Source organism: Leptonychotes weddellii, chromosome 8 (assembly GCF_054177405.1).
Source record: "Leptonychotes weddellii isolate Sample4059 chromosome 8, ASM5417740v2, whole genome shotgun sequence".
In the NCBI taxonomy this organism is placed as follows: Eukaryota; Metazoa; Chordata; class Mammalia; order Carnivora; family Phocidae; genus Leptonychotes; species Leptonychotes weddellii.
This window is the reverse complement of record NC_138376.1, coordinates 130,982,811-131,048,866: the sequence shown is the minus strand read 5'-3', so window position 1 is coordinate 131,048,866 and position 66,056 is coordinate 130,982,811. Positions and strand designations below refer to the sequence as shown.

General features: G+C 48.3%; 1 protein-coding gene across 1 annotated transcript; it reads right to left on the bottom strand.

The window, feature by feature from the left end:
- Window positions 1-18,626: 18,626 nt before the first annotated feature.
- On the bottom strand, window positions 18,627-55,193 carry LOC102733509 (constitutive coactivator of peroxisome proliferator-activated receptor gamma). The gene is made up of 6 exons (XM_081829345.1): window positions 55,065-55,193; window positions 47,292-47,498; window positions 45,820-45,928; window positions 44,021-44,113; window positions 39,521-39,572; window positions 18,627-19,884 (listed from the first exon to the last, which is right to left on the bottom strand). Exons 1-6 carry the CDS (start codon window positions 55,167-55,169, stop codon window positions 19,872-19,874), a joined length of 579 nt encoding a protein of 192 aa, XP_081685471.1. The 5' UTR covers window positions 55,170-55,193; the 3' UTR covers window positions 18,627-19,871.
- Between the last annotated feature and the right edge of the window lie 10,863 nt (window positions 55,194-66,056).

The following is a 66,056-nucleotide window of genomic DNA, read 5'->3' as shown; positions in this document are numbered from 1 at the left end:
GCACACACACATGCACACACAGCACAGATGCACATACACAGGCACACACATGCGCACACACATGCACGCACAGCACAGATGCACACTCACATGCACACACAGCACAGATGCACACTCACATGCACATACAGAGGCACACACACATGCACACTCACTAGCACATGCACAGCACAGATGCACACTCACATGCACATACAGGCACACACACATGCACACACTCACTAGCACACACACAGCACAGATGCACACTCACATGCACATACACAGGCACACACACATGCACACACTAGCACACATACAGCACAAATGCACACTCACATGCATATACACAGGCACACACATGCACACACAGGCACACACACGCACGCACAGCACAGATGCACACTCACATGCACACACTCACTAGCACACACACAGCACAGATGCACACTCACATGCACACACAGGCACACACACATGCACACACAGCACAGATGCACACTCACATGCACACACTCACTAGCACACACACAGCACAGATGCACACTCACATGCACATACACAGGCACACGCACAGGCACACACAGCCTTGAAGCCTAGAAGGGACCCCAGGTGGAGGGGCCACCTGTCCCTGCGCAGCGGGGCCATGTCACCCAGCTCCCTGCAGGAGGCACTCCAGGGCCACTGTGCTCTGGCCTCGAGCTCGCGGCAGGAGCCCGAGGCTCTGCTTGCCAACCTTCCTGGTTGGTTCCATTCTTCCCTCTTCTAAAAGTCTCTTCCCTCATCGTCCTCGCTCCCAGCGTCTGTTGCACTCAGCATGTGAGATGCGCTGCATTTACTCACACGCTCTTCATCTTCCTCTGTCATCCTCACAAGCCACCGGTTCCAAAATCCCAGTGTATGTCCCACTGTACCCCCTGCGGACCTGTCGCACCCTGAGGCATGCGGAGCTAAGAGAGAACACAGGGTCTTAGGAAAGAAGCAGGTGGTGGTCTCCACCACACAGTGTCACAGCATAGTGTGTTTGCCAGCATCGTGCTGTGGGCAGGCATACTGGGCTGAAGGGCCCACTCCGTGCAGGGACTGGACCTACTTCCAAGGCTACCCTTGGGCCCTGACAGCTGTGTCTGTTCTGACCTGGACAGGGGCACAGCCAGAGGCATCCTGTAGAGGCAGTGAGGCCATGTCTCACCAAGTTCCCTCCCAGCAACCCAACACAGAAACAGCCTTGGAGCCAAGGGCTTTGCAGGGATAGGGGACATGGGTGTGCAAGGTTTGGGGGGCCCAGAGCACGAGGGCATCGGCGGCTAGATGGCCTGGGCCAGAGGGTCCGTGCTTGGATGGTGGCAGAGTCCACCACCAGGGCTAGAGCCATGGAGCCTACTGGTGCAGGGACCAACTGGCGAGGAAATTTTCAGACAGGAGTTGGAGGAGGACACACAGTGGTGGGAATTAGTGCAGCATCCCCATCCCTCGGCCAAGGGCTCAAAGAAGAAGCAACAGGAGGGAAGCAGGTCAAGAGCAGCAGGAAGCCACGCACCCAGGAAGCTGCTTCCAGCTGTGGGCCTGGGGCAAGTGTCTGCGTGTGCCTGCATTCATATGCGGGGGCTATGTGACGCACATGTGTGCACACATGTGTGTGCATCTTGGAGGGAGGTAAAGGATGGACAGGTCAGATCGTGGGATCCCAGGCTCTCCCATGAAGGACGCAGAGGCAGTCGGCCTTGGGGGCAGGACCCCCTCAGCCTGGTGGAGGCAAAGGCTGGGACGGGTGGCCTGGGCTGTTCTCCACCCACACCCGGGACACCCAGGAACATTCCTCATCCCCACGAGCACACTCAGCACTCGTGATCACAGGGCAGATCCTCCATGGGTTTACCAAAAACACTTACTGAGAAGCATCTGTTTCATTTAGCCCAGAAATTAAAAATGATCCTAATCATGATCATACAGCCAAACAGAACAACTATACTGGGGGGCAAACCTAGAATTGGGTGGGGCAGTTGGGCACTGCCAGGGAGGGGCACCCAGCAGAGAGCTACCTAGCAACAGGATGGAGCTCCCCGCCACATGTGGAAGCTTCTGAGCCAATGCTTATCTTTAAGTCAGAACACTATGCTATCCCCATGGAAACAAGGCACCTGGGATAAAAAAAGTAAACGTGCTTCATTTTAGAGATTGTGGTTTTCTGCATGTTGTAGATATTCCAAAATTACAAAGGCTGTGACAGTTTCCTTCACCTGCCACTTTGTAAAGCCATGAGTTCTTCTCAGATCTGGGAGAATACACAGTGAGAAATGTGTGCCAGGCTTTGCAGGAGAGAGGGGGTCAGGCTGGGAGAGGGTGAAGAGAGGGCCACCCGCCAACCTGGTCACCAGAGGCAGGTTCCAGCTCTGTGCCCCCGGCCCCAGGCATAACAAGACAAGGTCTGCCCTGCTCTGTGTGTCCTCTGCGGCCGGGCTGGGCGCAGCTGGGGCCTGCATGTGTCGGGGATGGGACTCGAGTCCCAGGGAGGGGACGTGCCAGCCACATACCCAACTCTGCATCAGGGGGCTCCCAGAACCAGAAATCCCATTGTGAACTGCGTCCCTAGTTCTAGCACCTTTGGCTGTGTTCACGTTGAGTTCATTCTACAACAAAGGTCTGACTCCCACATCTTTCCCGGGTGAACTCATCCCACACGACCCACTGATTCTTTCCTCATGCCGTGGAATGTGTTTCCAGAAAGGTGCAGATAAGCTGCCACCTCTCGGGTTGAAAGGCAGAGCACCGTGCTCCACGTGGGGTAGAATGCCTCGACTTCACACAGCATCTCGCTCCCACTCTTGCTCTCCCTCACACTCACATGCTCTCAGACCCCGCCCACTGCCAGGAGGGGGTCCCGCTCCCTCAGCCAAGTCTGAATCCTAATGCAATGCACGGAGAGCTTAGTGGTCTTGAACAAGTTGCCAGGAAATGCACTGAGCGTTTTTCACTTTGTAAATACGAAAAAGGGACATAAAGCCGTTGTTTCTGAATTGCAGTGTTCTCTCTGGGAATTAATCCACAGGGAGACAAACCGCCCCACTCTCAGATCCGTGCCGAGAAGTAAAGAAGGAAGAGACACTTCTCCCAGGGCAGCAGCCCCACTCTGCCGTAATCCCCGCCATCCGCACACTCCTCTGGGCCAGAGGCAGCTTGTCCGTGGTTGGCTGAGATTGTTTCCATAAAACCAGAGAAAGCTAATTACAGTTCAGTACAACTTGTAAGAGCCATTTCGAATAGAACCGATGGGACCTCGGACTATATTTTCCTGTCCTCCTTCGGGGCCTGTTGGGAGGGGGTGGTGGTGCTTCCAGAGTGAGTCTGTGAGCAGAGCTCGGCTTTGTTTCTGCAGTGACGTCACGTCGTGGGCCCCAGATGCTGACTTCCGTTAAGAACAAACCAGACCCTGCCTGGGTACGCAAGTGCCATCCTTGCTTCCTTTGGGGTAGGTGGTGGGCTCCATGCGCCTCGTGCAGGTGGCCCAACAGGGGCTTCCCCCACACCCACGAAGGCCAACTCATGTCCAGGAGGCTGTGGCCGTGGTGGGTCCTCCCTCGCAGCCAAGGTTGCAGCAGGACGTTAGGGGCTGGTGGCCCTGCTCCACTGCCCTCTGCAGCGGGAGCTCCCAAGGGACTTGTGCTCCACAGTGGTGAGGACTGCTCGCCCGCCACCGAGGTTGGGGCCCCAAGGACCACGCGTCCACACCTCCCACTTGGGCCTCAGACCTCGGGCGCTGGGCAGCGTGAGGCCCCTGGCAGTGCTCAGCAGCACGAGGGAAGGGAAAGCCAGGAGCAGGCTCTGGCTCGAGCACCACCCTCTGTGTCTCAAGGCTCGGCCTCCAACAGGAAAACCAGGGAAAAGAGCCCTTGTTTCAAGGCGTTCAGTCCTTTCTGCTCACACGGTAGGCAGTGCCTCGAGGTGACGCTGGCGCCTCTCGGGGAGTGACCTCTGCTGACCACTGGAAAGTGAGGCCAGAAGGACCTCGGGCCGCTTCTGGGTACTGCCCGCTGCGGGGCTGTTCAGGGCCCCCACAGGTCCCCCACTGAGCCGTGATGGAGTCTCTGGTTCGACAACCCTGCCTCGGTTTGTCCTGCTGTCACAGAGAGGGGCCCTGGCTCTGGGCTCACTCACACCTGCCCCAAGCCTGGTCCTTTGACTTCGCCTGGCCAGCCCAGCCTAGCCCTTCATACCTGGGTCCTAACAGAACGACAGTGTGCATGGGGGTCAGAATCTTGGGGTGAGGAGGTTTGAGGACCACTGTGTTGAGCTCCAAGGTCCAGAGGGAGTGTGTGGTGTTGTTCTGTTCAGCAGGGTTGGCACATGACTGGTACTTGATGAGCAATAGTAGCTGTAGACAAAGGAATGAATGAAGAACGGTGAACAGCAAGCCGTGGATCCTGGCCGAAGGCCATGTGCCTGGCAGCATATATCTGCCGTGTGGGCCCAGCAGAATTCTAGAACTAGTGCTCTGTTGGTGGGCACTTCAACTTCCCGGTGTGTATGGAAACGCCATGAACAACAGTGTCATTCCACATACGTGTGACTATCTGCGGAATAAAGTCATAGAAATCGAATTGCGAGCCCAAATGTTCAAAGCATTTATAATTTTGATGGATATCAAAATTCTGTTTCTTCCCTTGCGAAGGAATGGATTCTATATTACCACCAAAAGCTGGACACACTCAGCCTGACCCAGTAGGTGATATGGTTGCTGGGCCGTTCTGAGTGGCACTGGGCATTGTGTTTAAGAGCAACTGACAATTCCTGCTCAGCTTGCTCTCTGATCACATCCTGTACCTCCTCTTCCTTATTGGGTTAGCAGTCTCTTTCTCACCGATTTAAATATTAGGGAAACTACTCTGTTTCTGATACAAGTTACAGATACTTTTTCCAGCTTATCGTTCTTTTGATCGGCTTACGGTGGTGTTTTTATTCCATGCAGAACTTTTTTACTCTTACATAATCACATCTATTAATATTATTAATTATTATTAATATATGTTTACGGCCTCTGGGTTTTGTGTTATAGTCAGGGCTCCCGTATTTCAATACATGAAACGGATTCTCCCATGTCGTCTTTAGCACACTTTTGTTGCTTTTCATTTGTATTTAAATCTTTGACCAGTCTGGCATCAATCTGATGACGTGTAAAGTCAGCTTTATAGTTTTCCTAGATATCTGGCCACGTATCTCAATATCATTACAGAAAAATTATGTTTCCCCCATGATTTAAATGCTTTTACCCAATAATTTGCATGTATTTTGGGTCCATGTCTAGATTTCCTACTTATTCATTTGCCAGTAGGATATACTTTATAATTTCATGATGCTTTAATATCTGATATGACTTCTTCTTTTAGGTTTGTCCTGCCTATTCTTGTTTCTCTTCTCACACAAATTTACATTTAGCCTGTCTAGATTTTTAGAAAACGAGTTGACATTTTTTTAAAGATTTATTTTAGATAGAGAGACAGTGAGCGAGGGAGTGGGGGGGAGGGGCAAAGTGGGGGGGAGAGGGAGAGAATCTCCAGCAGACTCCATGCTGAGCATGGAGCTTGACGCACGGCTCACCCTCACGACCCCGAGATCATGACCTGAGCGGAAGTCAAGAGTCAGATGCTTCACGGACAGAGCCATCCCGGTGCCCCCCAAAAAAGAGTTAACATTTTAATTGGGATTGCACTCTTTGTGCAGCTCAGCTTTGCAGAGATGGGTGTCCTCTGACACAGCATCTGGTCGAGCATGTGGCTGCCGCCTGACTGTCCAGGCCCCTCAGAGGCACTGCCGAGTTTTCTTGCTATAGAGCATCCACATTTCCTCCTCACCACACTCGTCCATGATGGGTCTTTTGTTGATAAAGGCAGTCTTTCCTTCTAGGGTATTTCCTAGTGGTTCTTATTTCTGATTTTATACACCTTGCCACATTCTCTCACATTTTTGTACATTTGTTTCAGTTGCTTCTCTAGGGTTTTCCAGACATACGATAAAATAATCTACGTAATTCTCTCTTTATCTTTGTACTTCCACTTGACTACATTGTGTGGGCCGGGCACACTGACACTGTGTCAAAGCGTATGCGGGGTTGTCTGTCTTCTCCGTGGCTTCAATACACCAAAGTCAGTGGGAGCGTTCCCGGCGCTCACCAACCATGTAACTTTCAGGTTGGGACACATCACTGATGAGGTTAAAGAAATATTCATCGATTTCTATTTTATCAGGAACATTTTAAAAAGAGAGTGAACGTTGAATTCATCCAACGTTTTGTCAGCATCTATGGAGATGATCATATTCTTCCCTTTTGTTCTGTTAAATGGTGGTTTATGTCAATAGGTCTGATATTGAGCCGTTCCTGCTACACTGGAAAAAACACTTGTCACAGTATATAATACTTTTAACACACCGCTAGATCATGTTTGCTAAGAATTTATTTAGGATTTTCACAGTGCTATTCATACATTAGATTAGTTGATGGTTTATTTACTGATTTCTTTGTTGTCAAAGTTATGCTTGCTTCCCTAAAACACACTGGAAGCTTGAACCAATATGTTGTACACCTGAAAGAAACAGAACACTGATTTTCAATTCGGATTCAATAATAAACGATGGAAGCTTTCTGTTTCTATGTTTGGAGCAGACAGGGAGGTGGTACAGCCAGAAGTCGGCATTTTCCACTGTAAGTAAGCTGGAAATGGGTCTTTCATGTGCATCTGTTGGAAATGAGAAGATGAATGATACTTAGGGAGAAATTTATATTTTAATTTCAGTTGAGATAATACAGACTAACAGTAAGAGTTTTGTTTTTGGTAAAATTCCAAGTTTGATTTGCTCTTGCACCCACTTGGTGCCTGGCACATGTTTGTTGGTTAATTTTGAAGTTGTTTGGAGGCCAGATTTTAATTATATTTAAAAACATTATTTAATGCTCATAAGCTGCAATAATGAATGACAAAGTAAAATGTAATTTAATAAACAACAGAGTGCCTGCTTTATGGAGCTCAGATTCTTACAAGACAAGGAGGGACTGCCTGCTGGACAAGCACCAGGAGGGCACTGCTCATGGAATGCACATGACACCCACACGGACACACTTGTGCACACAGAATGCACACAGACACACAATGCACATGGAATGCACACGGACACGTGCACATGACACCCACATGGACACACACGTGCACATGGACACCCACACGGACACACTCATGCACACAGAATGCACACAGACACACATGCACATGGAATGCACACGGACACGTGCACATGACACCCACACGGACACACGTGCACATGGACGCACATGGGCACACACGCACATGACACCCACAGACATGTGCGCACGGACACACACGTGGACACCTGCACACACATGTGCTCATGGATGGGGCCTCAGAGAAGTTGGTGTGATTGGAGTTTTGGAGGGGGGTTGGGAGGAGGGACCCCAGTTAAGGCTGAGGACAGGTGACCCCAGGTGGGCCTGCTGCTGTGGGGAGGGGCGAGGGCCACTGCTGAGCTCAGGAGAGGCCATGCCGATAAATGACTGTGCGGGGGGCACCAAGACCAGGCCTCTGTGATTGAAGGGGGGGTCATTTTCTCAAATTAGCCACAAATGAACCCTTAAAGGGAATTTCGTGAAATCCTGGGGGCAGAGAGAGCCACGCAGTCTGGGGCCTTCATTCTTCTGGGAACGGGAAGGGTTTCGGGTGGGCCTGATGAGCTTTCACTGTGATGGGCTCACTGTATTCCGAGAGGTGGCTCCTCCTCAGCTCACAGGACCCCGCAAGAACACTGGCTTCCCAGTGAATCTGGCTGAGACTGACGTGCTCTCTCGGCACAGAACGTGGTACGGTCCCTTGCTTGTGAGGGCTCCGGGGCCTGGCACGGCCTCCACGTGCGACAGCGTCTCTGTGCCGGCAGGCAGTGCCCCCGGTCCTGACCCAAAGAGAAGGCAGGCCCAGAGTCCCAGCCCTGCCCAGGGAGGTGGCTCTTCCCACTGACACTGGCTACTGCACTGAGAACTAGAGGGACAAGTGGAATCTGACTTTGTGGCGTCCAGTTCCCAGGACTCAGCAAAAGTTCTGTCTTGCCCTAGACCTCTCATCCCTTGGCAGGCGCCTGATGCTTCAGGGGAGACGTTGCCTGCTTTGGGGATGGTCACCCAAGCAGGAAGCAGAGGACCCCAGCCGCACGCCCGGGCAGCCTCCTGGTACAGGGAAAGCGCCTGGGCCCAGGGTCAGGGTCCTTACGGGGCTGTGACAGCAGACCTACCCAGCCCCCCAGATTTGTCAGCTGAACGCCCAACTGCACCTGCCTACAGGGCAGGGGGAGGCCAGCCCAGCACTGGGGGAGCGCTGCAGGGGCAGCAGGAGAGCAGGGAGAAAGGGAGACCTAGAGGAACCGCCCCTCAGTCCCGCTCCCTCCCCCAGCACCATTCCGGAGCACAGATAAAAGAGAAACCTGAGCAGGGAATGTTTGCGGTGCCACCGCCAATCAAGGACTCTGTTGCCACGGTAACGGGGACACTTCATCAGCTCGGGAGCAGATGGTCAGTGAGCAACAGGCAGCATATGCTCCGTAAGCCCTGACATGGGCACAGATGGAGGGTGGGCAGGGCTCTCGGGCGGGCGACGCGTCCCCTCTGCCTCTTGCTGGCGCTGTGCTGTCCGCGGAGGGCGCGGGGCCGCGGGGCCGTGCAGCTCAGGGCTCCACCTGACCAGGCGAAGCCAGGCTGCCAGGGCCCGCGGCTGGTGGGGCGTCAGCGACACTCCTCGAGGACCCTGATTAACAGCCCTGCTGCCGCCGGGGCGTCTGCAGCTCCCGCCTTGGTTTCTGGGGCTTTTACAGAAGAAATCAAACGTCTGGAGCATTTTCAGGGGTGGGGGCAGACACAGGGCCCAGAGAGGTGGGGTGAGCGATGAAATGTGACTCTCGGACTCATGGTCACTGGCCGCCTGTTGGCCAGTGATCAGACTCTGGGACAGCAAGCTCCTCATTTTAGTCTCTGCATCTGGTTTGCTCCCTTGAAGTGAGGTTTAAATCTCAGGCTCCAAGGCTAACAGACCGGCCGTGTGACCGCAGATCCTGGAGACGCCCCGGGCTTCCTGAGGCCGGCCGAGCGGCCAGGGCAGAACAGGTGTTGTGGGCTGGGGCCTCACGGTCATGGACGCAGGGCAGGCTGGCTGTGTGTGGCCAGGCCTGGGAGGTGAGTCCCGCCCTGGGGCTGTGCCTCCACCCGGTGAGCCAGGCACACTTTCTCCTGTGGAGGTCTCCTGAATCAGGGCACCCCGGGCTCATTTCTGCAAGGTCTGCAGGCCGGGAGCATCTCCACCTGCAGCGAGTGTGCGTCGGGCAGCGCCCACCTGCCCAGCTACAGCTCTGCTCTTGGCCTGTCCGGCTGCCGGGGTCCGCCTAGTTCACCAGGTCTCACTAATTCACTACTCACTGGTGCTCAACACCAGCGTGGATCCGGCTCTCCGGGGCCTGTTCCTTGGGGGAATGTCCTCAGCTGAGTCTGCCTGGGTTGATGGGCCCCAGTCCTCAGCTGCCCTGCGGGGAGCCCCCTGGAGCTGCCTCCGCAACCGCCTCTAGGCCAAACACTCCAGAAGTCTCCCAGCCAGCTGGAAAGTGCTCTGACCGGTCTCAATAGTTGTCCTTTCCGTAACAAATCCGGAGAGACAAACTCAATTGGTTTAAAAACAAAGGCCTGCCTTCCTTTGGAGGCTGCCCCAGTGTCACCTGCCAGGTGTCTCCCCTGCGCTGATGGGCGGAGGGCCTCCTCTCTGCTCTCTGGATTTACCAACGTGGAACAGCTCGGAGGAGCCAGGGCATGGTCCCCCTGGGTGTTTTCTCTGAGGCTACTTGTGTTGAGACGTCCATGTCTGCATCACTCCTGGGGAAGCCAGCACCAGAGGAACATGCAAGGGGACAGGCCGTGTCTCTCCACGGATCTGCAAGGGTCTTCGAGGAAACGTGTGTGCCTGAGTACATTTTACGGATGAAGCCAGTGACTGTGGCATCCAGTTCATGGCGGCAAGCGGGCGGGGACATCCCGTGACCCTGGGGCCTCGCCTGTTTTCGGTGGGCAGGACAGCAGGTAGGGGCTGTCTGGGGTGTCCTGCCCTCAGCTGGTTAGCAGCGATTCGGTCTCCACTGGGCCCGGAAGACTAGTGCTCTGTGGTCTGCAGGGCCCTGGAAGGTGCAGCAGCCCAGGGAGCCCACCTCCTCTGGCCTGTCCCCTTAGGCACCCATGGTCACTTTATGAAGTACCTCGGCACTGCAGGGTGATAAAGCGTGGACCGCACTCTGGGGCCACCGTGGTGGGGGTGGGGAGATACAGAACACAGCTTTTCTCCACGTGCGCTTTGAGAACCAAACCCACAGAACTGGATGGTCACACCGAAGTTTTATTTGGAGTCAACTATGTCCCGGGCTGATGGGTCTTCTAAGATTCTACAGGAAGAACTAAGGGTTCCAAGGTGTGTGTGGACGATGATTTATCTTTTTGCTCGCCTCCATTGGTCTCGGTCTTCAGGGCCTGGCAGGGTGGGCTTGTGGAGCTGCGGGATGTGGAGGTGGCCTTTGGAGAGCCCTTCTTTCATTTAATAGCTGAGTGTCTCAAATGCCAAACACCCCCTACCCTCCAAGCTGCAGCGCCCCCACCTGGGAGCCCTCCAGGGAAGCAGGACACAGGCCTGGAACTTGGTCATCACAGAGGCTGCCCGGGGAATGGACACAGTGAGTGCCCCCCACTGTCCATCCATGTCGCCTGGATGACCGTGTGGACGGACAGAGGGCTGCTGTGTCTGTGGCTTGTGGAGATGCCACGCTGCTTCTACTCCCTGAGGAGTTTCAGGGCATTATCCTGGCTTGTTGCACAATAACTAAGTGAAGGTGGGAAATGCCGATGTTCAGAATATTATTTAATAGTCTTTCTGCTGCTCAGAACTCAGAATGCCTTTATCTCAAACTTTCTTCTTTTTTGGACTTTGGAATTTTCAGGAACGATAAAATCAAACACTGTTACAGGTGTGGAGTGAGTCGAGTGCATACATTATTAGGTGCTCAAGAAACAGTGAATAAATGTCCTTGACACAAATCACGTAAGACCCAAGAGTCAGGTAGGGAGCCTTTCTTTTGTTCTAGAACAACAACATATTTGGTCTTTGGTTTCCTAACAATTGTCACGGCCCCGAATGTGCAGGGCCTGAGCTTGCCATCGCGTCACCGTGAGAGCCAGGAGCCGTCCAAAGACGCCCGCCTGCATGACGCCCTCCCACCTTCCCCAGACACTGGCCTTCTCAGGCTGGCGGGGGATCAGCAGGTGGCGCAGTCTCATTTGCTGCAGCCCTGGCACCGGGCATACAGTTGTTCAGTAAAAGTGAGTGAGTGGATGAGCGACTGAAGGGGTTCCCAGGAGTCCCCGAGAAGGTGTGACCCTGTGACTGCTGAGGGCTGTATCACTTTAAACACTAAGCTTCAGGTGGAGTTAAAAGACCAGATAAAATCTGTGTACACAAATTCACGAAAACTGGCACTGAAATGCCAATGGCTGTCCCCAGGAAGGCTGTCCTGCGGCTTGAGAGTAACTTCCAGGCCAGCAGCACTTTGCCAAGGCACTTCCAGGTGATGGCTTCCGCCTGAGACGCAGGTCGATGGGCTGCGCACTTACCTCTTTCCTGCCAGAAGGCCCTCCTTGACGTCTTCTGCGGACGGTTTTCACGGGAGACCAAATGAAGACAGACCCTGCCTCCTCGGGGAGCTCACCCCCATGGCCCCAGTGTCTGGCGGGAGCCCAGTGCAGCAGTGAACGAGTGTCATGGGGGGAGGGACCGCCTTCTTCAAGCGCCGCCGTGGGGCCGACAGCTCCCTGTCCTCCCAGAGTCACACTGCTCTTCCAAATTAGCAGGATGCACAGGGGCCGTGCCAGGCAGGGGCTGAAACCGCGCGGCTCTCTGGCCTCTGCTGCTCCCCTCCAGCCTGAGCCGCGGGGCCCTGCCGTCCCCAAGTGCCGTCTGAGGAGAGGTCGCCTGCAGGAGAGGCGGGCTCTGTGCCGGACACCCTTCACCCTGCAGGACGCGCGGCCCCAGGAGGCTGCCTTTCCATCCATCACCCTGATGTGGCTTCGGAACGTATCACGGTTACTTGGCACAAGATTAATTCTCCAATTGTGTTTTTTCTTCTCAGCTAGCTTTAAAGTTAGCTCACTTTTCCGAGCGAACGCCAGCCGGAACAAGCTGGTGCTGACCAAGAGAATGCCGAGCAGCCTGGGGACGCTGCCTGCACAGGACCCCCGGGCGCCAGACGACCCCACCCTGCGTCCGTCCTCCTCTCACGGGCTGACGGGGAGGGACACTGGGGACACGGAGTGCCATGGCCTTGGCCTCCTCTCTACCCCAACCTGGTCTGTGATGCACACGTGGTCACAGAAAACAGTGAGCTCTGGGGCTGAGAGCAGTTCAAAGCCAACGCATGGACTCCTGCGTGTACTTCCCTGGGTCCCCCAGAGCGTCGTGGCGATCAGCTGTGCCGCAGCACAACGGGGTGACCTCTTCTGTCTGGCTCTGGTGCGTGGCTTCTCCTCCCTGGCCGCGTGGCGGGAGGCAGACCCACCGTTGCCCCGACAACTGCCTCTGGTGGGCCTGGGGCCTGTGCCTAGGACAGGATCCGCACAGAGCTCTGGGCCCGGCCGGGCCCACTCGCACTCACCCTGGGGCACCAGGCCCACGTGATGGGGCAGCTACCTGAGGACACCCTGCTCTGTGCCATGCTGGGTTCGTACGAGAGGGGCCCACTTGGGGGGCAGGGGCCAGCCTGTACGCCGGCTCCTCCAGGTCACCCCTGGGCACCCACTGGATGTAACCCTCTGCTTAGGCCAGAGGTGAGAGAAATGGGGGTCTGGGGGACAACTGGCTAGGAAACGCAAGGGTCAAGTTTATTTTAGGTAAAGACAAGGCAATCTATGGTCCCTGGAGCGACAGAGACACAGACACAGAGAGGGAGACAGAGAAAGACACAGAGGGAGAGAGAGACAGAGAGACGGAGATAGAGGGAGCGCAAGTGAGCTCAAAACAGGGTTAGGGAATCAGGGGCCTCGAGCCAACTTCTGTGTCTGAAAGCCCCATCGATATTGTTAAGCTACATGACATTTAGTAAACTCTTACATTTAAAAGCATATTCTTGCTTTTTATTGGTTTGTTTTCGTTATTAGAGTTTGTAAAAAAAAAAAAAAAAAAAACAACAGCCGGTTTACCAAAATTAACTGCTAGTAAAAGTGATTTACACAAAATGCTTAAAGTCAGCAGTGTGTGGGGAGGGAAGGTGTCTCCATGAGGCAGGAGAAGCCCTGGCTCACCGTGCTGGCGGCTGGAGTGTGTCCCAGAACCCTGGAAGCCCAAGCACCTGCTGCCCATCTGCCCGCACACACATGTGCACATGCAGTCCCACACAGTCCCACGTGGAGGCTAACCCCACACCAGGGGCGCTGCAGTGGGCCCGTCGTCCTCAGCGACCCATACGCGTCACGCAGGCTGATCCCCGCGCACTGGGCCCTGTGCTCGCTGCCCCCCAACCACCAGGGGAACGGCCACAGCTCCATCACTGGGTCTGGACCCTGGCTTTCAGCCCTGCCCGAGGGCGAGGTCTCCCGAAACATGCAGTGAGCAGGAGTTAGGATTAGGTCATCAGCACTGATCTGCTTCTTCAAAGATGAATTTTTTTATCTGTATAAATGTTTGAAGTTGGCTACGGTTTTGAATCGACCGCCTCTGAATCCCTCACATTTTAGGATCTTAATTTGACCCTTTTTAGGGTCCATCAAAGGGCTGAGTTTGGATGGTGGCATGTTCCACCCCAACGTAGCCATGAGGGCAAAGAGAAAAACAAAGAAAGTGAAGGAAACATCACAGGATGGCTGCCTTTTTAGAAAAAATTAAAGTTCATTTTATTTTTCATTTCTATGATTTTTACAACTGAGGCTTCCTCCCATTGTGACTTGACATCTGCTCTTCCCCCCCTCCTTGCTCTCGGTTCTGGTGCTTTCCATTCCCTCGTCACCTGGGGGGCCCTGGGCTGCTCTGACCATGTCCCGCAGGGGGGACGCTCACCTGGCAGAGGCCGTCTGCACGGAGGGGAGACGCCCTGATAGAACCTGGACGCCTTGCAGACTCAAATCCAAACTGCTAGTCAGTGTCACAACCCCAAAAATCACGTTCTGAGTAGGCAAGATCTGTAATAATTTATCGAAAGCCCTGTTGCACCACAGCAGACGCAAGGAACGTGCGTGGCTGATGCAGACAACCTGACTGCAGGCTTTCAAAGGCAAGTGTCTTCCCAGCATCTGGACACAGCAGCGGATGCCCGCCCGGTTTCTGAGCGAGCTCGGGAACCGGCGGGACTCTCTGTGGCAACCACCAGCCTGTTCACCTCCAACCCGGCTCCTCCCAGCCTGCCCCTCCTGTCGCGAGGACAGCCTCTCCCACACCGCAGGAGTGCACAGCCCAGCCCAGACCCTGTGGGCATCGGAGGCGCGAGGGTCAGGTCCTGCCTCCGCTCTTCCCTGTGCGCTGCCCTCCTCGTGGCCCGACCGCCCGGTCACGGCACGTGCCACCCTTCCTCTGTTCAGTTTCGGCTACGCACGTTCTGCCCCCCCTGCTAGGGCGGGCCTGTCCCAGCCGCCCAACTCCAGAGCACACTCTGGGTGGCCGGACCCGGACACAGCAGTCCCTCAGGCAGACGCCATGCCAGGAGTGCAGCCCACAGAGCGACCGTTGGCACACGCGGGGCTCCCCACCCTCCTCCACGTCATCCCGAGGCTCCTGGGCACCTCTGCCCATTCCCCCCTTCCTTCTGGTTCCCAAGGCTGTTCCTGGGATCAGGCATCGCTGCCTCCACCGCAAACTCAGCGCACAAAGGATGCCAGTGTCCTCTTCCCCCACTTATGGGCGAGGCCTTAGTGCAGCAGGGTCTGCAGACCTACTCGCTACTTTCAGCTCGTGTCTGTCACGACAGAGTTTACACATCTGCACTGGTATGAATGCGGCTAACCTCTGATCGCCCACGAGGAGCGTTTACAAGACCCGCATGGCTCCGCTGGACAACAGGGCTGCCCAAGTGACCGAAGCGTGTCCCACAACTGTGCAGGGGGAAAAACCCTTCCCCGGTGCAAGACAGACCAAGGGAGGGGAACCCAAGAGCGGGGAGATGCCCGTGTTCGACGAGCCTTCCGATCCAGCACTGCACCTGAGCTGTGAGGCGCAGACAGAGCATCCGCACATCTCTGGGAGTAGCTCCGTCCCTTCCGTCTGAAGGCTTGTGAGCAGGGGTCTTCCTCTGTACTCCAGCCACGACAGATGAACGCAGAGGCACGCCTGAGGGTCTGGCCGTCTTTAATAAAACCAGACATTAAACAGATCTGCAAAAGTAATACAAGGCTACTCTTCTAGTTTTTCTGCAGGGGGAAATAAGGGCTTTTTGAATAAAAAGTGTTAATCCGTAGTTGGTATACTGTTATTTTTAAATAAATACATATTTAAAACTTCTCTCACTTAAAATTTTCAATACAGTAAAAAGGAATCCTCAATAATTTTTAAGTGGGAAGGGATCTAAGACCAGAAAGAGTGCGAACTGCTCCTGAAAGAGTAATGTGGCTTCTGGGTAAAAAGCCATGGTTTCCACGACTAATTCCTGTCCTTACGCATTTGGCAGAGTCCACGTGGCTGGAGAGGTTTGTGGCACAGTGATCGCTGCCCCTCTGTGAAGGGCACCATTCATGACCCAAACGGGTCAAGAAAGTCACTACTGAGACATCTACGCACTCAGGCTTGGGAATATGTGTCCCACAGCCTGCTCACCATAATGTGCCACCAACACTCTCGTGGGGGCTGCCGGCCGAACCTCCAGAGCCGAGGTAAACCGTCTCAAGTCAGCTTTCAGACTCAGGAAGGTCAAACTGCGAGAAGGAAATGTGCAAAAAAAAAAAGCGAGGGAAAAAGGTTTGTGAGGACAACATGAGTCTGACTCTTCGGGAAACGTTTTCAGAACAAAATAAAACTTAACCCTAACCGGCACCGCTCCTTCCAGATGCCCCTCAGCCGCCGCAACTCTGTTTCCTTGGAACAGCTTCCCCCTTCCTCACCGACTCAGTTGTCCCCAAGAGCACAGTGGCTTGTCACTTGCTCCGCTGTCTGGGACTCGAGGGTGGAATCAGCTCAAGAAGGTTCCAAGCTTATTTCCGTGGCTCAGACTCTCCTAATGTCCCCTCACACGTGACAGGCTTTCATCTTGATTTAGATTGTTCGTAAAGGGCTTGAAGCATTCGGTTCAATAAACAGATTGGTGGCTTAATTTAATAGAACTATTTGCTTTTCCTGTACTTTAAAGCTACAGGGACCAAGACAAGAGAGCGTGTGACTCAGACCATTTTATAGGAGTTTATAGATCGGAGGCTGAGACGCCGAGAGGCTGAATGAGCATCAGCAGCAGAGCTCAGGCAGTTCTGCTCCTGGTACTCAATTTGTCTCATGCAAAATGGGATGAAAAGACAAAGTGCACCAACAGCCAGGGAGAAAACCTACAGTCACCCAAATCTTCCCAGCGACGTTCCTTCCCTGGATTACTCTGTTCGGTTTCATTGAAAACTATTAAGATTCAATGGCCCCCAATGGGGACACCCCATTTGGGATGAAGGGCACATGGATGTCTGTGCCTTAGTGTGAAGCAGTGCCCAACGTGCCCTTGGAGGTCCTGCGGGCCGGGTCATGCTTGCCCTCAGCTTTATCTCCTGGCTGAGGGGCCACTGGGGGGGGGGGGGCATGCCAGCCCCGCCCAGGCCTGGTCGCGGGCACCACGAGGGATCGTCAGGACTCATCAGGTGTCCCACAGGGTCTCCAACCTAAGCCTACCCAGGCCTTTGAAAGGGGCTTCTGGGGAAATCACAAGCAAGTGAAGATCAATCTGTTTCGAATGGCTGTTTCTTGTCTTTTTTAGTTCAGATGGCAGCCAAATAGAGAAGGTTAGAGTTAACTTTTTAGTTTTTATCTAACAATTTAATAAAGCTGCCATAATGAGAGAAATCACATTCCTGCAGTGGTTTTCAGAACCACATGGAGCTTGCAAACCAGGGCTGTGTCAGCAGGTGGGGAGAGCGTTGTGCCCACAGGCTGCCCGGATCATCAATGGCTGCGAGTGGGGATGGCCGCTGCGGGGACAGGGACACAGGCCCAAGGCCTCAGGCATCACCAGAGACTGAAGGGGATTTGGATGAGTAGCCTTTCTAATAATTTAGGACCTTCTTGTGCACTTGGCTCAAGAGGAGGGAAAAGAGGGGCACCTGGGGGGCTCAGTCAGTTGAGCGTCCGACTCTTGGTTTCAGCTCAGGTCACGATCTCAGGGTCGTGAGGTCGAGCCCAATGAAGGGCTTCACACTCAGTGGGGAATCTGCTTGTTCCTCTCCCTGGCTCTTCTCTTGCACCCTCGTGCATGGGCTCTCTCTCTCTCTCTCTCGCTTGCTAAAATAAATAAAATCTTAAAAAAAAAAAAAGATGAGGTAAAAGAGAACAACTTACTGCTTGACCACATTTCAGGGTCAAGTCTGAAATGCTAGCCCCCCAGTCCTCGAGCTCTTCCTGAAGGCTCTACAGAAGCCAACAAGGAAAAGGCACACGTCAGCTTTTACTCCAGTAACAGGGAGGCTGATGGTGTGGACGCAGCTCGTGCCCCAGGGAGACCCACTCAGCATCAAACAGGAGGAGATGACAAACACCAGGGCTCCTGGCTTCCCGGAGGAGAAACAGGCCAGGCTCCCCTCTCCCCACATGGAACTGCAGCTTCCCGAGGACAGGGGTAAGGGTCGGCGGCGAACCCTCTCCTCCACCAGCCTGCAAGCCCAGCTCCCGCATGGCCATGGACAAACGAACACAATCGACACGCGGTCAGCTGGGCTCCAACAGCACACAAGAGCTCACCACACACACAACACAGGCTTTTTTTTCCTTTTGCGTTTTTTTTTTTTCTTTTCTGTGACAGTCAGGAAATGCTGGTGCTACTGACTTATTTTTCTTCCTAAGTTGTGGCAGATGCCCGAAAGAGCTTGAAATTTTAAACACAAAGTTCAAAGGATGGGGAAAAAAATGAACATGTCCAGCCCTTTGGGTGCTGAGCCTCATAAAATCCAAGAGCTCAGTACTTTATAAATACACACTTTACCCGAGATCTCACGGTGGTCACTGGCCATCATTGTTTCTTTTCAACTACATAATACACGAAGTCATTCTTGCTGCAAAAATTCATGGGTAAGGCAGATGTCCCTCTGGAAATCTAGTCCCTCTTCGGAGATGCCTGGCAGGCGGCCACTGGTGGGCCAGGGGGGCACATCGGACGCCACCATGGGCTCAGCCACACCAGATGCTCTGCAAGTTCAAGGAAGGGGTGCGCTCTCACCAAGGGTGACAGGGACGGGGAGGGCCTCTGCCCTCCGCCCTCCGCCCAGCATCTGTCCCTCCTGTGGACACTGGCGGGGCAGCTCCCGAGAAGAGGATTCTGACCGGCCCCCGTCTCGTACGGACCTCTCTTCCCGAGCATAGGGCTGGCCAGCGCACCGGGAGCTGTGGGGACTGGGGAAACAACACAACTTCTTTCATTATCTCATTTCATTTATTTATATGACATCTTGGGATGAAAGCTGTGTTAAGAAAGAGCTCTGAGCATAAGGACTCTAACGCACATTTGCACATATTTAAATAGCTTTGGGGTAACAGTAGCAGACGGACACGGGAATTACCACTTTTTTTCCCAGAGTGTACATAGACTTACAGTTGCTAACTCCTGAACTCAGCAAACCCCTGATGTGAAGATGCTGGTGCAGAGCCCACTGGAAACCTGGCTGGACATCATTGGGTGCCTGAGGCTTTTCCGGCTGTAGAACTTTAACGACAGGTCCAAATGAAAAACAGGAGCAAAGAAGTGGGTCTTCATTTCTCGTTCCAATAGCAGAAAAACTCGTGGTACAGATCAGCATCACAACACAAAAGGAGAGTGGATAAGCCCAATCAGACCGTCTGTCCAGTGGCTGAGGTTCCTTTGTGTGCAGAGAACCAAGCATGTGACAAGGGCCGCGAGTCCCAGTCCTGCATGAGTCACTGGGCTCCAAGTGCTGCTTGTTCTCAGATCCTGCACGTGTCCTTTACACATGGGTGATCCCGAGATATTCCCTGGAACAAAATGGTAACCGCAAACCGTTCCCACTCACCCATGCAGCACTCCCGAGCCAGTGAACACCAAGAACCACTGTGAACTTTCACTCGGGCCTGCGCGTCCCAGGCCTGGGTGGACCGCTCAGAAAATAACTTGCTGTAACTCCCATTTTTAACTCAAGCATGAGGGACTCCAGGGCAGCCGCTCGAAGACGCGCAAACCCTGTGCCAGGCTCTGCCTCCTTGGGAGCTGCTGCAGCCCGGGCTGACGCAGGTGTTCCTGGCTTCTCCGTTCTCTCTGCGCAGGTCTACACATTTACAGGCAGCAATCAGGGATGATCCCTGCGCTTGGAGTGGAATCGCAGCAACGCATCTAGGCAGGGGAAGGTGCTTTCCCGTACGCCCTCAGCCTTGCCCGGCTGCCTGGTTTCCAGAAGCCGACCCTGCTCCGGTGCTGATGTAAATGGCACAGTGGAGCGGAGTTCACACACAACACATCCAGTTCACCTCATTCACACATCTGTATCGAGCGCCGTGACTGGGTAAAATACTGTGTTATCTTATCCTATGTCTTGGTTGGAGAGAAGCAAGAGGTTTAGAGGTTTAGAGCTTTAGGCTGTGTCCACGCTTTAAAACCATTCTTCCTCTGACCGTGAGGGCCTGTCCTGTTCCAGCAGGCGGGCATCAGTTGGACCACCTGCAAGACAAGTGACAGCATGAGCCTCCTGCCAAGCGCATCCTGTAAGCCAGCCCACGGGGAGGAGGGCAGGCCTGGCCAGAGCGGCTGGGGTGTGCGTGCCCGCGCACAGCTTCCTTGTGGGTCTGGGAGAGGAGACAGTGTTTCACGTATGTGTATCCTGCCTGATTCTACAATGAGTTGAGGACACAGCCTTACTGAATGGAGAATGGTGGCCATCGCTGTTGACTTCCTAGTTGTTAGAACCAAAGCTCACAGTTGCAGCCAGAGGCAGCCATACCCATCCTGACGCCACTACCGAGCGCTTACTACGTGCTGACTCCCGTGGCCCTGAGGGCCAGCATCCTCCACATTCTGGGGGTCATTCCTGCCTCGACAGCTCTGGAAGTTGCCCACTGCCCTCCTTCTGAACGCCCCTCCCCAGGACGCAGGGCACTGTGTTACCGGCCGCTCCAGACCCCTCGAGTGGCTCTTGCATAGATCCCCCTTTCTCACAGGTGGTAGGTGCTGGTGCCCAGGGTCTGTGCCTGGGTCCCTACAACGTGCTGACAGACGCCGGCCCTGCCCGTTGCAGCTCCTGCTTGCACTCCTCTGATGACAAGCACCCACCACTGCCGATGCCATTCAGCACGTGCTCACTGCGGCTTTGCCTGGTGCGAGACACCGCGAGTGCGCGGATGCACCCTCTCACTGACTCGGGGGCAGTGACATCACCTCTCAGGTGCTCTGTCCCAGGCCACTCGGCAGAAGCTGAGCCACAGCCAGCATGGCACCTCAACCGTAATGTACCCAAAAGTTAAAGCTTCTCCACACTTGCTCTCCTCGCCTCCTATTTCCCACCCAAGTTAATGGCACTGAAATCTGAACTTGTGCACTGCTTCCACACCCCAGTTTCAAGTGGTCGCTCAGGGCTCCCCCAGAATTTCTTAACCATGTCATTCCCTCAGTGTCTCCAGGAAGAGCAGGAAGACTCTTCCCTGATCGGGAGAGCAAGGGTCCCCAAGGATCCCATGGCTGAAAGTCCCACCCAGGGCAAAGGCTTCCAATGGCCTTTTCAATACCTGACTCCTTAACACAATCTGCTCTCAAGAATTACCAGCCATGTAGGGAAAAAAAAAATCTAAAACAAAAACAAGGACCAAAACAAACACATAGAGAAACTTGGAAGAAGAGTCTATGAAGGAAAGGAAAAAACAAAATAAAGCTATTGGTATAATTAATTTCCTGGGATGCAAAAGAAATGTTGCGATCATGAAACAACGAAGAGTATGCTATAAAAAAGAGATATCTTGACCTCTCAGAATTTAGAAACAGCAAAATTAAAGACTGGAAAGAACGGGAGACAAAGCTGATGAAATCTCCCACAAAAAGATACTAGGAGAGAAAATGTAGGACAATTACAGGGCTGGAATATGGTGTCTAACTTCTGCGACAAATAACAGCAGAGAGAACGGAAGGAAGTATATCACAGAAGAAATCACTGGAGGAAAATTCCAGATCTGAAAGATAGGAACCAGCTTCGTGTCGCCATCCTCCAGGTGGCCAGGTGCGGTGGAGATAGGAAGGCTGCTGGTGTGGGCTGGCTTGGGTGGCGCTCCCCACCGCCCTCTGAGTGGGGGCTCTCACTGAGGCCAGGTGCACAGAGGCTGGGCCATGGGGACAGCCGCTCCTGAGGCCATTCCCAGGACCCGCCTCACTGACTTCCTCAGGGATGCAGCCAGCCTGTCTGCAGAGGCTGTCCAGCAAGGAGCTATTTATTTGCCAATGGACACTGGGGTTGTTCTCATCTGCTGAGTGCTGTGGATAATGATGTTATGAACACTGGTGTACAAATATCTGAATCCCTGCTTTTAATTCTTTGGGGTATATACCCAGGAGTGGAATAGCTGTGTCTTCCTGGTAGGTGTGAAGTGGTACCTTGTAGTTTCGACTTGCATTTCCCCGATGACTAATGATGTGTAGCATCTTTTCATGTGCTTCCTGGCCATATGCATACCTTCTTTATAGAAAAACCTATTCAAGCCATGTTATCTTTTTGCTTTCAAGTTGTGGGGGTTATTATTAATAACCCTGTCTTTTCACTTTCTTGATATTATCCTTTAATGTACCAAAATTCTTAATTTTGACGAAGTCTAATTTATCTATTTTTTCTTCTATTTCCTATGCTTTTGGTGTCATATCCATGAGCACTTTGCCAAATCCAATGCCATAAAGATTTTCTCAATACTTTATTTAAAGAGTTTTATAGTTGCAGCCCTTGAGTCTAGGTCTTCAACCCATTTTCAGTCAATTTTGGTATATGGTGTTAAGTAAAGGTCCAATTTCATTCTTTTGCATGGGATATCCAGTCTCCCCCCCCCCCACCTTAAATAGGAATAAATTTTACCAAGATGCTCTTATGAATGGGACTGCTTTCTTAATTTCCTTTTCTGACTGCTCATTGCTGGTGTATAGAACACAGATGATTTTTGTCTGTTGACCTTAAATTCTGAAGCTCTGCTGAATTTATTAGCTCTAGTAGCTTTCCTGTGGAGTGTTTGAGATTTTCTACATACAGGATCATGACATGTATGGCTAGAGAGAGCTTTACATTTTCCTTTTCAATTTGGATGCCTTTTACTTCTTATTCTTATCTAATCGCTCTAGCTAGAATGCCAGTACAATGTTGAATAGTAGTGGTGAAACTGGGCATCTTTTCTTGATCTTAGGGGGAAAGCTTCTCATCTCTCACCATTGAGTATGATATTAGCTATGGGTTTTTCATAAATACCCTTTATCATGTTGAGGAATTTTACCTCTATCCCTTGTCTTCTGAGAGTTTTTATTATGAAAGAATGTTGGATTTTGTCAAATGTCTTTACTGAATCAATTGAGATGGTCATGTGACTGCCCCCTTCGTTCTAATAATGTTGAACCACACTTTCATTCCTGGAATAGATCCCCCTTGGATCCTATGAATAATCCTTTTAATATTATATCAGATTCAATTTTTTAATATTTTGTTGAAGATTTTTGCATCTACACTCACAAGACACTGGTTTGTAATTTTCTTGTGATATTCTTATCTGGCTTCGGTATCAGGGAAATTCTGGCCTCACTGAATGAATTAAGAAGTATTTGGTTTAATTATTATTATTATCATTTTTAATTTGAGGAGGACTGGTGTCAATTCTTCTTTAAATATTTGGTAGAATCCACAGAGAAGCAATCTGGTCCAAGACTTTTCTTGCTGGAGGTTTCTGATTACTGATTCAGTCTCATTACCTGCTATAAGTCTACTGAGACTTTCTATCTTTTCTTGAGTCAGTTTAGGTTATTAATACATTTCAGGAATTTGCCCATTTCTTCTAGACTGACATACAATTTTTCATAGTATGCTCTTATAATCCTTTTTATCTCTGTCAAGTCAGTTGCAATGTCCTCACTTATATTTTTGAATTTATCTCTATCTTTTCTTTTTGTCTAGCCAAAGCTGTCTCAATTTTCCTACCTTTTCAAAGAACCAACTCCAGATTTCATTGATTTTCCCTATTGTTTTTCTATCCCTGTCTTGTTCTTGATCTTAGCAGAAAAGCTGTTTTTCACCACTGAGTATGATATTTTAGCAGTGGATTTGTCACATATGGCCTTTATTATGTTAGTGTTTCCTAAACACTCACTTTGTTGAGTTTTTATCATGAACAGATGTTGAATGTTGTCAAATGCTTTTTTCTGCATCTAGTGAGATGATCCTATGATTTTTGTTTTTTGTCTGTTAATGTGGTACATTGTATTTACTGATTTGTGGATATTGAACCATCCTTTCATTCCCGAAATAAATCCCACTTGATTGTGGTTAATGATCCTTTTAATGTATTGTTGAATTCAGTTTGCTAAGATCTTGTTGAGAATTTTTGCAGCTATGTTCATCAGGAATACTGGCCTATAGTTTTTTTTGTAACATCTTTGGTTTTGTTATAAGGGTAATGCTGGATGCATAAAATGTGCTGAAAGCTCTCTTTCCTATTCTATTTTTTGGAATAGTTTGAGAAGAACAGGTATTAACTCTTCTTTAAATGATTGGCAGAATTCATCTGTGAATTCACCTGGTCCTGCACTTTTGTTTAATGGGAGTTTTTCGGATTACCAATTCAATTTTGTTACTAGTAATTGGTCTGTTCAGATTTTCTTTCTTACTGATTCAATGTGGAAGATTTATGTTTCTAGGAATGTAACCATTTCTTCTAAGTTGTACGATTTGTTGGCATACAATTTTTTATAGTATTCCCTTATAATCCTTTGTATTTTCATGGTGTCAGTCATTACTTCTATTTCATTTCTGGGTTTATTTGGGTCCTCTCTTTTTCTTGATAATTCTGGCCAAAGGTTATCTCTTCAAAGAACCAGCTCTCAGTTCCATTGATCTTTTCTGTTTTGTTGTTGTTTTTTTTGGTCTCTATTTCATCCATTTCCACTCTGATCTTTATTACTTACCTTCTACTAAGCTTGGGCTTTGTTCTTCCTTTTCTAGTTCCTTTAGGTGTTAGGTTACATTGATTTTCCATGTTTCTTGAGGTGGGCCTGTATTGCTATAAATTCCCCTCTTAGAATTGCTTTTGCCACATCCCAAAGACATTGGACCATTATGTTTTCATTTTCATTTGTCTCCATGTATTTTTTTCCTTTTTAATTTTTTTGTTGACCCACTGGTTGTTCAGTAGCCTGTTGTTTAACCTCCACATGTTTGTGTTTTTTTTCCAGTTTTTTTTTCTTATAATTGATATCTAGTTTCATACCATTGTGGTTGGAAAGGATGCTTGACATGATTTTTATTTATTTATTTATTTTTAAAGATTTTATCTATTTATTCATGAGAGACAGAGAGAGAGAGGCAGAAGCAGAGGGAGAAGCAGGCTCCCCACGGAGCAGGGAGCCTGATGCGGCACTCGATCCCAGGACCCTGGGATCATGACCTGAGCCGAAGGCAGACGCCCAACCGACTGAGCCACTCAGGCATCCCTTGACATGATTTTTAATCTTTCAAAATTTATTGAGACTTGTCTTATGGCCTAACATGTGATCTATCCTGGAGAATGTTCCATGTGCACTGAAAAGAATGTGTATTTTGCTGTTTTTGGATGAAATGTTCTGTATTTATCTGTCCATCTGGTCTAATGTATCATTCAAAGAAATGTTTCCTTACTGATTTTCTGCCTGGATGATCTATCCATGATGTAAGTGGGGTGTTAAAGCCCCCTACATTATTGAATTACTGTCAATTTCTCTCTTCATGTGTGAGTATTTGCTTTATGTATTTAGGTGCTCCAATGTTGGCTGTATACACGTTTTCAACTGTTACATCCTCTTGTTGGATTGATCCCTTTATCATTATGTAATGTCCTTCCTTTGTTTCTTGTTATAGTCCTCATTTTAAAGTCAATTTTTTCCAAGTATTGCTACCCCAACGTTTTTTTTTTTCCCACTTCCATTCTCATGGAATATCTTTAACCATCCCTTCATTTTCAGTCTGCATGTGTCTTTAGATCAGAAGTGAGCCTCTTGTAGGTAGCATATAGATGGGTCTCATTTTTATCCATTTTATTCATTCCATCACTTTGTGTCTTTTAATAGGAGGATTTAGACCATTTACATTTATATAATTATGTGTACATGTGTATGTACTCATTGCCATTTTGTTAATTGTTTTCACGTTGTTTTTGTAGGCGTTCTCTGGTCCTTCTTCTCTTGCTCTCTTTCCTTGTGATTGATGACTTTACTGTTTTAGTGTTATTCTTGTTTTTATCTGTATTTTTTGTGTATCTATTATAAATTTTTGGTTTGCAGTTACCACAGGGTTCACATATAGCATCCTCAGTATACAGCAGTCTATGTTACATTGATAGTTACTTAAATTCAAGCACATTCTAAAAGAACTTCATTTTTATTCCTCCTCCATGGTTTATGTATATGTTGTCATATTTTACGTATTTTTGTGAGTCCCCTTTCCTTTCATAATTTTCTCACTTCTAATTATGGCCGTTTCTTTTCCACTTAAAGAAGTCCCTTTAATATTTCCTGTAAGGCCAGTTTAGTGGTGATGGACTCCTTTAACTTTGGTTTGTCTGGGAAACTCTATCTCTTCTTTTATTCTAAATGATAGCCTGTTGGATACAGGATTTTTGGCTGCCATTTTTTTTCCTCTCAGCACTTTGAACAGATCATGCCACTCCCTTCTGGCCTGCAAAGTTTCTGCTGAAAAATCAGCTGACAGTCTTATGGGGTTTCCCTAGTATGCAACTAGTTGCTTCTCTTGCTGCTTTTAAAACTCTCTCTACCTTATCTTTAATATTTGACATTTTACTGATTATGCGTTGTAGTGTGGGCCTCCTGTTAGGAACTCTATGATTCCTGAACCTGGATGTCTGTTTCCTTCCCCAGGGAAGTTTTTAATTATTTCTTTAAATAATTTTTCTGCCCCTTTCTCACTCTCTTTTCCTTCTGGGACCCCTATAATGTAAATGTTTATTTGCTTGAGCACATAGAAAACATAGCAAACATAGCAAAGTAGCAGAAGTCCCTACTTATCAGTAATTACTTTAAATTTAAATTTATTAAACTCTCCAGTCAAAAGACAGAGATTGGCAGAACAGATTTTTTAAAAATCTGACATGTGCTCTCTATGAGAGATTCACTTTAGATCCACAGACACAAGTAGGTTGCACATGAAAGGAGATAAGCAATATGCCTGATAGAGTTCTAAGTAATGGTCATAAAGATGCTCACTGGAGGGGCACCTGGGTGGCTCAGTCATTAAGCATCTGCCTTCAGCTCAGGTCATGATCCCAGGGTACTGGGATCGAGCCCCACATCAGGCTCTCTGCTCAGCTGGAAGCCTGCTTCTCCTTCTCCTACTCCCCCTGCTTGTGTTCCCTCTCTCTCTGTCAAATAAATAAAAATCTTTAAAAAAAAAAATGCTCCCTGGACTGCAGAGAAGAGTGGATGTACTCTGTGAGAACTTCAACAAAGAGACAGAAAATATAAAAACATATCAGAGTTGAAGAATACTATAACTGAAATGAAAAACATAATAGAGGGAATCAGCTGTAGACTGGAAGATGGAGGAGAACAGATCAGCAATCTGGAAGACAAGGTGATAGAAGTTTTGAACAGAAAGAAAAAGAAATTTTTAAAAATGAGGATAGGTTAAGGGATCTCTTGGAAAATGTTTATAATGTTTATAAAGAAAATATTCATAAATATACAATGGAATATAACTCAGTCATCAAAAAGAATAAAATCTTGCCATTTGCAAGGACATGGATGGAACTAGAGGGTATGATGTGAAGTGAAATAAGTCAATCACAGAAAGACAAATACCATATGATTTTACTTATATGTGGAATTTAAGACACAAAACAGATGAACATAGGGGAAGGGAGGAAAAAAATAAAACGAAATCAGAGAAGGAGGCAAACCATAAGAGACTTAACCATAGGAAACAAACTGAGGGTTGCTGGAGGGGAGAGAGGTGGGGGGATGGGGTAACTCGATGATGGGCATTAAGAAGGACACTTGTTGTAAGGAGCACTGGGTGTTGTGTGCAACTGATGAATCACTGAATTCTACCTCTGAAACTAAGTAATACATGTATGTTAATTAAATTGAATTTAAATTAAAAATTTAAAAACCAAAACAAAACTCTGCTCTGATACAGCTCCACACTGTCCTGTGACTTAAGTCACAATTTGCATTTTTATAAGCTGTACGCCCAGTAACATATATTAATAATTGAATTTTTATGTGTTTTTCTTTTAAATCATGTAGAAAATGAAAGGTGTAGCAATAAACCAAAATTACAATACTGGCTTTGTAATTGCCCATGCATTCATCTTGTTCTGTCTTCACAAGGCTTTGGAGTTTGATCCAGTGTTTTTTCATTTCATTCTGAAGGTCTCCATTCAGCACTTCTTGCATGGCAGGTCTTGTGGTAATGACCTCCTTCACCTTAGCTTACATTTATCAGGGAATGTCCTTATTTCCCCATCTTTTTTTCATCCATATGTTTTTATTTTTATTCAACTATAAGCAAACAGCAAAATTAACACAACATTCCACAACTCCAGATTGGCTTTTCTTACACAGATGAAGAATGACCAGTTTAGCAGGCACAGACTTGGGATTTCTGACAACCTCTCACCCAGCCCTGCAGCTCATCTAGATGGCCATGCCTTAACCACAAAGTGACTCCCTATTGCTTTTTCCAGTACTGCTCTTTAAAGGAGCCAGAGCATGTGTCACGTTGGGGGGTAGTGGACATGCCAGCCTCTCTCTATGGTGAGGCTCAAAGGCCTGGACCACTTGCTGAGGTCCACCAGCATCATGGGGCCGAGTGGGGCAGACAGCAGGGAAGTCACAGGAGCAAGGTACAGGCCTGTAGCACTGACTCTGAGTGATCCGTAAATTGTCTCCCTCATTTTTGAAGAACAGTTGGGCCAGATATTGAATTTTTGGTGGACAGTTTTTTCCTTTCAGCACTTTGAGTATATCAACCCACTGCCTTCTGGCCTCTAAGATTTTGGATGAGAAACTGGTGAGAAGCTTATTGAGGATCTCTTGTATGAGTTACTTCTCTCTTGCTGCTTCCAAGATTCTCTCTTTGTCTCTGGCCCTTACCAGTTTGATTATGATGATGCATTTTGGTGTGGGCTGAGTTTATTCTAATTAGTTTGCTTCCTGGATTTGTAGGTTCATGCCTTTCATCAAATTTGGCAAGTTTTCAGCCATTATTCCTTCAAATATTCTTTTTTTTACCTCTTTCTTCTCATTCTGGGACTCCCACAGTGCATATGCTGGTTTGCTTGCTGGTACCACACAAGTCCCTAAAACTCTGTTCACTTTTCTTCATTCATCGTTCTTTTTCTCAGGCTTAATAACTTCAATTGCCCCATCTTCAAGTTCACAGATTCTTTCTCTGCCTGCTCAAACCTGCTTTTGAACTCCTCTAGAGAAGATTTCATTTCAGTCATTATGCTTTTCAGCTTCAGATACCTTCTTGGTTCTTTCTGTAATCTTTATTTCTTTATATCTCTTGATATTCTCAGTTTGTTCCTTTTTTTTCCTTTGTCCGTGTCTTCTTTTAGCTCTTTGAGGATCTTTAAGTCTTGTCTATTAAATATGACATCTAGGCTTCTTCAGGGACAGTTTTTGTCCACTTATTTTGTCCTTCTGAGTGGGCCATGCTTACATATTTCTTTGTATGCCTTGTGATTTTTTTTTGTTGTTGTTGCAAACTGGACATCATAAAAATTGAATCGTACTGTTCTACCTCTGGAAATCAGATTCTCCCCATCTCCTAGTGTTTGCTGTTTGTTGTTGTGTGTCTGCTGGAGATCAGCCTGAGGGGAAAGCCTAAGGTCTTCTCACACCTTTCCTGAGCCTCCATTTTTCCCTGGCCATGCATTGGCTTTTTAAATTCCCCTGCACGTGCAGTTGTGTTTGAATGTCCTGATTCTTAAGTGTCTGGCTCCCACAAAAGCAAGAAGTTGGGGGGGTGGGTACCCACTCACATGCATTGCCCCATTCAATACTATGAAAGCCACTTCAGCCAGTGGAGGTTGAAACAATGGTGGCCAGCCTCTATGCCTGACTCTCAGCAATCAAAAACAGCAACCACTACACAAGAGCCTGATATTTGGACAAGGTCCTCATTGTTCACCCTGGCTCCAGCAAGGTACCCCAGGAATGTGTGCATGGCTGTCTGCCATGGGGCTGGAGGATGGGCAGCCAAAAATGATGGGAATTAACCACAGCTTACCAGTCAAGCTATCTTCTGGAAGCTGCAAGTCTTCAGGCTCCATACTGTTCCAAAATAGCTCCTTTAAACAGTTTCTGGCAGTAGAATTGTTGTCTATATGGAGAGACAGATTCCTGGTGCTTTCTATACCCTGTCTTCCCTGACATAACTGCCCTCCCATTATTTTTTTGAATATAGTACTGTTATTATGCTTTCTGAAAGTGATTTTGATTTCCTCAATATTTAGAATAATGGATTAATTTCCAAGTGGAAAGATTTTTGCTTTTTATTTTTCTGTTGTTGATTTCTAGTTATTTTCTTGTGTAAATACAGCATGTATGATTTCTACTTTTCACTAAATTGGTTGAGATTTACTTTGGAGCCTAGCACACGGTTAGATTTTTGAACTGTCCATTTGTGTAAGGTAACATAAACAAAAGGGCATATACCGTTCTGTATATTTCCATCAGAATAAGTTTATTAAAGGATTGTTCAAATGTATGTCACTACTTCTGGTCCTTTTGATCGGTTCATTTCTGACAGATATGTGTTAATTAATACTCCCTAAGTTTTGCTTATTATTTTGATTTATGACACCAGGTGCATAAAGGATATGATAGATGTTCACGTATCTAACATCTATTCATCCATCCATCCATCCACCTACTTAATCCATCCAACCATCAATCACCACCTTCTTCCAGCACATATCCCTACATTTTACACACACATAAACTTATATTTTTCTAAAAACATCAAGATTTATTATAATTCTATCCCCTCTCTAAAGCAAGATAAGAAATTTAGTTTGTCTTTACTTTTCTTTTTATCTTATTCCCCAGAAACACTCATCACTTTCCTTGTGATGGTCTGGGATTTTAGTCAATTGTTTCCACATTTTTGTTTTCTTACAGTTAATAACTGTTTAGCAATAATGATATTTTATTAATTTCTTTGTTCAACACTGCTTCTTACAGCTCATGTATTCATGTTAGGTGAAGTGTTCATTTTGCTAGACCATACCCATTTTCTTTTGTAAAGGATCTGTGAGTCAACATTTTCTGATTCCTGAAAATGTGTTCATTTTTCCTCTTATGCTAGAATGCTAATTTGGCTGACTATGGGTTTCTGGACTCAAAATTATTTTTCTATAAAGGAAAGCAAAGAAATGACGTGATTTCTGGAGAGGGTTCTGTGAGGTGGGAGAACGTACCTGATGCTCAACAGTAAGGGGGGCTGTGCTCTGCAGCAGTGACACTGAGCAGATGATGGAGAGAGAGCGGAGTACAGCTGCGCCTGGCCCAGGCTAAAAGCATGGTCAGTCTGTCCATATGAGTAGGTGAAAAAATAGATATTACCTCTGTTATTATGGATTTGTCCAATTCTCTTGGTATTTGGTTATGAATCTAGATGGTGCATAGATACTTGGGAGAGAAAAATGTGGCTAAAGGAATGTACAGAAAGCAAAGCTGTCAGCTGTGACTATGGATAAGGAGGAAGTGTCGGAAGGCTAGGGATGGAGGGGGTGTGCAGCATCTGGACAGCAGCAAAGAATGGAGGACGACCGCTGGGCAGTACCAAGAGCTCGCTGAGGTCAGGGAGCATGAATTTAATTCGCTGGGACTAGTAAGCATGACTGTGGGTCTTTCTCTAGCCATATCCCAAATGCAGAGGATTGGATTTAACCTGGGTTTGTGGTTTTACCACATAAACACAGTAAAATGAGAAAGGCAAAGCACTCAAGAGTATAAACAAGGAAGTCACTTTGATTACTGACCATAGAAGATAAAGTTACGGGAGGACAAGTAAGAAGGGGTGTGTAAGAAGTGTGAGGCCCAATGAAGGGCAGTTGGACCAATGGACTGGGCGGTTCTGATCTGACCAAAGAATCACCTGGATCTGTACACAGCGAGCTGTGTGGTTGGAGTGTGTTTGAAACTGAAGTTATGGAGTGGTTGAGCTACTGGGAATGATAAGGTGAAGGTGGAAGACCACATTGCTGAAACGGCAGGTCAAGGAATTGTTACCAGGGAAGGACTACCTACAGGCTATTGAAATCACCAAAAATTATTACAAGACACATGGTGGGAAGAGTGCCAGGGAGCCAGGAGCCAAAATCTTGAAGAATCTGAAGGACAATGGCAGCGTAGGTGGTAGGGTTGGATGACAGGAGATTTAAAGTCTGTAGTTTTAGTACTTTCCAAAAAATGGCCACAGCAATACATTTAGTCTCCTATGCTCTTGTGGAGGCCCCCCCTTCCCCTGTCAAGAGGAAAGTATACTTCATGTTCACCTGAATTTGGACAGGCCCTTTTGGCTGCCTTGATGAACAGAATAGGGCAGCAGAGCTGATGAATGACTTGTGAGGCTAGGTTACAAACAATGACATGGCCTCAGCCTGGGTGTTTAGCTCTTGGGTATCCAGCTACCATGCTGGGAAGAAGCCCAAACTAGTCTCCGTGGACTAATGGAGAGGCTCATGTGGAGAGAAACTGAGGCCCCTGGCCAAGAGGTAGCATAAGCCAGAAATGTGAATGAATAGGACTTTGTATGACTTCAGGTCTCCCAGGTGGGGCCCAGACACAATGGAGCAGAGACAAGCTGTGTCTGCTCTGACTGAGAGTCTGTGAGCATACTAGATGTTTGTTTTACACCACCAAGGCTTGGGATAGTTCATTAGGTAGTTCTACTTACTACTAGAACAGTCTGGAAGCAGAACAGTCTGGTACAGGAGCAACAGCTAAATTATGGGACTGCCAGGTTTGCCAGAGCAAGGTAAAGGGACAGCCAGAGAAGAGGCTACTGAAGGCAGAGGGGGCTTCACTGTCCATATATATGGAGCTTCAGAAGTCACAGTGAGAGGGGTGATGGAGGCATGGACTATGGTGGCAGCAGTGGACATATTAAGAAGAGTGTGAATTCCAGATATGATTTGGTCTTTTGTGGTTCCATATATCGCTGTTCCCAACAGACTGTCAGGACTTGGGGAAATGGAAACATCAAGGATGATGCCTAGGTTTCTATGTGAATAATGAATTCCAAAATGAGGAAGCCAGGAAGAGGAAATATCTGCCATATAGATGAACATCAAAGATTTAATACCCATAATATGAAAAAAGGCCAAATCAATATAAAAAATCACCCAAGAAAAATTTAGCCAAGCATATAAATAAGTAGTTCACAAAGAGAATTACAAATGGCCAATAAGTATATGAAAGAAATAAGCTCCACTAATACTCAGAGAAATGCAAACTAAATTAAACTAAGTGTTGTTCTTTTTTGACCACAGATGGTAAAAATTAAAAGGACCGAAAATCTGCATACAATGAGAAGTGGAGGGGTCAGCACTCTGGTGTGCAGTGGGAACTGACTGGTGAGAGGAGCAGGGGAGATGGTGACCCCATGTTAGAAGGTAACAGGACAACCCCCAGCAACTCCACAGCTCTCAGTCTGCACAAGCAGGCAGTTCCAATCCTATACACCATATATGGAGTCAATAGGACTTCTGGCCAAGAGAATGTTGAATAAAGAAAAATTTTCTGTCTTTGGGTCCCGCTCAAATAATTTTTTTTTCCCAATTCAAATAATTGTCTTTCTTAACAAGACAGAAATGCGGGAAATGACCAGTCTCTTGTAATTTCATCCCCACCCCAAAGACAATCACTGTTAGTCAGTCTGATGCTTATGCATCTGTTTTATACACGTCTCAATTCCAGACTCCTCTCTTTTTCTTTCTTTAAAGATTTTATTTATTTTGAGAGAGCAAGAGAGAGAGAGCACACAAATGGGGGGGGGGGCAGATGGAGAGGGAGAAGTGGACTCCCCGCCGAGCACGGAGCCCGATGTGGGGCTCAATCCCAGGACCCTGGGATCACGACCTGAGTTGAAGGCAGACACTTAATTGACTGAGCCACCCAGGCACCCTCTTTATTTTTGTTTTTGTTTTTTTTTTCCACCAGTTTTATTGAGATATGACTGACAAATAAAGACCTGAATATATTTAAGGTGTAGAGCACAGTGTTTTGATATAACTATACCTTGTGTAATGATTACCACCATTAATCTAACATTTCTATCACTTAACATAATTACCATCTGTGTGTGCGTGTAGTGAGAACACTCAAGACCCACTCTCTTACCAAATTCCAAGTATACATTATTTTTAGCATAGTTATCATGCTGTACATTAGATATCTAGAATTTATTCACCTTATAACTGAACATTTGTACACTTTTACCAACACTTCCCCATTTCCTCAACCTTGGAGCCCCTGGCAGCTACTGTCCTACTGTTTCTCTAAAGTTCGACTTTTTCAGATTCCACATATAAGTGATATCATTAAATATTTGTCTTTCTGTGTCTGGCTTGATTCACTTAGCATAGCGTCCTCTAAGATCATCCACACTGTCACAAATGGCAGGATTTCCTTCTTTTTTATGGCTGGATATTATCTGTGTATATGTACCACAATTTCTTTATCTGTTCATCTGTTGACGACACTTAGGTTGTTTCCACACTGGCTACTGTGAATAATGCTGCAATGAACATTAGAGTGCAGATATTTCTTCGAGATACTGATTTCCTTCTCATTAGGTATACACATCCAGAGTAGGACTGCTGGACCATATGGTAGTTCCATTTTTAATTCTTGAGAAACTGCCATAGTGTTTTCCACAGTGGCTGCACCAATTTATATTCCATCAATGGTGCACAAGAGGTCCTTTTTCTCCACATCCTCATCAATGCTTCTTGTCTCTTGTCTTTTTGATGATGGTCATTCTAACAGGTATGGGGTAATGTATCACTGTGGTTTTGATTTGCATTTCCCTGATTAGTGATATTGAGCACCCTTTCATGTACCTGTTTGCCATCTGTAAGCCTTCTTTGGAGAAACGTCTATTCAAGTTCCTTTGCTCCTTTTTCAATTGGGTTATTTGGTTTTTTGTTTGTTTCTTTTTTTACTATTGAATTATAATAGTTCCTTTTATATTTTAGATATTAACCTCTTATCAGATAGATATATGGTTTGAAAATATTTTCTCCCATTCTATAGGTTGCCTCTTCATTTTGTTCACTGTTTCCTTTGCTACGCAGAAGCTTCTTCCTTTGATGTAGTCCCACTCGCATATTTTTGCTTTTGCTGCCTGCGCTTTTGGTGTCACATCCAAAACATCACTTCCAAGACCGATGTCAAGGAGGTTATTCCCTGTATTTTCTTATGGGAGTTTTACGGTTTTGGGTCTTATGTTAAAGTCTTTAATCCATTTTTGTGTAAGTTTAGGGTCCAATTTCATTCTTATGCGTGTGGATATTCAGTTTTCCCAACATCATTTATTGAAGAGACCGTTCCTTTCTCCATTGTGTATTCTTGGAGCCCCCATTGAAAATTAGTTGACCACACATATGAGGTTTTATTTCTGGGCTCTCTATTCTGTTCCATTGATCTATGAGTCTATTTTTGTGCAAGTACCACATTATTTTGATTACCTTAGCCTTGGAATACAGTTTGAAGTCAAGAAATGTGACAACTTTAGCTTTGTTGTTCTTTCTCAAGATTGCTTTGGGTTTTGGGGGTATTTTGTGGTTCTATACAAACTTTAGGATTGTTTGTCCCATTTCTGTGAAAAACGCCATTAAAATTTTGATAGGGATTGTACTGAGCCTGTGGATTGCTTTGGGTAGTATGGATATTTTAACAATATTCTTCCAATCTCTGAACATTTTACAATATATCTTTCCATTTATTTATGCCTCAATTTCTTTCATCAGTGTTTCATAGTTTTCATTATACAGATCTTTCACCTCCTTGGTTAAATTTATTTCCAAATATTTAATTCTTTTTAATGCTACTATAATTAGAATTATTTTCTTAATTACTTTTTTGGATAGTCTGTTGTTAGTGTATAGAAATGCAACTGATTTTTTTTTTTTAATTTGAGCTTGTATCCTGCAACTTTACTGAATTCATTTAATAGTCCTAAAAGTTTTTTGATGGTGTCTTTAGGATTTTCTACATATGAGATCATGTCATCAAACAGATCTTACTTCCTCCTTTTCAATTTGGATGTCTTTTATTTCTTTTTCTTGCCCAATTGCTATGGCTAGAATTTCCAGTACTATGCTGCACAGAAGTAGTGAGAGTGGGCATCTTGCTCTTGTTCCTGATCTTAGAGAAAGAGCTGTCAATATTTCACCATTGTATATGATGCTAGCTATGGGTTGGTCATACGTGGCATTTGTTGAGATACACTCCTTTTATACTTACTTTGTTGACAGCTTTTATAATGAAAGGATGATAAAGTTTGTAAACATATAAAGAAAATATTAACACAACTGAAGGGAGAAGTAGATAGCAATATAATAATAGCAGGAGAATCTAATACCCCACTTTCAACAATGGGTGTATCATCCAAACAACAAAGCAATAAAGACACACTGGACTTGAACTGCACTTTAAACCAGATGGACCTGACAGACATCTATAATAACAGAGGAATACACACTCTTCTCAAGCACACAAGAATATTCCCCAGGATAGATCGTACATTAGGTTATAAAACAAGTCTTAAAAATTTAACAAGATTGAGGGGTGCCTGGGTGGCTCAGTTGGCTAAGGATCCAGCTCTTGATTTCGACTCAGGTCATGATCTGAGGGTCGTGAGATTGAGCCCCTCACTGGGCTCCATGCTGGGTGTGGAGCCTGCTTAAGATTCTCTCCCCCTCTCTCTGTCCCTCACCCCCCTAACTTAACAAGATTGAAATTATATCAAGTACAGTTTCTGATCCCAATGGTGTGAAACTTGAAACCCATAAGAACAAGAAAAGTGGAAAATTCACAAATCTCTAGAAATTAAACAACACATTTGTGAACAACCAATAGGTCAAGGAAGAAATCAAAAGGTATCTTGATACAAACAAAAATAGAATACAACGTACAAAACCTAATGGGATGCAAAAATAATAGGATGCAACCAAAGCAGTTCTAAGAGGAATGTTTATAGCAATAAATGCCTGCATTAGAAAAAACATCTCAAATAAACAACCTAACTTTACAGCTCAAGGAACTAGAAAAAGAACATACTAAGCCCAAAGATAGCAGAAAGGAAATAACAAAGATTAAAAAAATAATGAGACAAAAAAGACAATAAAGAAAGATAAATGAAACTAAATTGGTTTTTTGAAAAGATACACAAAATTGACAAACCTTTAGCTAGACTACCCAAGAGAAAAAGACGGATGGCTCAAATCAAATTACAAAGAAAGAAAGAAATTAAAACTGATACTAGAGAACTGACTGCTATACACACTTACACGCCAACAACTGGACGACCTAGAAGAAATGGATAAATTCCTGGAGACATACAACCTACCAAGACTGAATCACGATGAGACACATAATCTGAACAGACCAATCAGTGAGAAAGGAGACTGAATCAGTAATTAATAACCTCCCAACAAATGAAAGTACAGGACCAGATGATTTCGCTGGTGAATTCTACCAAACATTTTAAGAAGAATTAATGCCAATCCTTCTCAAACTCTTCCCCAAAAACTGAAGGAGAAGGAACACTTCCAAACTCATTTTATGAGGCCAGCAATCCCTCATCATATCAAAACCAGACAAGGACACTATAGAAAACTACGGGCCAATAGCCCTGATGAACAATGATGCAAAAATCCTTGACAAAATACTAGCAAACCAAATTCAACAGAACATTAAAACATCATACACCATGATTAGTAGTATTTATCTCCTGGAAGCAAGGATGGTTCAACATATGCAGATCAATCAACATGACACAACAAATTAACAGAATGAAGGATAAAAAAATCCTATGACCATCTCAGTCGATGCAGAAATAGCATTTGACAAAATTCAACACCCTTTTTCTTCCCAAAGATCCCAATATATTAGATCATGAAATGTCTTCCAAATAATCAAAGAAATACGAAATATTTAATTATGAGTGATAAATGTATTTTTATTTTCATTTTTAAATTGATACATGGACATTTCATCAGAAGACTAGGCTGCAGAGGTAACTACCTTACACAACAAGATTACAGAAACTTACTGCATTGGCTTTTCAAACATAAGAGAGACTGTACAAACTCAATGACTTACTTAAGCTTGCTAACGACTACAAATATTTTACTGACAAGCTGGAGTTCAGATAGGGGGAAAACAATTTTTATGGAGGTCTACTCTTTTCGTCTAAGGGATGAGAAATTTATTTCAAAGTTATAAAAATAAGCAGCAAAGAAATGAAACTTCTAGAAGCAACAGTGGTTTCAAATGAGCAGAAATGAAAGGAATAGAATGTTAACAGACAAAAAACACCATAAGTGGAATGAAACAAATCTATTTCTAAAGCTGGGGAATGAGGTTGTAGGTCCTACAAGAGCTGCATGGAAAGTAACTAGATATGCAAATGTTCTTCAGAAGGCCTTGCAGGAAGTAGTGAGGATGTTTCAAATGTAAAACCTACAAGTATTAAAACACCTGGAGACTGTATTCCTGTTTTGGTAAATACTAGATGGGATTTTAAGGTCAGACAAAGCCAGGAGCTCTGCATACTTGAGCTGTTAGGGTAATTCATCAGGTGCAATACGCAAACTGGACTGTGAATATGCTTAGGGCTTATTTTGTTTTTATAGACAGCAACAACTGGCCATGTCTTCTGGGGAGCACGTGTGAGCATTATCTGAGAGTGCTGGGAACCTCCAGAGCCACGGCGTGTGGTGCAGAACAGGCCACTAACTCAGGGTGTGTCTTCTAACCTCTGAATCTAGATTTCTTTCCATTATCGATACCCCATAGGTTGAGTTCAGTACAATTTTGGCCTTGAAATTACAATTCTTAAATTATCTGAGAATTCTTCCATGAAACTTGGAGTATCTAGAACATTTTTAAAAAACAAGAGCCGTTCAGTGCTCTGATAGAGCAAAAAATGAACCCCTCATTAGTGGCATCATAAATTAAGCTTCCTGACACTGAACGACTGCCTCCTCCCCCCACACCCCTACAGGCCTCCTGTCTGATGCCTGGTCTCTGTCGGCTGGGACCCAGGCCTGCCTCTCACGCACTGTTGTCAGGAACTCTGAGCTGGAGCCTGGCAAAAGTGAAATGGAAAGGAGGATTTGGCAGGAACAGACCTGTGGGCCACACACCATTATGATTCCCAGGCAGGGCCAGGCCCTCGACGCAGAGCCGGCTCTCCCGCCAGGAAGGTGAGAAGGCTGTTACTTCTTTTTCTGTATTTATAACTAGAAACAATTCTTGGAATACATAGGGCATCATGTCTCCAATTCTTACAATCTTTACAATCTAGTGTTAAATTTAAAAAAAGCAGGACAGAGTAAGATTCCAACTCACTAAAAAAAAAAAAAAAATCAACCACACCTTATAGACACAGATGGAGAAATGAGGGTGAAGACGTTAACAACTGTTTGGGGCCACGGAATCAGGCACAACCTCTGAAAATAAGTCGAGAGAGCACTTTTTTATAGGATACGAGGGAGAAGTCACCAAAAAGGATGATTTTCCTTTCCATGAAAAACTAGGTCTAGACCCCACAGGCCACTCTCTCCCCAAGGACAACTGCAATGCTGTTCTGAGAGCTTCACTCTCAAGGGCGTCCCAGGGCTTTCAGGCCAGACTCCCCGTCCCCTTCTCTCCACATTTTGTCGAGAGGAAGCAAATTTATCTGCAAACCAAGTTAACTTAGCCGCATGTCAGGATTCAACATCTGAATTCTTTTAAAGTTTAGCAACTGATATGAAAGATTTGTTATAAAGACAGATGCTTTACTTCCATCTTTGATAAAACTGATTTATTCTGAGAATGTAAGTGGTGCACTTACCCAGAAGAGGATGAGTATCTTCTCCAATGGTCAGGCTCATACTGTCTATTTCCTGCACCAAAGAGATATGAAAACCAAAACTAAGTTAATTACATTTCTCTAAAATTCGAAGAGAAAAAACTGCACATTTCTAAGTACGTATAAAAACAACATGCTGAGTTGTATTTGGAGGACAGCACTTCATTCTCTTTTCTGTTGTGGCCACTGTCACTAGAAGTTTGTTGCACAAGTATTCCATTAGAGTAGGAAGCAATTAATTAAGAGGTGGCTCTGCTGATAGAAGGAAGCAGTGTCCCAACTGCTCCTCCAAATGCCAGCTCCAACCACCTGCATGGTATCCAGACAGCCCCTGCTGCCAGCGGCACTGGGGAATGCATCCGCATATGCAGATGGCTCACGGAGGACACTTGGCCAAGGACGGAGAAAGCAACGTGTGGCTCTTTCTACAGCTGAGTGCAGAGCCCCCCCGTCCCCGTGTAGCTGGCCACTTTTCACCTTCCGCTACACAGGGAATGTTGGGCGAGGACCAGAAGAGAGCCAACCTGCCAGTAAAATAGGTGGTTGTTTTCACATTCAGAAAATAACACTTTTCCTACAAAGCTTTCCGTGCTTCTGCTTGACTGATGCCCACGCCTCTCCCGCCGAGGGCAGCCTTTGTGGCCCAGCCGCTCCGGCAAGTGCGAGGCTGGCAGGGGCTCTGGCCAAGGGCTGGGTGGTGGGAGAAGGTCACAGCAAGGCCACAGCGAGGTTTCCAGGCCCCACCTTGTTACCACAGATGATCAGAGACAGTTTTACAACAGCCCAGGCCTCCTACAGAATTACCACCGACAAGTGAAAATCTGAAGAAATCACAGGCAAATGTGATTTGCTACTGACTGTGGAATTTAACACATCATTTCTCACCAACAGCAAGGAGGAGGTTAAGATGTTCTCACTGTAGAGGCTTTGAAGTTCCCGGCCCCAGGGAGGCAGGGAGGTTGTCACCTCTGCTGGTCCTGGGTCCCCTCCCCAGTTCACAGGCCAGGAAGCACACGCTTCACAGGGAGGCTGGTGCCTCTGGCCTTTGCCTGCCTGGCCCGAGTAGGCCAGGCTCACAGGGGCGGCCGCGCCCGCCGCTCCTCCTCCTCCTCGTCCCTCTTCCTATCCTCCCTCCTCACCGACTGTCTCACAGTGATTCAATACACTCATTCTGAGGCATTTTTCGTTTGACTTGAACAAAGAATTTTGTCTGTTAACTCTGTCCAGGAAGTATTGACAACTTTCTACTTAGACTACTTACATATCTCTAAAAAATACTAAAATAGGAGTTCAAAGGTGGACATAAGCCCGCAAACGTGTGTGGGCCAAGTAAAAATGATGTAATTCTATCACAGTGATGAAACTAAAAAAGTGGATTACCTGACCTTAAACAATGTTCCAGTTCTAATAAAAGATTCTATGTGTGTGTGAACATGTATCTCATACAGAGATATCTGAAATTAGATAACATATTGGTACCGCCAATGAAACTTTTGTGAACATTTCTCCATGTGAGACAAAACGCAAATGACACATACTGTCCTTGCTTAACTATGGTCTTGCCGGAGACTTTTAATTTCTTGCACCTCCATGCCCAAACTCTTTTTTTTTTTCTTTTAATTTTTTGAGTGCAGCTGACATGATGTTCCATTAGTTCAGGTGGTCGACAAGTGGTTCCGCAAGTCTGTGCGTTCTGTGGTGCCCGCCACGGCCTAACTGCCATCTGCCGCCACACACACCTGACAACACCAGCGACTGCTCCCGAAGCCTGCATCCCCACCCCAAATTCTGAAACCTGAACCTAACTCAGCACTCACCACTGCAATTTTGCCTTTGACCTGAGGTCTCGCAGGGCACGGGTTTCAGCCCCGAGCCCTCCTGCACCACCGTCCCGTCTTCCGTGTGACCACCGTGGTCCTATCCCCTGAGGAGGGATTTCCTGCAAACCAGGACACCTGGGAAAGCGTCAGGCTCTGGCTGCTGCATCTGTTATGGTCTCCTTGCTTCTACATAACCAGAACAGAAGAGGGAAGACATGCTTCTCTAGGCCTCGCACCCGGTCTGACAAACATCCTAAGCGTTCCAAACGTTCCCTGAAATTCCGGGTGGTCATGTGCATGGGGGAACGCCTGGAGGCTCTGTCATCTGCTCAGGTCGGGTCACTCGTGAGCGGTGGGTCCTGCCTGTGAGAACCCACTGCAGCAAGCTTCCTCCGGGAAAGAGCAGATATATGAAGACACTTCCAACACTCACTGCTCTGACAGGCTCGAATTCAAGGACCCAGCGGGGCCACTGCACCTGGCTTGACTGGAACCCAGGACTCAAGAGCTGGCAGGACACCAAAGGCTGCCCAGGCTGGATGCTGATGACACGGCAGGGAGCACAGTCCACGGAGCGTCTAAGGGGAAGCATGCACGCATACGTGTCGGCTGCATGCTCCACCACAGGCACACGTCCTAGCCACAGGCCACAGCTGATGTGCTCATCTCCCCGGAGACTCGTGGCCTCTCTCCCACCCGTTGCCGGGCTTAACCTGCAGCCCTCCTCACCCTGAGGTTGTATTGTCTCAGGTTTCCTGAATTCTTGAGACCCAGCAGGAAGAAAAGGAGACAAGCCCAGGCCAGAGGGGATTAAGAGGAATGTCACCATTTCCCACACCAGCGACAGCAGGGACACTGGGGAAGACTTTGTCATCTGCTTAGAGGAAACACGAGGAGTCCTTAGAGGAGGACTATGTACGCCCCGTCATGCCAGGCTGCCTGGAAGATGTCTAGCATGCCTTCCCTCACCCTGCTTTCCTGAGCTAGGTGGGTGCCTTCTAATCCTCACCTAGAGGGGCCAGGGTCGCAGGTGTCTGACACCGCAGCTTCAAGGGTGACAGGTACCCAGGGTCCTGCTACTTAAACATACCTGGGATGGGATACCCGGACAGACAGGGCTGGGACCCCACTCTGCTCCCAGCCCATCACACGCTTATATTTCAAACACAGGATTGGTACCTAAATTCAAACCCTGTTAGTATTACAAAATAGGAGCTTTGTATTGAAGGTGTGCGGGCTCTGAGCTCTACGGGGCGGGCTGGTGACTACGGGAATACCTACTCAGGACGGACACATGGAGTATCTTGTTTGGAATGAACTCCAGGGCTCTGACCAATGTTGTGAGGCCCTGGAAGGTCTGCTCCTTTGCTGTCTGCCCAACTTTACCTCCCATGAGCCTCCCTCCCACTGACCCTTCCAGCCACACACGGCTCACTGGTGCCCTGCCTTCTGCACATGCCCCTCCCTTAGGCACCCCGAGGGCTGCCCTCTGAGATACCCACTCACTGTGTGGACGCGAGTCCACAGCAATGGCTGTCGCAGTCCGCGTCGAGGTAAGCTGACAAACCCTCTTGTGGCCTCTGGGTTCCCTGTTTGCAGTTTAGTTCAATAAACCGCAGCTCCTTCTACATTAAAAGCAATCTCAAAAATGCTTGAGGTGATGGGGAAGGGATTCGCCCTCAACTAATTTAGGCCGCTAGCATCAACACTCAGATCTGGGTGGAGTCACCGTGTGCCTATCCTGGACGAGGTGGGGGGGGGGCGGGATGCTGCTCCGCCCCCTAGGTTGACTGTCGAGGAGCTTCAGGTGACAGTGGGTGTCAGGACTGGCTAGGTGGACTCTGTGGGGACACCTACAGCAGCTGTAAATCTTACAGAGCTCTTCTCTGTCCCCCAGGGTTGGGCATTAGAGTGGACCCCCAGATTTCTGCCAGAACAAGAGGCAACCGACCGGGAGAGGCTCAGATTCCCCTCAGCAACATCCCAAGTGGTGAGATGCAGTGGCCACCACACAGGCCGACCGGGACACGCAGCTTTGCTTAATGACAGAGACTCGCTGTGCTTTAGGGTAATAATGTGAGTACTCTGTGAAATCTCTACACATTTCAGAGCTTGCAAAAAACTAAATTAAATTAAAAGTTTGTTTGTATTTGCAAGGATAAAATTGTAAATTTAGGTAATATAAAAGTCTCTACATTTGGGCTTTGAAAACGAAGGAATTTTGAATTTAAATACTGATGAGGTTTTCTCTGTATTTAAAATGTAAATTACTATGTATTAAATTCAGCTTTATGCATGAAAACCAGACATCTGTACTACACACCCAAGAAGTAAAGAATTCATTTTATTTCCTTCATCACCCAAAAGGGTCTTACGTATACAAGCCAAATCCCAGAACATATCAAAATGCTCTTTCTTCATTAGAGGGATGCATTGCATGAAACCTTCACAAGAGCCTTTCTTTAAGCAAATTATAAAAAAATAGGGTCTTGAACAGATGAATGAATTGACAGAAAACGAAGTGGCAAGGAGCAGAGATAGACCAGCACGGAGCTTGGAAATTCTCTGTCTCTACCTCACTCAGCAATGAAATGAGAGTATCAGCAGAAGCACGATGCCAAGACAACACCATCGTGAGCAGTCCATGGCCGCCGCCTCTTACCTGGTCCCTGGTCCCTCCAGTGCTGTCCTTGGCCTGCCCGGCTGTGCCCGGAGCTCGTCCTGTGGGAGCCGGATCCCTGCCTCCCCCACCTGCCTGTGGGGACACGTGATCAGCACGTTAGGAGGCTACCACATGCCTCACCCCAAGTGACACATTACATCTAAGAGGGTAGCAAGGCGGCACCAGGTCCACAGTTCTCGAGCTTCGGTTTCCTTAAATCACAGGAAAGCCCATGAAAAATGTGGACTGGGGGGCCACAGCTGGGATGGGAGGTGGACGTCTGAATTTAAACATGTTCCCCCAGAGGACCCATGCAGGTGACAGACGAGCAGCCTGGCAGACGCTGGGCCAGAGCAGGGCCCTTGGTAGTCGGTTCTGACTGACCCTGCCTCCCGAGGGCAAGGGCCCGACTCTGCAGACCACCAGCGCTTGGGCTCTGGGCGAGCAGGGGTCCCGGGACTCTGAGAGCCAGACCATGGTGTGCCCTCCTTTCGATTCTCCACACACTTAACCACCCTGAAGTTTCCTCTCTGAAATTCCTGAGCTCTGACACCTTCTACCCCTTGTCTCGACTAGAATTTAACATGAGAAAGTCTGACTAAGCTCCTGCCAGCTGAAAGCAGCCTACAATTCTGCTGCCTGCAGCTTCTGCTGAGGAACCCGAGGCACTGGGCATGCAGGACAGACCGCCAACCAGTTTGGGCAGAGGCAACAGAGGCAGAATGCTGCACATCTATTTTGCAAGGAATAAGCTCTTGCTTTGGGGTCTCAAATCCTGCCTATCCTCAGTTGGCAGGAGAAAACTAAAGGGTAGACAAAAGGACAGGACGAGGCGGGAGTCTGTGACTCCTGGGAAGCAGGGAGGAAGCCCCTCTCCTACCCCCCAGACTCTCCTTCAGGCAGGCCCTAAACCTGGCACCTGACAATGACCTCACTGTCTCTCAGAATGAGACCTGCATGGCTGATGGCCAGCAGAGCCCCTGAAGACAGTCTGGGGGGTAGGAATCAGGGGGAGTTCTCTAACTCTGCCAAGGAGAGAGAGGGAGCTGCTATAGTGAGAGGCACGGATCCTAACCGAAGGAGGACATGAAATAATTCAACTCATCAACCAGCTGATCTATAAGACAGCCAACTTCCCTAATAAAGAATCATCCGGTCGATAAGATACACTGTTTCATCTCACACGTTAGTTAAAACATACTGGTGAACGCAGCGGAAGCGCCTCATCACTGGTGAAGGCGTAGAGGTGAAGGTTTTTAGAAAACAAGTTGGCAACATTTATCTAAATTTGACTGCAGGTTGACCTATAATTCGTAAACTATGGTGCTCTGTTTTAAGGAAATAATGTACATAAAATGGGAAAAAATGGAAGCCACTTCTCAGCTGGAGTACTAAGCGTATGTGCACCACTGTTGGAGGGGAGTATGGACAAGCAGGATGCACAATCGCACAGAAGATCATCACGATGAGATAAAAGCACAGAAAAATAGTGCAAAAATGCATTAGCTGTCCACATTTGTGCTCCTGATAGAATAAAGGTTATTTCTATTTCCTTTTAACTGTTTTCTTTCTGTGCTAAGTTTTATTACGAGAAGAAAGAGAGCCCACGGGGGCGTTCTGCGTCACGGGATGAGCAGGGGCGCCCTCTGGGAGACACCTTTCCTCAAGGGACCAGAACTGAAACTGCTAGGTAGCAGCAAGCGTGGTAAGTCTGCGTCGTATCCCAACCTCCCAGGCTGCTGCCGGAGTCCTGCACTGTAAGGCCAGCCCCGGCAGGGGTGGGGGCCCGCAATGCCCACCTGGCTGGGGTGAGCGCCAAAGCTGCCTGCTAATGATGCGTCTGTTCTCCTTCACACACGCCTTGCACACGACCGACTTCAGTGCATGGAACTTGGTCAGCCGGGACCTCTGCAAACAGAGCAGACGGCGTGAGCAGTGGCGGGCCTGTGCACGCACTCAGGAGACACAACAGTGCCACGGTGTCCAAGGACGCTGGGTGAGCGTTTCCTTCAACACTGAAACTTAACAAGAGGTTCTCAGAAAACTGACATTCTCCTGAGTCCCCGGGGAAATAACACTAGTGCTACATCCCTTCTGGTCTTCTGTAGGTTAAACAGTCACTTCCAAGAGGTCTCCGAGTTCTGTGGTGACATCTGGGCCATGACCACACAGTCCTTCCAAACAAACCTGGGCCGGTCATCTGGGTCCTCAGCCCCTCAAGTGGTGACACCTCAGAAGCAGCAGCAGCGGGGCGAGGGGCGGACCTGCCCCTCCGGGCCACTTCATTTACTGCTGACACGTGGCCCCATCTGCCCGAACCTGCGGTCACCCTGTGCGTGGCCGAACATCAGACACGGGGCCACAACTGGGGGTTTGCAGGTGGTGACTGCAGTCTGCTCTGCTCTGACCCTTCCCCACTCCCGAACATGGGGACAAGCCCGATCTGAGCAACACGCTCCCTCATGACCCTACCGCTGTCTGCACACAATACTAGCTGCTCCTAAATCCCAAAGGACACCCTGGGTTTTTGTTTGGTTTTTGTTTCTCTCCAAATGTTTTGTCTGATGTGAAGCTCAGGATGCTTTATCCTCACGGATGGTGACTGTTCTGCGGGCCGCAGGGTCTCGCACATACTTGCAGCTATTATAACGTGCTCCAAGTGAGCTTGGCGGGAGCCCTCCTTGGAAACCTCCCAGGAATCATGGAGCCTGGACATCGCATAGCCAACATCCCCAGCTAAACCAGCAGCCTTCAAGGGATATTTTCAAGTAAATACATGGTTATTGTTCCTATTGAATTAGTCTGATGTCTGCAAAGGCACCTCTGGGGAAACATTCCTTCTTGATTCAAGAAGGGTTAAGGGAGAGAAAGCACTTCAAGAGGGGGCCGCGGTGGACTGGGTGGGGTGCTCCCTGCCATCCCTCAGCAGGAGTTTGGGGACTCAAGCCCTATGGCAGTATTTTGGGAGAAGCTATGGGATATGCTGATGCTGAACCTTTCGGCCTCCCAACCCATGTTTCTGCCTTCCTGGAATAATGCAACCCTCTATCAAAAGAGCAGTAATTCCAACCATGTAATCAACAGTGAGTGTAAACTGGGTAAAATTTCAAAGTCTGGGAACATGTCTGTCCTCAACTGGGACGTTTCTGGGAGGCATGTTTGCTGGGACAGAGAGAACTCATGTCTGGCCAAGGACTCTGAGCATTAGGATGCATTTGAGCACCTGACCTCAAACCTACTGTTTCTGAATGTGAAGAAACTGTGAACTCACATTTTGTTCCACGAGAGCCTCCACGGTATACCCCTTCTCCGCCTGCAGGTACTTCTGATGAAACAGCTTCCCGTCAAATACATTCCAGGGCATGAAGTCGCTCATCCTCCAGGGGAAGCCGCACGCGCTGTTGACCAGGACCAGAGTGGTGAGACCGCGGACCAGGAGGGAGCCAAGCTGCACAGCTCGGGGGTCGATGTAATCAGGCTGTGGGGTGCAGACAGAGAATGGAAAGGAGCAGTCATGCACATGGGGACGCAGACACGCTGTACCTCAGCGCTACACGGCAGCCACCTGGTGCCGTGCCCACCAGCCCCCATGGGGAGCCCCTCTGGTCACAGGGACACGAGGGGCAGCTGCATCACGAGTGTGCACGCTCATGTGCACACCCTCTGTGCACACCCCAGACATCTGCCCAGGCCTGTGTGTACAACTCAGAACTGCCCCTTCACATGTCAAAGCTGCAGTCCACCAGGAAAATATTGCAAGCTCATCTGCTTCGGGTGTACTCGGAAAAACTTTCTTTAAAAGCAAAGCAAAGGAAGAGAAGCCAAGAGAGTACCGTCTGAGATACTGATGAGCTCACTGTATTCTTTTTTTTTTTTTAAATATTGTCATTTCTTTTTTTTTTTTTAAAGTTTTTTTTTTAATTTATTTATTTGAGAGAGAGAATGAGATAGAGAGAGCACATGAGAGGAGGGAGGGTCAGAGGGAGAAGCAGACTCCCCGCTGAGCAGGGAGCCCGATGCGGGACTCGATCCCGGGACTCCAGGATCATGACCTGAGCCGAAGGCAGTCGCTTAACCAACTGAGCCACCCAGCGCCCGAGCTCACTCTATTCTTAAAAAGCACATTCAGTTCTAATTAAAGTATTAATTATCTCACAGGGCTGATGAGTGGATAGCTTTTTACAAATTAAGTCATACAAATATAAAGTATTTCTTTTTGTTGTCAAATCTACCCTGACATCACACATTCTCACTGTGCATGGACAGAGCCACGTCCGCTTCTGGGGTGCGGGGCCCATGCTGACTGCACACACGTGAATGGATAACCTAGCACGTGTCCACCGAATCTCTCGGTGTCTGGTTGACCAACGTGGCTCAAATTAAATAGTGGCTATTTTATTTATTTTTTTAAGATTTTATTTATTTATTTGACAGAGAGAGACACAGCGAGAGAGGGAACACAAGCAGGGGGAGTGGGAGGAGAAGCAGGCTTCCCGCTGAGCAGGGAGCCCGACGCGGGGCTCGATCCCAGGACCCCAGGATCACGACCTGAGCCGAAGGCACACGCTTAACGACTGAGCCACCCAGGCGCCCCTAAATAGTGGCTATTTTAAATATCACTGCATATCCAATATAGTTTACAAAACCAAAATAAACCGTGAAAGAAGTCACAGACGTTTTATCCCCTTTATTAAGGGTTCACTTCACTTAAAATAAAACTGATCATCATTTTAAGAAAATTATCATGAACTGTGATTACCCCAGAGTTAATCTAAGGTTTTGGTTTTTTTTTTTATTAAAGATTTTACTTATTTAGAGAGCCCGAGAGAGCATGAGCAGGGGGAGTGGCAGGCAGAGGGAGAAGCAGGCTCCCCGCTGAGCAGGAAGCCTGACGCAGGACTCGATCCCAGGACCCTGGGGTTATGACCTGAGCCGAAGGCAGACGCTTCACTGACTGAGCCCCCCAGGCGCCCCACTCTTAAGGTTTAATGAAAGTGTGTTTGTTGTACAGCACAGCTTTTATACTGTCCTAAAAAGGGCAACCACGAACAGGTTTGTGAGGCCGAGGGCACGCTGATTAATGAGAAGTGGATGTCCTCACTCCTTCTGCTCTGCAGGGACCTGCAGGTGAGGCCTGTGCTGGCCGCTGCCCATCATGCTACGTGCCCCACCTCCAGCCCTGCAGCACTCTCTGCCACCTCACTGTGCATCGAGCTCTTGCACTTCCCCAACTACACACGTGCTGTCTGTCTAGAACTGCACCGTCTTAGGGCTCGGGGTCACGCGTGGCTCAGCCCTCCTGTCTGGACAATGCACCACGGGATAACTTGACTCTAGAAGGTCCCATCTTCTCTACCTCCTCCTTGCAAACTTCCAGCAGCCCTGAGCTTCCCCACCCCGGCCCCATCACCGTGGGCCCTCGCCCCAGCGCTCAGACCATGGTGACTACTCGGTGTCAGACCAGCCTGTGGGAAAGGCGCCCTGATACAGATGTGAGGTATTTTTTCCACGTGCTGGGGGCACGTCTCTAATTTGGTAGATTTTTCTGTAATGGAATCAATTCTTGTTCATGTCTTGTGTTCATCCCTTCTATACCTGTCTGTTTTAAAGTAAATTATAAAGGAGGTATGCCAGCCCCAAAGCATGGATCCCATGTGTACCACGTGAATTTTCACAAACCGTGCAACCACCACTTAGACCACAAAGCACATGCTGCTAGCATCACAGAAGCCCCTGCTGGCCTCCCTGTCACCCTCACTGCCCCCGAAAAGTAAGCTCTAGCCACTCCAACCGTAACTGGTTTTACACGCTTGTGAATTTACAAGAACCAGTCAGGCGGTGTATGTACTGCTGTCTCCGGCTTCTTCTGGGGACACTCCTCGTGAGGCTCGCCACACTGTGAGCAGCAGGGCTGTCCCCACTGTCCCAGCGCACGCACCACACACGGGCTTTCCACAGGGAATGCTGGGATTCTCTGCGGGACTCTGGGGATCACGGACACCTTTAAATGGGGAGCCTTCTTTAAGTTAGATTCTTTCAGAAATGTCGTGCCTGTCAATGGAGGGATTTTGTATAGATTTTTGTCTTTTGCTGTTTCATGTTCTTTCTTTGCTGTTAGTGTAAACATAAAAAAAACTGTGGGGTTATTTTTACTTGCTATTGTTTTATAGAATACATTTGGGTGTGTATATGCTGACTTTGTATCTAGCACCTGTTGAGTCTGGTTACTAATTCTAAGGGCTGTGCTCTGTAGGTATGATTTTCCATTTATACAATCATGCCATCTGTCAATTATGATGATTTTTATTTCTTCTAAACCCTACACCTTATATTTCTTTCCTCAGACTGCTCTTCTTGCCAAGGCTCCCGGTTTAACAGAAGTGCTGAAAGAAGGTACCCTGGACTCACTCCCACTAGAGGAAAATCTTTCAATATTTCACCGTTAAGTATAATTTCTGCTGTAGATTTTAACCTTTGCTACATTAAGGAAGCTGCCTTCTAATCTGAGTTTACTGAGAGTTTTTATCATGAACGAGTACTGAATTTAACCATATAGTTTTTCTGCACCCATTAACAAAAACATATGCTTTTTCTTATTTATTGTGTTAGAGTGAATCACACTGGTTTTCAAATGTTAAATCAACTTTCTATCAATTTTATGTATTGCCAGATTCAATCTGTTAATTTTTGTCTGGAAGTTTTGTATTTATTTTCATAAAACAGAATGGCCTCTAATTTTCATGTGTTCTCATGTCTTTGGTACCAAGGTTTTGCTGGATTTGTTAAGACAAGCTGGATTAATAACCCTGATGCTGCTTCTTCCTGAGATTTAGGGATGTTGGCCAGGAGCCATCGGGATTTGCATTTTCCTTCAGAGTCAATGTCTTCAGTAGATTTAGAACCATTTAGATTCTCTATCTTCTCATTTCAGTCTTACTACGTTGTGTTTTTCAAGGAATATGTTCATTTTACCTAACCATCCAAATTTACTGGTATAGTGTTGTTCCTAATATCCTCTGATTATCTCTCTCTTTTTAAAAAAGTTTTTTTTTTTTTAAAGATTTTATTTATTTAATTGACAGAGAGAGACACAGCGAGAGAAGGAACACAAGCAGGGGGAGTGGGAGAGGCAGAAGCAGGCCTCCCGCCGAGCAGGGAGCCCGATGCGGGGCTTGATCCCAGGACCCTGGGACCGTGACCTGAGCTGAATGCAGACGCTTAACGACTAAGCCACCCAGGTGCTTCTAAAAAAGATTTTTATTTTAGAGAGTGAGCGAGCAAATGAGTGGGGAGAAGGGCAGAGGGTGAGGGAGAATCTCAAGCAGTCTCCATGCTGACTTCTCTCACGATGACCTGAGCCAAAACCAAGAGTCGGACACTTAACCGACTCAGCCACGCAGGACAGTTAATATGCTAGGCTTTGCTGGCCTTGTACAGTCTCTGTTGAATGTTCTTCTTTTTTAGAAACAACACTTTAAAAATATAAAAACCATTCTTAGCTTGCAGGACGGTACAAAAATAGACTGTGGGCTGGATTTGGCCCACAGGGCCATTGTGTGCTGAGCCCTGTTCTCAAATCTGCCACTATAGTGTTTCTCTTTGCCATCCTGCCAATCTTTGTTTCAAATATATCTGAAGCTGCCCATGCAAACTGACCCAGTTAGAGAGTCATTGACATGCACCTGGTGCTGACCATCATCATCTCTCTAGTAAGGATCCCCACTCGAAGTCCACTTTTTCTCATCTAGTCACACCAGTTCCTTAGGGTGAGTGCACAGTTCACCTTTGTCCTCATCTTCCAGCATCTTGGTGTCCCTCCATCTTGGATGTGTGTCTCGTAGGCAGCACATGGTTGGTTTAGGATTTTTATTTTGCAATGACAACAGATTCACAGGAAGCTGCAGAGGTTGTATGGAAGGTCCCACAGATGCACCCTCATCTCCCGTAGTGCTAACATCCTACATTCCACAGTGCAGCATCAAGACCAGGAGATGGGTCCTTCCACATGCACGGATGTGTGTGATGTCACACACACCATCTGAGTAACCACCACCACCACCGTCAGATACGGAGCCTCCCTTGTGCAGAGCCCTGCCCTGCCCCATCCTCCCTCTCTCCAACCATGGCATTCTGAGAGTGTAGCCGTGTGGGGACCGGCTTCCTCATTCAGTACAACCCCCCGAGATCTGCTCATGCTGTTGTGTGTGTCGGGTCCTCCCTCTCATGGCTGGCCCCACCCCACAGTGTGGACGGGCCAGCTGGTGTGAGCGTTTGCCCAGTTAAAGACATTGTTCTTGTTCCCAGCTCCTGCTGTCACACGTGCAGCTGCTGGGAATGCTCACGTCCAGGTCTGGGGTGAGCAGAAGTCTTCACTTCCGCGGGACAAAGGCCCAGGAGGGTCGGGACTGTTGAGGCATGCGGTAAGTGCATGCTTAGCTTCCTAGGGAGCTGACGCACCTAGCCAAAGCGTTCCCACCACCGTGTAGGAGACTGGTCTGCAAGTACCCATTCCCCTCGAGGGGGCTTGCCGCTGTCACGGGGTGCGGTTTGGGCTGTTCTGCACCCGGCCCCTCACCGCAGCTTTAATGAACGCTGAACAACCTTCCACATGCTTGTTTGCCAGGCAAACATCTTTCTCAGTGAAATGTCTATTTACGTCTTTTGCCCACTTTTTAAGTGGACTGTTTGGTTTTTACTACTGAGTTTTGAGACTCCTTCTATTTTCTACTTACAAGACCTTTGTCAGACATGTGTTGGCAAATATTTTCTCCCATTCAGTAGCTTGTTGTTTCCTCATTTTTACAGACCAAATGTTTTTAATTTTGATGAAGTCCAACTTACTACTTTTTTTCTTTTATGGATTATGCTTTTGATGTGAAACCTAAGAACGCTTTACCTAGCCCTAGATTCCAAATTTTCTATTTTTTACCCAAAAGTTCTATAGTGGTACATTTTGCGTTTAGCTCGGTGTTCTACTTAAGTTAATCTTTTGCGTGAATGGCGAGGTTAAGGTCACGACTCCTTTTCTGTCTGCGATTTTGCAACCGCTCCAGTACCACCTGCTGACAAGACTTCTGTGCTTCATCAAAACTGGGCGGCAGGACCCGTGGGGCTCTCTGCTCAGTCCCAGCGGCGCGTGTCCGACCCTCGGCCAACCCACAGCCTTGGTTAGTGTAGTTCCATGACAAGCTGTGTTATCAGCCATGTTAACAAACAAGCATCATTCCTCCCATGCTACTCTTTCTTTTCAGAACTGTTTTGGCTCTATTAGACTACTTCTGCTCTTCCATATAAATTTTAGAATAATCTTGTCATATCAGTAACAACCAAAAATCCGTGCTGGGATTTTGCTAGGAATTGTCCATCAGTTTGGAGAGAAGGGACCTCTCCACTGTGTAGAGACTTGGAGTCTGTGAGCACGGTGTGTCTGTCTGTCCAGGAACTCAAGCTTCTTCTGACTTCCTTCCCCAGGACTTTGTAATTCTCGGCACACAGATACTATACCTGTCTGTTAGGTTGTACCTCGGTAATTCATTTTTGTGGAACAATTTTAGTGGCGTTATCTTTTAAACTTTCGTATACAGAGATGCAATTGTGGTCTTTTTGTTTTTATGTTGATCTTCAGCCTGAGATCTTGCTGAACCCTTACTAGCTCTAGGAGTTTTGTGATGGATTCCTTGGGATTCTCTGTGATTCTAGAGAATCATGTCATCTGCAAACTGGGACCGTCTTTCTGTCCCTTGGTGATCTGCATGCCTTTTAGTTCCTTTCCCTGTGTCAGTGCACAGGCCACACCTGCTGGCTCCGTGCTCTCGAGAGGGATGGTGCAAGCAGACATCCTGGCCTTAGTCCCCGCCTCAGGGGGAGGCACGCAGCCTTTCTCTGGTATGCATGATGTCAGCTGTAGGGGATTTTGGAGATACTCTTTATCGAGCTGGAGAAGGCCCCTTCTATTCCTATTCTTCGAGGTTTTATCACGAATGGGTACTGAATTTTGTGAAATGTCTTTTTCTGAATACTTGATATGATGTGATTTTTCCTCATTAGCCAATGAGAGAATTACACACACAGCTTTTTGAATTCTGAATCAGCCATGCATCCCGGCAATGAACAATCCCACTTGGTCATGGTGTACACTTCTTTTTACATACTGCTTGGTTTGATCTGCTAACGTTTTGTTAAGGATTTCTGTATCTATGTTCGTAAGGGACACTGGCCTGACATGTTCTTTTTTTTGTAATTCATTTATGTGGTTTTGGTATCAGGGTAATACTGGTCTCATCTTCTAATATTTTCTGGAAGATAATGCGTAGAATTGGCATTAATTCTTTGAATGCTGATAAATGATCCAGGGAAACCAACTGGGTTACGGGTGTATTCTGGAGAGTTTTAAAAACTATGAACGAAACTTCCTTAACGGTTATCTAGCTGTCTAAAGTCTGTTAGATAATGGGTGGACTGTAGCCACTTGTGCTTTGGGGGGATCTAGTCCACCACATCTAAGTGGCTGAATTTGTGTATGTGCAAAGTTGCCTGGAACGTGCCCTTGACCCTTGTGCTCTTGGCAGGGTCTGTGGCAACACCTGTCTACTCCTGACTGTGGCCAATTACGTTTTCTCCTTTCTTACCAGGCAAATACGCTGGAGCAAAAGTGGTGCCCAATGCTCAGCTAACCTTCCCGGACTTCGGTTTTCTACAGTCTTGACTCGGTAATTCTTTACGACCCTTTTAGCCATCTGATTCTTTCAGACTTAATTTTTTTTAAACATATTTTTTAGGTTTTCTCTTTGTTTTCAACATAAAAATCCATCCGACTCCCTCAGTCTCTCACTCCTGAAGGCAGCCCCAGCACACTTTGTCTCCTCGGCCAGGGGTCTCAACATTTTCATATCATAAATATTTTTGGCAGTCTGGTGAAACCTATGGATTCTTCCTCTGAATAACCTTAAATACATACAATAAAATAATAGGCTTATAAAAGAATTAATTATAACAAAGTATAGTTTTAAAAAAAAACATGTTTATGACATAGGAATTTACCCACTTCTTTGTATATCTTTAATAATAGAGCAGCGGGTGTAGTAACTAATCTGGAGACAAGGATGACAGGAAAGGACACACACGGACCTCTCCAACTGTAAGGGGACATCGGGTCCTCCGCGATCCCTATTGGTGACACAGCCGCAGATGCTGCTATTATTACTAGGATTTGTGGACTCTGTTGTAAAGGAAAGGATGAGTTTCAGTTAGAAGCTGGTGAAAATAAAGATGTATTTTTTCCTGTTCCAGCTCATACACTCTCATTTCAAGAATCCTTACAATTACATCCCACGTACAGCAGCAATTCTGGGCATGACAAAAATAAACACGCGCGGTGGCAGGTGAGCACTTTAAATAGACGGGCCACAACTCTGAGACCGGCACTTGCTTTCCTTATACTCACGCAGTCTTTGCTGGAGCGTTTGCAAAGTGTGTTCATTGAGGGTACTCCCACCAACAGACATGGGCACTTTTGGAACCGCTAGCACAGTTTTAATTATCAGGCGCTAAAAATAAACTCTAAACCAAGAAAAACACAATAAACCAGAAATAAAGTCAGCGTCTTGAAGGGCTGGATGTGTAGATAACTTCACTTCTCAAACATCACTTCCCTTTGGATTCCAACTTTCGAGGTTAACTGTTCTGTTCTCAGGGCTTTCTCTGCTGCCCAGAAAGGGCCATGCCCTCTGGCGTGAGGGCTCAGGAAATGCCACGTGAGCCCAGAGAGACGGCACACACAGCAGGCAGTACTGAAGGAGGAAACTTCCTTCTCCTCCCTGGGGTGCCCACCGCCACACTGTCCCCCTTTGAACAGCCCCTGTCCCTCTCCCTCCCCACGTTCCCCATCCCTCCAGGCCCCACCGATGGGAGGGGTGTCTCACAATCTCCGGCCTCAGCACTGCCCCCCCTACTCTTCAGAAGCTGCTCTAGGTTCAAGTCCAGCATGCATGTCCTCATCCTTTCTCCAGACGGCCCCCTGTGCTTGGGCGCTCTGCCCCCTGTGCACCTGTCTTTTCTCTAAGCTCTCTGCCATCCTTCATGAGGGTGTTCTCAGGACTCCTAGCTGACTTCCTTTTGCTACAATCCCAATGGGCTCATGTTTCCCAAATCCACCTCCAATGCCAACTCTCCCCAAGCTTCCGGCTTGTAGGTCCCACTGTCCAGACGCACATCGCACACGGGACCCTCCCCAAACTGAGCTCTTTATGTCTCACCTCGGACACCCAAACTAGGAAGATGGGATCCCCACACCTGGGTCCTCCACCTCAGCCTGTAAGGGTTCCCTGAGCCCCACCAAGCCTGCCTCCTGGACACGTCTCACCTTCCTGCGGCAGCCCCCGCACCCTTGTGTTAGGCCCCTCGCCAGACCCAGTCCGTCCCCACCCGTGACCTGTTTGGACCAGCACATGTGGCCTCGGAGGGCTGCCTGTCACTCTGCTGCCAGAGCCCCGCCACGCACACATGCAGGGGAGTCCCAGCTGTGACCAGAGCCACCTCTTCAGTCGCTAAGCTGCACAATTAACCCAGCTAATTTCTTTGCTCCCTTCTGAGGCACTCCTGTCCTTACCCTATTCTCACCTCGGTTCCATCGAAATCCAGCCCAGGGGCAAATGCCTAGAGGAGGACAAGGGGACAGGAATGCCCTCCCACCCCAGGAGGCCTGCTCACCACAGTCACACTCCCGCTGAACCCACCCTCCTGGGACCACCTCCTTCCCTTCCCTGAGCCCCCAAGACAGGTCTGACAGAGTCAGCGTTCTGATTGCTACTGAATGAGTGAGTTTGCTGCTTAAACACCAGAACATCACGTACGGTATATTTACTTCTCCATCAACCGCTGATGCCCTCCAAATGGACGGGCAGAGGGTCTCTATTAGGGGAATGGGTTGACTCCACGTCACAGCATGATGCTTATGTACAAGGACACAATCACGGCCTTCCTGTGTATGTGCCGTGTGACACAGGGCAAGCTGTGAGTCCACACACGCCGGAGGCCACAGTACGCCCAGGCCGAGGCGCACGCTGTTAAGACCAGTGCACACTCCTGACAGCTGTGCCAGCTGCCATCCTAGAATTATCTAGAGCCATCCAGAATCTAGACCCTGCTGTCCATATGTGTGCACGTGGTGAGCGCTCCACAGCGAGCTCCTGTTTGGCGTGATGCTGAAATGGCAAACTCCAAGCCGGGACACTGCTCACAGCAGTGGCCACGCAGCGGACAGGCTCCACACTAACAGCTTAGCCGCAGCTCAGGAGCGGCCCAGGTGCCGCAGCTGCTGCAGGAAGAGCCAAAGCTGGGAGTCCGCCGTTCCAGCCAAGGGACCGTGAGCCCTCGTGTACCTTCTGCGGGGCTCAGTGGTCTCGCCGGGTGCTCATGAGTTGCACATGCGCTGCGAACGTGTAGGTCCCGCCCTCAAGGAACTGAAGTGTGACGGAATAAAGACAGACTTTGCACCAGAACATGACCCACTCACGTCCTCCAAAAGCCCTTCACAAGCAAAGCTCTCTAACTGCTTGAAAATACTAAGCCACGATGTGTTGCAAGGACAGAGTAAAGGAAAGATAAAACAGTGCTATCAGCAGAGCTCCTCCCAGAGACAGCTCGGTCCCACTGTCCAGACACACGGCACTATGCACTGAGGTACGGGAACCAGAACGCTTGCTCTTGAAAGATAACCAGCCCTCAATGACATTAGAAGTGCTGAACTCAGAGTCGGGCATTTTTTTTAAGTGAAAACGAAACCTCAGCTACGAACACTGTCCCCAGTGGCCCTGTCAGTGAGCTCCTGGTGGTGCCACTGAGGAAATGCGTCCCACCTCGGGCAAAGTGAGTAGCTGGAACGGAGCCCCTGGGGGCCCCCCTGGTTCACCCCACTTCCTCCATATACTGACTTCCTCCTTTAGGCTCAGGTGGGCTACATTGGTCATGCTGTGCCCCATCTCACAGCTTCCAAGTAACTCACCCTTCACTGCCCCACCCGGAGAAGTGAACATGTAACCACACCAAAGCAGGTGAAACCACCAACGCAGGACTCTGGTCTCAAGCCCGGTCATACTGTCCTGCGGTCACAGGATGGACTGACATCGCCAGTGCTGTAGGGAACTTTTAGTTCAAGAGACTGTGGGGCCATTAATTCAGTTTCCTAAACATGGCTTTCTTCTCCCCCCACCCCCCAACTCCACCATGCACGCTTTCTCTCTCCTCTCTTTTTTTTTTGGAAGGGAGGGAGGGGCAGAGGGAGACAGAGAATCCCAAGCGGACTCCACACTCAGCGTGGAGCCCAACACAGGGCTCGATCTCATGACCCCAAGACCACGACCTGAGCCAAAATCAAGAGTCGGACGTCCAACTGTCGGAGTCACCCAGGCACCGCCCCCCCCGCCCTCCCCGGCTCTAAATATAAGCAAGGGTAGAAAACCCCGGGAGATCAAAGGGCACACAGCACCTGGAGGAACAGGTAGTGCTGGTGCTGGGGCCTGAGACCCTTGGCTAGTTCACTCGACTGGGCGACCACCACATGCAATCCTAGCAATGTGCTCATGTCAGGGGCCCCTGGCACGCCCGTGGTGTTTTCCCTGCACTTCTCTGTGTCCGGGAGACAGAAAATAGTATTTCTCAGCCATGTCCGCCTTGTGATTTTACTTTTCTAATTATAATGTAAGGTTTCAGAGAACAGACCATACCTTTCCTCCTTGACAAGTCTGTTAAGGAAGAGGGTTATACCAGGCTGGCTGAAGACACTCGGAAAACAGAGCGGAGAGACTGGGGCTTGTGGAAGCTTGATGACCAAGATCAATTCCCCTGTCACTCAGTGAACAGAGAAAACCACAAATTTATGCTAACTGGGTTCAGGGGAAAGCAGAGCATGTTCACAGGCTGTAGGACTGACAGCTGAAGCTCTGAGATTATCTTCCAGCAAGAGAAATTCGACAGCAGCTGTTCTTCTCCCCCAAAGAAGTGGCACTGAGGGGACACCCGGGGGACCCCCAGTTGGCATGGCAGAAGGCTGGGAGTCACCGGTGAGCATGGACCAGTTCCATGAGGCTAAAAGGTGCAGCTTTACCAAAGACAAGCAACCCATATTTTAGAAATAGTTAGGTGCTTTGGAATCAAGACAGGGAAGAGCGGAGCCCTGCAAGATTCCTGCCCATGTGATGAAGCATCTGATGGGGACTCAGAAACCGGAAAAACCAGTTCCAATGTTCCAAAGCTTCACAGGAAATACTGAACAGTAAACAGCTCAACTGAATGGTGTTCCTCTTATGCCAATGAAGGTCCATTAACTGGGGCTTATTGGCAGTTATGCAAAATGCACTTAAATGGAACAAAAACTACCATTCTTGGCAAGCTGCAGCCCTTGAGCCAACTTAAACTCAGCTTCAGCTAGGGCTTCACCAGGGCGACTGTCCCATGAGCACCTGGAATCCCAAACAGGGTGAGGAGAGCACTTGTAAACAAAACAACAAGAAACGGAAGTTTGGAGGTCAGATTTCAGAGGTCTACGCTCACTGGTAAGATCCCCTGGTTGCAGTGAGGCAGAATCGTACAAAGTAACCCTCAGGGGCACTGCGTGAACCTCGACAGGCAGGTGCAGGATCCACTCACGCCCAGCTGTTCCTCGGCCCTCCTGAGTTGGGACAGTTGGCGGGTCCTGGAAACACGGCCTGACCCACGCGGGAGCCTCTGAGAACCCAGAGGAGGTTCAGTGTGTCAGGCTTGTCACTGTGCATGGTGAACCCTGTCACCAAGGCCCCTCACTGTGCACACGGTGGGACTCTGAAAACAGTTGTTGACTATACACTTGAAACTATAGTTATGGTTCAATAAAGAAATAAAAATAGTTGTTGAGTTTACATGTAAACAAATGACGATACGTCGAGACTGCATGCTTCCCCCAACGCACAGGGCAGGGGTGGGAAGAATGAACGCTGTGCGGGGGACAACGGCAGGGCCAACCCTTCCACGGTGCCTATCTTGAGACACCACGTACATTCACATCCAGGGCCGCGTTCGTGTCCCATCACTGTGTGAGAGGTGCTCTTCGGACGTGGACAGACATCTGCACAGAGGAGCAGGGCAGCAGGTGCTCGGGGCCCCGGGCTCTCGTGCACAGGGTCTGGCGGGCGGCAGCCCCCTGGACGCAACCTGCAGAGAAATACTCTCTCCACCCCGCTGAGCTGCCGTGCTGCTCTCCCAGGAGTGCGGGTCAGCAGGTCTGGGGGCTCGAAGCTCCAGCAGGCTCGGTGCCAACCGTTCTCACGCGCTGCCCCCCGACGCGCACCTGAGGTTCAGAACTGACCATCACGCACAGCAGACAAGAAGAACAACTTCTCTGTGTTTTCTGATGGCTTACAGAAGGGACCCAAGAGCAGAGAAAAGGAGAGAAAGCACAACCGAGCGTAGAGCTGTGCTGACGGGAACACGTTCAGGTGCCTGAGGAAACCACTATGGGAACCACATAGCAAGCGGCCTCCTGCTGCCGTGGGCAAGAACACCGCTGACCACTCTCCTCACCCCGTCCCCTCTCCAGACTGAGCCACAGAGCCTGCGGGGCATCCCACACCATCCTACGGCTCCAAAGATGGGCTCAGTCAAACCCTGTCTCCCCTCCTACATCATCGCACATCATGGCAGTATGTCTGCCTCTGCGGTGACCCCGTCAGACCCACAACCACCACGAGATTATACAAGTCTGCTCACAAGTGTAAATGACAGAAAGAACCAGGTTTAACAGAATGATAAAAGACTAATCTTTGCAAGAAACACAGTGACTACTAGCCATAATTCACCTAAGACATCCCACAGTCAATACACTTGAGCAACAGAGTAAAATCATCACGTTCTGGCTTCTGACTTTCCAAAGTCTGGCTCCTGGGAGAACATCAGAGGCTCCGATCTACCACAGGCATGAAGCGTCGGCGCAAGAGCGAGGAGACGGGACCCCTGGGTCACGAAGAAGAGGGGCCCAGACCGCCCCGCACCCCCAGCAGTGCATGAGCTCTACCTGACACCCATGTCCTGTGGGCAGGTAGTGTGGGAGCAGCAGGGGACCAGGGGTACAGACAGCGGGACAAGGATGTCTCAGGGACATCCATCCCCCTCAACCCCAGGTACATTTCTGCCAACCCGTGGAATAGGAGTTTGAAAAAGAAAAGTCAGATGGAAATTATATCCTGAGATTTGTTTCTGTTACAGAAAAATAAATTTTATTTGAAGATTCTTATTCATGAAGGCAAAATACTTCTACAAGCACTCTAGCCTAAACATAAATATAGTGACTGATGAAAGTATTAAGCAAATCAACATCTGAGGACTGACAATGCACAAAGATTCTATAAAAGTTATAAAAGATTCTGTTTCCACCCTCAGGTAACTGCGGATATATTTCAATTCATGGGAACACCACTAGCTGAGGACCTGCTAAATTGCCAGGAAGTGCAGGTACCAGAGGACACAAGTGTGAGTGAGGCCGAGTGTGCAGTCCTGGGGAGCACAAACCCCAGGAGAGGGGCAGGCGTCCTCAAGCAGAAGACAAGGGATGCTCACAGAGAGGAAGGGGACAGGCCCTGACGTAGATCTGGTGAGGCGTCCCGTGGCACGCAGGCAACTGCCACGTGTGGGTATCGAGGAGCAAGTGCAGGTCCTTCCAGTGGGGAAAGGGATCCCTTTGTGGAAGGCTTATAGAGGAGGCAGTGAGGCCATGGCCCAGCGTGAAACCTCCGAGCGTCAGTCCTTCGCCTCTGCCCCGGCTGCAAGCGACCTGCAGAGGGGAGGCCAGAGGCCAGTGTCAAAGTCCCAGGGAGGGGTCACAGGGAGAAGTGCAGTGACAGCATGATCAGGAGGAAGTGGGGACAGCAGAGGACAAAGGGAGGGGGACTGAGGCCCAACTCTGCACACAGCTTTTCGATCTGGGCTCCACAGCCGTGAATGGTACCCGAACGCACACAGGAGCCTCCTCTGGGTGCTGCCGGCGTGAGCATCTGTGCAGACCCATGGCCGGCAACCAGGATCCACACCGAGGCCACCCGATTTCGCTGCCGCTGGGGCCCGCCAGCGTTGGCAGGCGCCACACGGGCAGACAAGCAAGGCTGCGCACCAGGCAGCGTCACTGACAAAGGAGGCGGGGGCCCAGGTCTGGTCTGCCATGCTCTGTGCCTCAACTCTGCAGGTGACTCGTGCAGCTCTCTTCCTCAAAGGCAAGTCAGCCGTGGGGCATCTGGCAGGGCACATGGATCGTTCTGGAGTCAGAGACCTCCCCTGAGAACTTCCACGAGGCATCCCACCTGCTATCCTGAGCAAGACCAACGTGTCCTCACTGAATGTTGTTCCCAGAACAACTTGGAGGGTAGCTGCGGGCACCAAGGACTTCTTCCCTGAGGGCTCTGCTAAATGCAAGGGACGGAACCCAGGAGAGGCACCAGGGTCGCGCCCGGGTCAGGCAGTGGCCTGCAACTCTCCGGTGTCACGAGAACCCTCTCCTGTTCCTCCACAAATGTGCCTGCTCACTGGAGCTCATATCCTCCGACCCTCGCACTGGGGATGCACAGTGTGACGCGTGTAACCAGGATCACAGGGCCACGGGCACAGGAAGTGACACGAGCATCAGCTGCCAGATTTGGGAGGGGCAGCTGGGCCCCAGAGAGCATCCTCTCTTCCTCCCAGGCGCACGATGACCTTCTGCCTGCAGATGCTGGGGAAGAGCACTTCCAAGTGCTATGTGTGCACATGGATAAGACTGAGGTTCAGACCAGGTCTGCCACCTGTTTTCCTTGACATGTTTATCTCCCTTAACCAACTGGGGAGTCCGTCCTCATCTTCTGTGCTTACAGATCAACTTTAAAAGTAGAAGAAGTGGGGCGCCTGGGTGGCTCAGTTGGTTGAACGACTGCCTTCGGCTCGGGTCATGATCCTGGAGACCCGGGATCGAGTCCTGCATCGGGCTCCCTGCTCGGCAGGGAGTCTGCTTCTCCCTCTAACCCTCCTCCCTCTCATGTGCTTGCTCTCTCGCTCATTCTCTCTCTCAAATAAAAAAAAAAAAAAAGTAGAAGTAGTAGTAGTAGAAGTTTGAATAGATTCTACTTCTACTATTCATTCATTCATTAACCTTTCGAGTGCCTAATTACAAAAGCATTTTTCTAAATACCTCTTTTACCACACATTTACACAATGCTGTGTTTCTCTGGCTGTGTAAGCAGTAAAACGTGTTCCATGGGCTTTACTTGGATGCGCTATAGCCATGTGATCTCAGTAAGTCCTTGAAGCATCTTTACTTTACACCAGAATTTAAAGTGTTTGATTTGGAAAGTGATGGTTCACCAGCAGGGTAACACTGACTCAAGATTTTTACTGGAAGATTTCTACACTGGCTTCTACACACGCGCTGTCTGCTCTTCACATGGGAGGCTGTCTGGGGAGACGGTGCGAAGCATGACGACATGTGGTAACCCTCGGAGCTCTGGCTTTCTCAACGTGGAAGCAGCACACACTGGTGCCCTCGCCTCGGGCAAACCAGCCTCGGCCCAGGGCCTGTCGCTGGAGCCTGCCTGCACCACTTCCAAGGTCCCACTCCTTCCGGCTCCAGCAGACAACATCATCTTCAGTATTAAAACTCACCGAGCATTTGACATTCACACGGCACCCAGCAGGCGACACAGAGGATCCAACAAGGAACAAGCCACCATCGCTGACTCCCCCCCAACCAAGACCCCAAATCCAGACTTCATCACGGGTGGGCTGGACGCCAGAGCAGAGGGCATCCTCACCAGCCCCTTTAAGGCGCCTAAGCCAAGACACCAATCTTTGTCTTCATTTCTCTAACAACATAACAAGACAGGACTTCTGTTTTCCTCAAAGGAATGCTGTAAAAATTAACTGTATAATATTTATGAAGTCCTCCTAATTTCTCTAAAAAAAAAAACGAAACCAAACCAAACACAAACCACCCTATTTTCGCAAGGTATTATTACTGTCATTACTCCTCCGAGTGTGTTCTAGGCCCAGCACAAAGAGCAGTGGAATGGTCTCCGTCCTCAAGAGATGCACTGTCCAGTGACTTTTCTTCTCACAGAAAAGCCTGCAGACTTGCCTGCTCATTTAAGCCAGGGGCCAGCAGGCTTTTCTGCAAAGGGCCAGAGGGACTTACTTCTGGTTCGGGGGGCCTTACGGTGTCTGTCACAGCTCTCGACTCTGCTGTCATGGTGTGAACTTTACTTTGGACACCGAAATCTGAATTTCATATCATTACCACATGTTATGAAATGAGACTCTTCTCTGATTTTTCTCCTCACCAGTTAAAAATGTAGACCTTGTTCTGAGCTCCCAGGCCATTCAAAAACAGGTGACGGGCCAGATCTGGCCTAAGGGCTGCAGTTGGCTAAGGCTGGGCATGAGCTTTTGGCAGAGTGAGTGCATTTCAAGTTTCACTGGCAGGATAAAGACGTGATCTGGAGAGTCGATGGCACAGACTGATTTTAAATTTAAATATACAGTAAGCTTTACAGCTTCTCTATAACCTAAAAAACAATTCCTGCTTAAAGTCAGAATTGTCAAAATAACAAGCTTAACAGTGGCTTAGTCCAGGTTTATAGACCAACTTTTGGATACTCTCCTGATGGACGTGAGAAGAACAGTCAGAGTCTCGCGCTCGCTCACCCAGGGTCTGTACTCGGGACACACATCCACAGCAACCACGCCCCAAGAGGAGAGGCCTGGCAACACTGTTCATTCTATGGACTCAGTTTCATGAGTTACCTGTGTGTGTAAAATGTTTTTTCAAAACCCTGCAATTCGAGGATACTCCTCACCCTGGTTGTTGGCTTTTCAGCAAGCTCGCACTCCAGCTTCGGTCCCAGGCCGAGGCGCTCCGTGTGGAAACCGCAAGCACCCTGGCTCTCGGAGCCCCACCCAGGCACCCACATTCTTCTCTGGGGAACAGTGAATGGGCTTCCCGACAGGTGCAGGTGGCCAGGGGCCATGCAGGCTGCTGTGTGCACCTCTGTCCCCCACGCCCTGCCCCGTACCACCTGTCACATGGAGCACAGATCACCGCCAGGAAGACACCACTCTCAACCTCCCCTTTCCAAGTCCACAAAACCCTCTATTTTAAGGCAAGTGCTGACTCTGGTAAGAAGCCTGGTGAGTGGCGGCTCATCAGCCCCTTTGTGTGAGAGTGCTGGCAGCTCCCACCACCCACAGTGAGCCCATCAGACCGCAGGTCTCATCCTGTGAGCGTACCTTACCTTCAGTAGGTCAGAACCTCTTCCGCAACAAAAGTAATTTAGCGCCACTCCCTAAGAGTCGTGGAGAGGCTTTATCTTATCTTAACAATCTGGGCTCTTAATGTATCACCAAATGGTGGCACTTCACTGAACCTACACTTTGTTTATTTACTTATTTTTCCTTAACTGATTGAGGCTACGTTCTTCCCAGAGATGGATCATCACCATTACCAAAGCAAGAAATTTCCTGCTCCTTTGCTGGAAACAGGTCCTTGGATTTATCAGTCACCATTTTACTTCTGGGCAGTACTGCTGAGTCTGTCACAAGTCACTCCAACAGACAGTGACCGCAGAAGAACGTGCTCGGGAACTACAACAGTGAGGATGCTCTGAGGTTCTCATGGGGGCGGTGAGCGTGCTTGTTTCCCCGCAATCCTGGCCCACCCTGTTCTCCCTCCCAGGTCCACCGGCAGCTCCCTGACCTGGGCTCCCTCCGAGGAGGCCTGCGTTTCATAAACAGACACATCAAGGCCTCATCTTTGGGGATTCTTTCCTCTGTGGGTTCATGGTCTGGCACCTGCTATCATTTAAAACACTGCTTGCAAACTTTTTTCAGATGGACATTATTTGAGAACAAGGAACAGATCAAAGGATGAAGTCCAAGATCGAACCAGAATCAGAAAACTGACTGCAGAAATGCTAAAATGCCGTTATTTCTTTATTCATATTCTACTGGTTAAACATCAGACAGTGCTCCAGCAAGATGACATGGCCTCATA

Bases quoted from the DNA above. Each gene is read 5' to 3' on its own strand.
- LOC102733509 (XM_081829345.1), bottom strand. From the start codon at position 55,169: ATGTCCCCTTACAGTTGGAGAGGTCCGTGTGTGTCCTTTCCTGTCATC. The intron at 47,499-55,064 runs GTGGGTAAATTC...TGCACCCCACAG, and splicing joins TATTAAAGATATACAAAGAA to CCTGATTACATCGACCCCCG. The intron at 44,114-45,819 runs GTGGGCATTGCG...GTGTCCCCACAG, and splicing joins TTGGCGCTCACCCCAGCCAG to GCAGGTGGGGGAGGCAGGGA.